Source organism: Heterodontus francisci, chromosome 29, assembly GCF_036365525.1.
Source record: "Heterodontus francisci isolate sHetFra1 chromosome 29, sHetFra1.hap1, whole genome shotgun sequence".
Classification (NCBI taxonomy): domain Eukaryota; kingdom Metazoa; phylum Chordata; class Chondrichthyes; order Heterodontiformes; family Heterodontidae; genus Heterodontus; species Heterodontus francisci.
Window position 1 is genome coordinate 40,877,454 of NC_090399.1, and position 60,948 is coordinate 40,938,401.

General features: G+C 45.6%; 1 pseudogene; it reads right to left on the minus strand.

The window, feature by feature from the left end:
- Nucleotides 1-11,232: 11,232 nt before the first annotated feature.
- Nucleotides 11,233-60,553, minus strand: LOC137346018 (netrin-G1-like; annotated as a pseudogene).
- Nucleotides 60,554-60,948: the final 395 nt, after the last annotated feature.

A 60,948-nucleotide genomic window follows, 5' to 3' on the forward strand; every position in this document is an offset into this window, starting at 1 on the left:
CAGTGAATTTTGCTGGGATACTGGAGGTTCCTGCACCACCCTTAACACATCCAAAGGAATAGATCTGTCATGACCATACACATGAATGTCAGGTATTGACAGCACATGATCCCAAGGGACCATTTGTTCCAAAAAAGGGGGATGGGGGTGGGGGGAACCTGGCAATCAGACCCTAAAAATTTTTGTTGATGGATCCTCCAAGGTGGAGGATGGAATTAGGAAAACAGGTTGTGGCATCTATGCAGAAGAACTACCACTAACAACATTAGCAGAGATAGCTTTAAAACTGTCAGCTAAAATGAGCACTCAGACTGCCGAGTTAGCAGCGATAGTGTATGTGGTCAGCCACCCTGACAAATGTCCCCCACCAGTAGATCTATATTTGGACAGTGTGTATGAATGCAGCAGTTTAACTGTTTTGCTGCCCTTGTGGGAAGCAAGAGGCTTTGTATCAGCGGATGGGAAACCTTTACTGTCTGCGCCCCTCTTAAAACACATTATTCAGATAGCCCAAGGACAAGAATATGTTATAATCAAAGTGAAAGCACACCATAAATCTTTCCCAGCTGGGAATATATGAGCAGACAAATTGGCAAAGCAAGACGCCCGAGACGGAGAACTATTTCAGCTTCCACTAGGTGAGCAAGTAAACACAGTCACTATCAATCAGACTTTCGATGGCAAGATGAAACCTGTCGAATATGATATATGACAGAAAGTTATGGTCCAGGTCCACCAGCCAGGCACATTCCTGTCCCCTAAATATTTCAGCCCCCAACTCCAGAGTGGACAAAGCTAGTCCCTCGGTAGACAAAGTCCTGCTGGACTCTGGGAAGACCAGATGGCATCATGTAAACCAATTAAAATTGTTCAGCAAACAGAGTAACCACCAGCATCATGTGTTGATGGACCCGTGCGAAGCATCATCTCCGGACGCTATCCCTTTGCCATTGCCACAAGTGCTGCGAGCGGGGCAGGCCATAGGGAACATTCAAGGGACCCAACAACAACAACCACCCCTGAATCAGGAGCAAAGGCGAAGAAGGCCGAGGCAGATACTGATCTCCCTGACCTGGACTAGCTTGTGGGGAAACAAGCGTTTAAATTGCTTGGATGATGATATTGATCTCAGCCAGATTAATTGGCTATAATAAGAAACTGGAAATAAGAGCAGAAATTACCTTGTGTTTTACAGATAATAAGTGATCTTAAATGAAGCTGTTAATCATGTTCGTGTTGTGCTAAATACCACATCAAGGTCCAACCCAGCCCACACTTTCAGAGAACAGCCATATGGAGAGGTTGTGATATCTGGAGAATACAAAGTGGCTTCAACCCGTGATGCATCGGAAAGTAAGGGTCAACCATATCATGGACCATTCCCAGGGGACACAACTGGACAGCGAGGCACCTGGTTCGGTATTAGCCTGGTGTGTTGGCACAAAATTTGAACTGACTATTAGTGTCCCATTGAATAGACAAGTGTGTATTAATTACCCCTCAGCATTTCCCAGTCTGATGCTCATTGAGGTGTCGGCACAGGGCGAGCAGGTTTAGGATGAGCCTGGGAACCATATAACCCTGACAATACCAGCCAGGATAGGACAAATCGAGCTGGTTGATATACATAAGAGGGAAAAAACTAGGATTAATGTCACAGAAGAAATTAAACAGAGTTTAGGAAGTATTTTGAAAAATACGAAACTAACATTCGACTTTTACCCGAGGACTTGCAATGGATCAAGAAACAGTTAACTAAAACCCACCAGACATTTGTCAAAGTCATTCAGGAAGCTGAGGGAACTGGGTGAAAGATTGAAACAATTAGAGTAACCCACCGGTGGGATGATATTTTGAATTGGGATACTAACAGACAGATACATCCATGGATAAGAATTGTTTCATACATTGTGATTATTGGTATGATTGTGATTTTGATGTATCACATGTATACTCTGATTATGTTTAAACATTGGGAATTTGAAATGGAAGGGAAGTTGGAACTGGACTGGTATGTGCAAAAATGCGAACGAAAGATAGATGTAAGTAAATGTAACACGGCATGGACTTGAATATCTGCTGTTGCGAGGTGGGGTATGATCAGGGCTCCTTTGTGATCCAATTCGCTAACGCTTAATGGATTAAAAGGGGGGACTGCAGCCGGATGGCTAACAGCTAAAACTGTGCAAGGCATGAAGGGAAAAATAGCCATCCTTACACAAGGGCGAGGACTGTGAGAAACGAACCCTCCTGAATAAGCAATGTGTGAGATAAGATGTGCTACTGCTAGACAAGGCTCCTGTCACCAGTGAGACACCCACCACTGCTGCAAAGGAGAGATACAACACCAACCACAGAGCTTCAAGCGCCACTACTGAGCAGGTGATTGACATGCTGAAAATGCAATTCTGCTGTCTGGATAGATTACGTGGTGCCCTGTACTACAAGACAGAAAGGGTAACTCCCTTCTTTGTTGCTTGCTGTGCTCTGTACAATTATGCGGTCAATAGTAGCAATGCAAAACTGGGCATTCATGAGGCACAGTGGGCCATCAGCAGCAGTAGAATTGCACTCAACCACAATCTGTAACCTCATGGCCTGGCATATTCCCCACTCTACCATTACCATCAATCCAGGAGATCAACCTTGGTTCAATGAAGAGTGCAGGAGGGCATGCCAGGAGCAGCACTGAGCATATGTCAAAAGGAGGTGTCAACCTGGTGACGCTACAACCCAGGCCTACTTGCATGCCAAACTGCATAAGCAGCATGCAACAGACAGAGCTAAGTGATCCTATAACCAATGGATCATACCTCAGCTTTCCAGTCCTGCCACATCCAGTCGTGAATGGTACTGGACAATTAAACAATGAATGGAGCAGGTGGCTCCACAAATATCCCCATCCTCAATAATGGGAGAGCCCAGCACAAAAGATAAGGTTGAAGCATTTGCAACAATATTCAGCCAGAAGTGCTGAGTTAATGATCTATCTCGGCCTCCTCCTGAAGTCCCCAGCATCACAGATGCCAGACATCAGCAAATTCGATTCACTCCGCATGATATCAAGAAACAACTGAAGAGACTGGATACTGCAAAGGCCACGGGACCAGTCAATATTCCTGCAATAGTACTGAAGACCTGTGCTTCAGAACTTGCTGCACCCCTAGCCAAGCTGTTCCAGTTCAGCTACAACACTGGCACCTACCCTGCGATGTGGAAAATTGCCCAGGTATGTCCTGTAACAAAAAGCAGGACAAATCCAACACTGCCAATTACCGCCTCATCAGTCTACTCTGAATCATCAGTAAAGTGATGGGAGGTGTCATCGAGCGGCATTTGCTTAGCAATAACCTGTGACGCTCAGTTTGAGTTCTGCCAGGGCCAATCAATTCCAGACCTGATTACAGCCTTCTTTCAAACATGGACAGAAGAGCTGAACTCCAGAGGTGAGGTGAGAGTGACTGTCCTTTACATCAAGGCAGCATTAGACTGAGTATGGCATCAAGGAGCCCGAGCAAAACTGAAGTCAATGGGAATCAGGGGGAAAACTGTCTGCTGGTTGGAGTCATACCTATCACAAAGGAACATGTTTGTGGTTGTTGGAGGTCAATCATTTGAGATCCAGGACATCACTACAGGAGTTCCTCAGGGTAGTGTTCTAGGCCCAACCATCTTCAGCTGCTTCATCAATGACCTTTCTTCAATCATAAGGTCAGAAGTGGGGATGTTCGCTGATGATTGCACAATGTTCAGCACCATTTGCAACTCCTCAGATACTGAAGCATCCATGTAGAAACGCAACAAGACCTGGACAATATCCAGGCTTGGGCTGATAAGTGGCAAGTAACATTCGCGCCACACAAGTACCAGGCAATGACCATCTCCAACAAGAGAGAGCCTAACCATCTCCCCTTGACATTCAATGGCATTACAATCGCTGAATCCCCAACTATCAACATCTTAGGGGTTACCATTGACCAGAAACTGAACTGGAGTAGCCATATAAATACCGTGGCTACAAGAGCAGGTCAGAGGCTAGGAATCCTGCAGTGAGTAACTCACCTCCTGACTCCCCAAAGCTTATCCACCATCAACAAAGCACAAGTCAGGAGTGTGATGGAATACTCTCCACTTGCCTGGATGGGTGCAGCTCCAAAAACACTCAAGAAGCTCGAGACAATCCAGGACAAAGCAGCTTGCTTGATTGGCACCCCATTAACAAATCTTCACTCCTTCCCCCACCGACGCACAGTGGCAGCAGTGTGTACCATCTACAAGATACATTGCAGCAATGCACCAAAGCTCCTTAGAAGCACCTTCCAAATCCGCGACATCTACCACCTGGAAGGATAAGGGCAGCAAATGTATGGGAACACCACCACCTACAATTTCCCCTCCAAGTCACACACCATCCTAACTTGGAACTATATTGCCGTTCCTTCACTGTCGCTGGGTCAAAATCCTGGAACTCCCTTCCGAACAGCACTGTGGGTATACCTACCCCAAATGGACTGCAGCAGTTCAAGAAGGCAACTCACCACCACCTTCTCAAGGGCAATTAGGGATGGGCAATAAATGATGGCCTGGCCAGTGACGTCCACATCCCATCAATGAATTTTTTAAAAAAAGCACCTCCACTGGTATGGGTGGCCTTCCTTGCATTGTGGTCCCTCTTCACCTGGAGGAGCAAGGAGGCAGATATTATGGATGGCATTTCATCAGCATGTCACAAGAGGGTTGCTCGGTTTTCACTACTGGGTGAGCCACTCATGTAGATGCCATTCTCTGAGCAGCAGACAAGGGTAAGTTTGAACATATATTTCTCCATTCATGTCACATCTTTCCTCCATGCCGAAACTCCCTTGTTCTGGCATGGCAGTGGCACACATATGCCACTCTATGTGGGCACACCCAGTTTCAGTGGGACCCTGATGTAAAAAGTCACTTACTTTCACAGTTTGCAACAGGTTATTTATGCATTTTTGACACTGGACCTAGTCGCGGCAAGTGGTCCCACAGCTAATGACCTCCTCTGCCACCTCCAGCCAGGTTACCTTGGTCTGGTGGGAGGGCCTTGTCTTGCCATTGCTGGGAAAGAGGACCTCCTGCCTTGCCAGAACAGACTGAAGGAGAGTGAGTAGGGAGGCATAACTGAACCATGGGGCCACCCTAGAACGCCCCTCTGTCATCATGCAGGTAAGGTTTTCATCCCTGTAAGGATTCATATTCTGCAGACCAACAGCTGAGCACTTTAAAATGTTGTATAAGTGGAGGCATTGCTGTTGTGCTGGCTGCCTTTTAAATAGGGAACCAGCACATGACTGTCAGCAGTATCAATGTCCATCATGGCACTGGATGTCCCACCTCCCACCTTGTGGTCTTTGGGGTGGCAGCATGGCACCGAGATGCTAATGAGCTACCACAATAAATATAGCCAGGGCTCAGCGACGGATGATCTGCGTGGGTAGACCACCACCTTCAAAGCACGTCGCCACAATTTTAAAATTCAGGCCTGAGTGAATTGTTCTTTTGGATAGCTGGTGCAGACACAATGGGCCAAATAACCTCCTTCTGTAATGTTACAATTCTATGATTCTGTGAATTCTGTGATTCTGTGTATTAGTTATCAGGTCCAATTTAGAAAGTCAGTGTAATTTGTTACACAGAGTGTGACGACAAAAGCACAATTTAAAAGGAACTGTAGCTTTATTCTAACTGTGAATTGGTTTCAAGCCCAAATTAATAATTAACTCTAGCCTCATTAACCTATTTATTATTATCCGGTCAAATACAACAATTAGATGTAAATTTATATACCTTGTAGTCGTTACCATGTTCAACTAAACAACTAACTGTAACATAATTACCCTGTGTATTAGTTATCATAGCAAATTAAACAATTAGCTGTAATCATATTCCCCTGTGTATTGGTATTCCCGCCCAATCAAACAATTAATTGTAACTTTATTCCTGTGTGTACTGGATATCAAGCCAAATTAAACAATTGACTTTAATACTATTCCCCTGTTTATTTGTTAATAAGGTTAATTTAAGAACGAACAGTAGCTTTGTACCTGTTTACACTTGCTATCAGGACAAATTTAGCAATTAACAAATTTCATTTCCAAATATATTCATTAATTGCAAATGCACAATTAATTGACTGTAATTTTATTCCCTACATATCTTTATCAGAGTCCATTATAATTATTAAGTGTAATTTTATGCATCAGTGTATTATTTATCATATCAAATTTAAACATTCTCCCTGTGTTTTGCTTATTCTATCCAATTTTATAATTTACTGTAACAATCTTAACCTGTGTATTAGTTATCACATCCAATTCAACAATAAACTAACTTCATTCCACTGTGCAGTGGTCACCAAGCCCAATTTAACAATCAGCCGTAACCTTATTTCCCTGTGGACAAGTTAACAAGCAATTTACCAATTAACCGTAACCTTATTCCATGGTATATCAGTTATCAAGCCCAATGTAAAAATTAGCTGTAACATTAGCCCCTTGTACAAGAGTTGAAAAGCCTAATTTTACAATTAATTATAACTTTATTCCACTGAATAAGAATAACCTTATTTTTCCTGTGCATTGTTAACAAGCCCAACATAACAATTCACTGTAACTTAATACATTGGTGCTTTGTCCAATTTAGCATTTAGCTACTACATTATTCCCCAGTGTATTGCTTGTCAAGCCCAGTTTAACAAATAAATGTGGCCTTTTACAGATGTGCCTTTGATATCACAGCCAATTTGGCAATTAACTTATTTAATTAGTCAGTGTCTCTACAATTGGAAAATTATCTGTAACTTTATTTCCTGAAGCAGTCTTTTATCATAATTCAAGATAAGAATAATTTATTTTCATGCACCTGCGTATAATTTATCATATCAAATTTAAATAACCAACTTTTTGCCATGTGCATTGCTTAAGATGCTTTATTTTAGAATTAACCAAAAGCTCTTTACCTATCTATTAGTTTTCTTGTCCAATTTAACAATTTAGTGTATCAATTTACCCATGCACCGGTTTTCATGATGAATTAAACCATTAACTATCTGATGAGGAAGTATATTTTGTCATATTAAATCGAACAAGTAACTGTAAGTTTAATCTTCTGCATGCTGCTTATCTGGTCAAAATTATATATTAGCAGTAATTTTATTGTATTTTGTATTGTTTACTGTGTTTAATTAACCTATACCTGTAACTTTATTCCACTCTGTATTGGTTGTCAAGCCCAAATTAATAATGAAATGTAACCTTATTCCTGTGTGTACGGTTATGAAACCCAAAATAAAAATTCACTGTTATTTAATTCACTGTTCATTAGTGATCAAGCACAATTAACAATTAAATGTAATTTGATATTTTGCATAATAGTTATTGGGTCCAATTTAATAATCAACTGAAACTTCATTCAGTTGCACTTTCGTTATCATGGCCAATTAAGCAATTAACTGTAACCATTGTATTGTTGATCAGGATACACTTAAGAATTAATTGTAAACTTTTCACCACATATATTGAAGAAGCTCGATATAACAATTAGCTGCAACATTATATCCTGTGCACTAGTTATCATGTCCAATTTTACTACTGACTCCATCTCTATTCCCTTGTGCATTGGTTATCATATCCAATTAATCAATTTATTGTAACCTTATTCCCGAATATAACAATTAATTGTAACTTTATGCACCACTATATTATTTATCATATCAAATTTAACTAATAGCAACTTATTTCCCTCTGTGTTGCTTCATATGCCCTTTATTATAATTTACTGTAGTGATTTTACCTGAGTACTAATAATCGTATCCAGTTTCACCATTAGGCACAACATGAACTCATTATGACCAATTAAAACATTAACTAATTTTATTATCTAGTGTTCTTGTTATATGCAATTTAACAATTTACTAAATTTATTATGTGGCATATACCTTATCAAGTCAAATTTTAAAAATCTGTCACTTTATACTCCTGTGCATGAGTTATCAAGGCCAATTTAACAATTAACTGTTAATTTTATTCCGCTGCTTGTTGTTATCAAACCCAATATAATATTTAACTATAACCATATCCCTTGTGGATTTGTTATCAAGCACAATAAACAACATATTTTAAATGTATCCCTTGTGCATTTATTGGTTAATATCTCAATTGAACAAATAACTGTAATTTTATTTCTCAACGATCGGACTGCAATTTAAATCTAACAATTAACTGTAACTTTATTCCATTGTGTTTTGATCACCAAGCCTTATTTAGCAATTAGCTGTAACCTTATTCCATGTGAATGAGATAGCAAACACAATTTAGCAATAACTGTAACTTCATTCCATGGTGTATCGGTTATCAAGCTCAAAATAAGAATTAGCTGCAACATTAATTCCCTGTGCATGAGTTAAAAAGCTTAATTTAACAACTAGCTGTAACTCTATTCCACTAAGCATCAGCTATCAATGCCAATTAAGTAATTTGATTAGGCAGTGTATTTGCCATATCCAATTAACAATTAGCTGTAACTTTATTCCCCATCCCACTGTTTATCTGGTCAAAATTAACAATTAACAGTAACTTTATTATGCTTTGTATTCACTATTGCATCCAATTAAACCCTCCCTATAACTTTATTTCAAATTGTGTTGGCTGTCAAGCCCAATGTAACAATTAACTGTAACTATATTCCCTGTGCATTTGTTATCAAGCACGATAAATGATTAACTGTAACTTGATATTCTGCATATTAAATATAAGTTCCAGGTTAACAATTAACTGCACCTTTATTTAGTTGTGCATTGGTTATCATGGCCAATTAAACAATAACTGTAACTGTATTCTCCAGTGTATTGTTGATTAGGATACAATTAAGAAATAATGTTCACCATGTGTATTGTAACAAGCTCAATATAACAATTAGCTGTAACTTTCTATCTTGTGTACTAGTTATCATGTCCAATTTTATTACTGACTGCATCTCTATTCTCTTGTGTATTGGTTATCATATCCAATTAAACAATTTATTGTTGCCTTATTCCACAATATAAGAATTAATTGTAATAAATTGCAATACATTTAACTAATATTAACTTCTTTCCCTTTTTTGTTGATTTTTATGCCCATTTTTATAATTTACTGTAATGTTTTTACCTGGGTACTAATTATTGTATCCAATTTAACTATTAGGCATCACATGTACTCACTATGACCAATTAAAAAAATAACTAATGCTATTATCTAGTGTCCTGTTATATCCAATTAAACAATTTACTACATTAGAATATGACTATTAACTGTAAAGTTATGCAATTAATTCTAACCTTATTCCCCTATATATTGTTATAATGTTCAATATAACAATTAATTGTAACTTTATGTACCTGTATATGGTTATCAAGTCCAATTTAACAATTAACAATATCCATATTCCTCGGTCTATGGTTAGCAAGCTCAATTAAATAATTAACTGCAACTATATCCCTTGTGCTTTTGTTTTCAGGCACAATGAACAATTAATTGTAAATTTATCTCCTGTGTATTAGTTATCAATCTCCATTTAACAATGAAATGTAAATGTATTCCCCTACATATTGTCATCAAACCTAATATAAAAATCAACTGTAACTATATACATGTGTATTGATTATCAAGCCTAACATAATGACATCTGGAACTTTATTACCCTGCATATTGGTTATCAAGCTCAATTTAAGGAATAACTGTAGCAAAGTACCCATGTACACTCATTAGCACAATCAATTTAACCATTAATGTATTTCGTAAGACACTTTGGGCTGAATTATATTTGCCCACTGCTGAGTTTGGTGGCGGGCAAAAAAAATGGAAGATGGGCCACATGCCAAAAAGCCGCTGTGATTCCAAGCTCATTTAAATAGCCAGGGTGGTCAGCCCCACCTCGATCACATGGTGGGGCTGGGCTGTCCATCCCCAGCAATGCTGTCAGCTGCCCTGTACACAGACACTTACACCATTTTAGAGGGCTGTCAGCTCTACTGAGAAATTTAAATATTTAAGGGGAAATGGAATTGGAATAAATAAATACATCTATTTTCCCCTCTCCCATTCCCCATTAATAATTAATTATTTGTCCCTTGCCCCCCCCCACCCCGCAAAACACTTACCTTTCCCTAGACGCTAGCTTTTCCCTGTTGCATTCTCCCGCACTGAGAAACTTACTTCCCACCTTCTCCACAGTGTTCTGCTGTGTTTCCCCAGACGCTGGAGCGCTGGCTGCTGGGCTGAAGATCGAGGCGGGACATCAGTAGGCGTCATGAGAGTAATTAATCCACTTATTTTAATTTATTTAAACATTTAAATTGCAGTCCGATCGCTGAGACATGGGGGCTGCCACGAGGCTTGGTTGATGTCGGTTATATCGAACTGATCATCTTCAGCCCACCCCATCTGCGCTCTCCACCCATCATACCATGGATCCCAATGTCAAGGGCTCTTTAAGATCCAGCCCATTGTGTACAATTGAAGAATTAATTATTACTTTACACCCCAACACCATGTTTATCATAATGCAATGCATCAATTAATTGTAATTTTCTGCACCAGCGTACAATTTATCATAGAGAACCATAGAACCATACAACAATTGCAGCACAGAAGGAGGGCATTCAGCCCATTGTGTCTACACTGGCCAAAAAAACTAACCACACAATCTAATTACACCTTCCAGAACCTGGTCCATAGCCTTGCAGGTTACAGCACTTCAGGTGCATGTCCAGATACATTTTAAATATCAAATTTAAATAAATGTAAATTTTTCCCCTGTTCATTTTATAATTAACTGAAACACTCGTAACCAGTGGGCTGGATTTTACCGCAGGCAGACAAGACTTCACCACCGACGTAATTGTCTGTGGCGAACCCGCTTCTGTGTAGCCCAGGGGTCCGACCCACATTTTACAGGTCCCCGGGCTTTAATTGCCCCGAGGAGGGACTTCAACCCACTTGAGGGAGGAGGTCCCGCCTCAGTGGGGCTCCAGCCAATCAGCGGGCTGGCAGCTCTTAGTCCCAGCAGTACCACTGTGAGCAGTGCTCTCACAAGCTTGTGACCCAGACTCTAAGGGTGACCAGACTCCCACTGAGGTGACAGTATCTGTGCTGGTGGAAGATGCAGGAGAGTCATAGGATGCTGCTTTCTCAGAGGAAGTCTCTTCCTATGAAGTGGATGAGGTATCGTGGGCTGCCAGGGTCGATTCAGAGCATTGACCTGGAAGATACAATGAGAAGAACACACTGTCAGTCTTGATGTTGCACATGTCACGATTATGACAGCATTGTCTCAAACAATAACATCTCCACAGTGATCATTGTGAATATCAAATGTCTGTTTGATAGGACCCCAGGACCCCGAGCTGTACATCACCGAGTGAGCAGTCTACATGGATCGAGGTTTTCTCCAGGGCCTCCTCCTCAGCGTTGGTGAGTCTTCTGATATCTGGCACTCCTCCACCGGTGCGGCTCGTCTCCCTTACATTGTGGGCCCTCTTAGCCTGGAGGAGCAAGGAGGCAGAGATTAAGCAACAACACGACACATGTAACAAGAGGGCTGTCGGGCACAAAGGTGGGGGATGCTCGGTCTGAACTACTGAGTGCGTCATTCATGTCGCTGCCATGCTCGGAGCAGCAGACAAAGGTGAGTACTTTCATACATTCATCGATTCATGTCATGTCATTCCTCCCTGATCAATGGCCATGCCTTTGGCATGGCAGTGCCACACATGTACCACTCTGTGTGGGCATGCCCAGTTCAGTGGTGCCCTGATATAAAGTGAATTGTTCAATTGCGTACAATAAGAACACTAGTTAATCAAGTTAGTTCATTTTTTAATTGATGTCCAATGTTTAAATTGGATATGATAATAAGTAAACAGGTAAAGCCATTGCAGTAAATTATAAAAATGGGCATAAAAATCAACAAAAAAGGAAGGAAATTACTATTGCGGAGTGGAGAAGATCGTTCATCCTCTTTTGACATTGAACCCAGCAATGCCGGATGGCCGCACAGCTACTGATCTCCTCTGCCACCTCCAGCCCTGCTGCCTTGTTCAGGTGTGAGGGCATCTTCTTACCATCGCTGGGGAAAAGGACCTCCTGACTTGCTCACATAGCCTGGTGGAGACAGGGCAGGGAGCAATCACTGAACCGTGGGGCCACCCTGGAGTGCCCCTGTGACATCTTCTGCATTTCGGGTTATCAAAAAAATTAGCAGAATCTTCTGGAGCACAAAACTTCAGTGCCTTCCCTCTGAAACTTCCATGTAATGGCTTTGAAACATTAATACTGTGCTGGCTGCCCTTTAAATAGGGCCCCAGCACCTGATGCACACCTGACCGGAGCTGATACCGACACCGGAAATCTTTCCCCTCAGAGTCATTTGCGGGGGTGGGGGGAGGGGGGGGGCGGAGCGTTGCATAAATTATAATGAGTCGCCGCGCTAAATATTGCAGTGGCTCTGTGACGGGTGGTCCCTGTGGGTGGACTGTCATTTCTAAAGCATGCTGCCTTCAACTTATTATTATCATGCCCAGGATAGCAATTAAGTGTAACTTTATGCACTGTATATTGTTTATCATATCAAATTGTACGAATACTAATTTCCTTCCTTTTTTGTTGATTTATATGCCCATTTTTATCATTTACTGCAATGATTTTACCTGTTTACTGATTATCATATCCAATTTAAACATTGGACATCAAATGCACTCGTTATGTTCAATTAAAAAATTAACTAACTTTATTACCTAGTGTTCTTATATGCAATTAAACAATTCACTGTAAATTTAATCTGCAGCATATGGCTTATCAGGTCAAATTTTAAAATATCTACAAATTTATCCTCCTGTGCCTTAGTTATCAAGTTCAATTTTAGAATTAACTGGATCCCTATTCCCCTGCATGTTGTTATCAAGCCCAATATAACAATTTACAATAACCATATTCCTTGTGTATTAGTTATCGAGTACAATGAACAACTAATTGTAAATGTATCCCTTGTGCATTAATTATCAAGCTCAGTTTAACAACTAAAGGTAACCTTATTCTCGTGTGCAATTGTCATCAAACCTAATAAAACAATTAACTGTAATTTTAATTCCTGTGTATTAGTTATCAGGAGCAATGAATAATTTGTTGTAAATTTACATGTGTTTTTGTTAACAATTGCTATCTAACAATTAAGTAACTTTATTGCGTATTGGCTCTTATGTTTAAACAAACAATTAACTGTAATTCTATTCCCTGTGTACAGGTTAGCAAGCTTAATTGAACTGTAACCTTCATCCCCTGTGCATTGGTTCTTATGTCCAATTAAACAATTGCATATAACTTTATTCCCCTTTACATTGGTTATCAAGGCCAGTTAAACATATAACTGTAAGTGTATTGCCCTGTGTATTGGTTCTTATGGCCAATTAAAGAATTAACTGTTATTTTATTCCCCTCATATAGTCATATAGTGCTACAGCATAGAAACAGGCCCTTCGGCCCACCGCGTCCATGCCGACCATAATGCCTATCTATACTAATCCCACCTGCCTGCATTAATTCCAGATCCCTCTCTGCCTTGCTCATTCAAGTACCTGTCCAGATGCCTCCACCACCTCCTCTGGCAACTCATTCCAGATACCCACTATTCTTTGTGTGAAAAATTTACCCCTTTGATCCCCATTAAACCCCCTCCCTCTCACCTTAAATCTATGCCCTCTAGTTTTAGTCACCCCTACCATGGGAAACAGACCCTGGCTATCTACCCTATCTATGCCTCTCATAATTTTGCAATCTATTATGACAACTAACTGTAATGTCAGCCAACCCAGGTAAAGAACCCAGTCCTGATTGGAAGACTGGACTCTGGACTCTGCAGTCAGATGTTCCAATCACTATTTAGATCAACATCCTTGCAGCCTTTCACTCCATTCCACCACTCAGCCATCTATCCTCTCTTCCTTTACCTTTCCACCCCTATCCTTCTCTGCTGCCACCCCATCATATAGATCAAAGTTTAAACAAAACTGTCATTTCCTTTGTTTGTGAGGGGTGGGCATTGCTCTTCGAACCCATGGCCAGCCCTTCATCACCGATGGCGGGGCCTTCTCACATGTATGTTCCTGTGGCTGCTGTGGCTGCTTTAGCTACAGCAGCCGCACCTGTTGCGCCGTCACCATTTGAACTAATAACATCAAAGCATGGGGTCAAGAGACACATCCACCTGAATAAGTCAATAGAGACATGTGTAAAAACAATGGTCGAGGTTGTCAGCCCCTCAGCCATAGTTGCTGCCTCTAAAATGTATGGGAAGGCTGTATTTTTCCTGAAGACCGAGCGGGTGGTGTCCTTGGCCCTGAGCAAGGGGCTCACCGTGGGTAGGGCCTTTCTGCCAGTGGACCCCCCGGAGGCCACTGCGCAGCAGGTCACTCTGTTGAATTTCCTGACCTTCATTCCTGGTGAGCTCCTCCTCTTCACATCTGCACCATCCTGGTGAGGTAAAGAGAGGGTTCACCCCAGACCTGCTCGGTCTTCAGGAGAATGGTCTCTGGAATGTATACTCCTTCCGCTGCCAGCTCTTTATGCATTGGGAGGAGGTATTGGAGGGCCACTTTGATGTGAAGTTCTGGGAGTGGGCTTTCGCATCTTCTGGACCTTGGATGGCGTGTGTGCCATGCCCGTACGGGGGTCAGAGATGTTTGAAAGAGCTGCCCAACTTACGGGTTGCCGACGTCACCTCGGGTGGTTCTGGAGGCCATGATAACCCATTTCAATGCATTCCTCAATAGGTTGCTGGGGGAGTGGAAGGCGAGATGCACAGTGAGGTGATGGTTACGGGATCAAAGTACTTTTGACATGAAGATAACCATAGCCAGCTCAACATCAACAGCAGCAGGGGGTCTCTCCGCAGATTTCACAATCTCTCATTCCTCAGGAAAGGAAGGTATGCAGTGAGCTTTCTGCAGGAAACACACACTGTTCCGGGAACCAAAGCCACTTGTCTCCTGGAGTGGCAGGGTGGGGTCTACATGAGTCATTTAACCCCTATTTCTAGTGGGGTGGCTATCTTGGTGGCCCCAACATTTCACCCGGAAATCTTGAGGGTCAAGGAGCTTGTGCCGGACCACTTGCTCCACCTTGATGGTCGCCTGGGTGAAGTGTTGCTCCACTTTGTGAATATTTACGCGCTCAGGCCCGGCACGTTGCAAGCGCACTTCTTTAAAGAAGTTTCTGCTCTCTTGAGCTCTATTGATAGCAGCGAGTGCATCATCCTCGGGGGCAGATTTGAACTGTACCGTCAAGGTGAGGGGTCACTCTGGTGCCCAGCATGGCCAAGCATCGGTGGAGAAGTTGGGGGAACTGATCAGCTCCCCTGACTTGGTAGACTACTGGTGGAATCTCCATCCCGACTCGAGCGCTTTCACCTGGAGGTCTGGAGGAGGAGGGTCCCGAATCGACCGCCTCTACTTTTCACTGGCGAACATCCCCTGTGTCTTGCCAGCCTCCATGTGGCTGGTGCCATGCTCAGACCACCACCTGGTTTCACGCAGCTTTCACTCCGCTCTGTACCAGGGCAGGATCCGCGTACTGGCACTTTAACAACTGGCTGCTGGAGGGTGAACTATTCAGGGACTCGTTCCATCGATTCTGGGTTGACTGGAGAAGGAAGCAGGGGGGCTTTCCCTCCTTGAGCCGATGATGGGATGTGGGCAAGACTCACATCCGTGTCTTCTCTCAGGAGTATGTGAAAGGGTCGACCAAGAGGCGGGAGGCTGAGATCAAGCGCCTGGAAAGGGAGGTGCTCGACCTGGAGTCCCATCTCGGTCAGGCCGTCATGGACCCGGCCCTGTGGCAGGCGTACAAAGATGAGAAGGGCGCGTTGAGGGACCTGCAGCTCGTGGGGTCCCGCGTCGCATAAATGAGGTCACGGATTCAGATCCTGGAAGATCCTGCCTCATCCTTCTTCTACTCGCTGGTGAAATGGCGGGCGGTCCGTAAGCAGCTCGTTGAGCTGCTGGCCAATGACGGATCCTCCATCATAGATCCGGAGGGAATGGGCTCTTTGGTCTGTCCCTGTTACGTTGTTCTCTCCGGATTCGTCCAACAAGGACGCATGCAGTGTTTTGTGTGAAGACCTCCCAAAGGACAGCCCAGAAGGCACTGACTGACTGGTAGCTCTGCTTACATTGGTGGATCTGACCAGCGCCCTCCGCAAGCTGTCAAGGGGCAAAACCCTGGGGCTGGACGGACTGACCCTGGAGATCATCAGGGCGTTCTGCGACGTCCGGGCAGGGCGATTACATACGGGTCCTGCGGGAAAGCTTGGCGACTGAGGAGATGCCTCTCTCGTGGGGCAGCATGATCATCGTCCTGCTGCCGAAGAAGGGAGATCTCCGCTTGCTTAAAAACTGGTGTCCGGTCTCCCTTCTCAGCACGGGTTATAAGATCTTTGCCTGGGCTATGTTTACCTGCCTGGGCTCCATGCTGGCCCACTCCGATCCACCCTGACAGTCCTACAGGGGTCCGGGCGGCTCCATCCAGGACAAGGTCCACCTGGTCTGGGACCTGATCCATCTTTCCTAGAGGACTGGTCTCAATCGCCTTTCTCTTCCTCGATCAGGAGAAACGTTCAACAGGGTGGATCACGAACACCTTTTTGGGACTATGTACACGTTTGGACTCAGGCTGCATTTTGTGGCCCAGGTCCGACTTTTATCCACAGCTGCAGAGTGTCTGGTTAAAGTAAATGGGTTCTTTATGGTGCCCCTTTGCTTTGGGAGAGGAGTACGTCAGGGATGCCCCATGTCCGGCCAATTATATACCATCTGTGTGGAGCCATTCCTGTGCCTCCTTTGCAGGAGGTTGCTTGGTTTGTCTCTGTGAGACCTGGGCATGTGGATCATCCTCTTGGCTTACGCCAATGAAGTGCTCCTCACAGTCAGAGATCCCGTTGACTTGCGGAGGATGCGCGAGAGCCAGCAGAATTTTTCTGCCGCGTCCTCCGCGAGGATCAATAGAGAGAAATGTTCCGGACTCCTGGTGGGTCAGTGACGGGTGGGCTCCCTGCTGGAGGAGTTAACACCTTTTGTGTGGAGCACCACACACCTCCTCTATCTGGGAGTCCACCCTAGCTCCGCTGAGGAAGCCTGGCCGGCAAACTGGCAGGTGTTGGAGGTGAAAGTCACCACTCAGCTGGGGTGCTGGATAGAACTGCTCCAAGTGCTTTCCTACAGGGGCCGAGCGCTGGTCAGAAACCAACTGGCGGCCTTGATGCTGTGGTACTAGTTGGTCATTTTGATCCCGCCTCCTACATTTGCCAGCAAGATCCAGAAAAAGCTCATCGATTTCTTCTCGGGCAAGAGGAAACACTGGATCTCTGCCATGGTCCTGAGTCTCCCGATTGAGGAGGGGGGGCCAGTCGCTGGTGTGCATCCGCACCCGGTCGGAGACCCTCCGCCCTCAGATCCTGCAGAGATACTTGTAAATTGAGCATCCTCCCAGATAGTGTGTGCTGGCAACCTACTTTTTCACGACAGGGGCACTGCCCTCAATATGACATTCGGCTCCCAGCAGCGAATGTGAGCCATGTCTCTGTGAGGGAGTTGCCTGTCTTTTACCGGGATCTATTCAGAGTCTGGAACATGGTAGTCTCCAGTCATGGCGCTCTCCTGCCAGCGGAGGAGAGCACCCTGGCTATCTGCGCGGCCGGCTCTGGGGACGGACCTACAGGTGGAGGAGTAGCCGAAGCTTCCGGGATGTCCCTCACTGCGGATGTCGAGGGGGTTCGAGAATGCTCCTGGCCGAGTTGACCCCCATTCGGCTAGAGCTGCTCATCGAACCCAACCCCAGACCCGCCTCTCGGAAATGCCCTCCATGCCATTCCACACGATGCGGAGGGGTTTCCTGTACGGGCTGCTCGTACACATGCTCCACTTTGTCGCCCTCGTCTGCCACCCTGACACGCTGTGGTGGTCCCTGTTGCCATCTGACAGCAAGGGTAACCCCAGAGGTGGTCTCTCTATGTGGGGGTCCTCCCCCTTTCCATCAGGGAACTGGGGTGGAGGGTGCTGCACAGGGCAGGTAGGTTCACTGACTCCCAGGCCGCCTGTAATTTCTGCAGCCTGGACAAGTCCGTGCTCCAGGTATATATGGAGTCTGTGAGGTTGCAGCTCCTTTTCAAGTATTTAAGCGGGCTGCTTCTCAAGTTTTGGTTGCACTTCAGCCCCACACTCCTGATCTTTGAGCAGCTGGTTCAGAGGGACTGAGCTGGGAGGAGGATCTCCTTGTCGGTCTGCTCCTGGGCCTGGCCAAGGTGACAGTTCAGAAGTCCAGGCTGCGGACCATCGGGGGGTCCATCCACCCTGATTTCCTGCCCCTCTTCTGAGTTTACATTCATGTCTGGGTGTCCTTGGAGAAGGAGCATGCTGTGTCCGGCGATTCGCTTGAGGCCTTCCGTTACCAGTGGACACTGTGGGAGCTGCAGTGCATCATAGATGCTGAAAATTGCATTTTACTTGGAGTTTTGTTTTACGAATTTGTAGATTTTAATAAAAAATAACATAGATACAGAGTAAAGCTCACACTAACTCACCCCATCAAACACTCCCAGGAGAGGCACAGCACGCTGTTATTGTGACTCTCTCTCTGTCTCTCTCTCTCTCTATGTTCTGCCCCAGGTGATATTGAAAGGTTACAAGGTTTACTGTGGATAATAATCTGTACGGTGGGACTGTGACCATCAACACAAGGAAGTTATTCCTCATGGCGGGTGCTGTGGGACTGTGAGACCGTGCACGGAGTGAGGGGTTTCACAGTTTGTCCAGTGGGCGTGTGGGTTCGGTGATTCTGAAGGTATTCACATTGGGAAACCCTCACTTTAATCCCCCACCTCTGCCGATCTCAACGGATCCTTCTAGTGTGTCACTGGGAAGTGAGTCCTCCCCCAGTCACTGCCCTAGGTTTGTCACTCTGCACCCCGAGCTCTCTCTCACTCTGAATAATACACCCGAACACACAATCATACAGCACAGGAGGCCATTCCGCCCTGCGAGCCTGTGCTGTCTCTTTGAAAGAGCTATCCAGTTAGTCTCACACTCCTGCTTCTCTTTCCCCGCACCAACTCCCCCCACCCCCCCTCGCCCTGTAAATTCATCCCTTTCAAATATTTATCCAATTCCCTTTTGAATGTTTTGATTGAATCTGCTTCCATCGTCCTTTCAGGCAGCGCGTACCAGATCACAACAACCCACTGTGTAAAAACATTTCTCCTCATCTCCTCCTCTGGTTCTTTTACCGAATATCTTCAATCTGTGTCTCTCTGGTTACCGAGCCTTCTGAAGTAACAGTTTCTTCTTATTCACTCCATCAAAACCCCTCATGATTTTGAACATTTCAATCAAAACTTCCACCCTCTCTTAACCTTCTCTGCTCTGAGGAGAACAATCCCAGCTTCTCCAGTCTCTCCACATTAACTGAACTCCCTCATCCCTGGTCCCATTCTAGTAAATCTCCTCTGCGCCCTCTCCAAGGCCCTGACATCCTTCCTAAAGTGTGGAGCCCACAATTGGACACAATGCTCCAGTTGGGGTCCAACCAGTGTTTTATTAAGGTTTCGTGTAATTTCCATGCTTTTTGTAGGATTCACCTCAATTCTTAAATCCCAGAATCCAGTACACATTTCTAATCAGCCCTCTCGATCTGTCCTGCCACCTCCAGAGCATTGTGTCCAAACTCCTTGGTTTCAAATTTACTGACAGAGGAACAGTACTCAGGGAGTGCTGCACTGTCAGAGGGTCAGTACTGAGGGAGTGCTGCACTGTCAGAGGGTCAGTACTGAGGGAGTGCTGCACTGTCGGAGTGTCAGTACTGAGGGAGTGCTGCGCTGTCAGTGGGGCAGTAATGAGGGATTGCTGTGTTGTTGGAGGGGCAGTGCTGAGGGAGTGCTGTACTGTCGGAGGTGCCGTTATTTGTATGAGACACTTACTCTCTCAGATGGAGGGAAAAGATTCCATGGCCCAAACTCCCAGCTGACAGACCCTCTGTCAGTTTAAAACTCTCATCTATTCCCCAATTACCTATAGGCACACCCACAACTTCCAACAAAACTTAGAACATGCTTGAGGGGCTGAAAAGCCTCCTCCTGTTCCTGTTTAACAGACTCGAGGGGCTGAATAGCCTCCTCCTGTTCCTGTATAACAGGCTCAAAAGGGCTGAATGGCCTCCTACTGTTCCTCTATTTACTCTGATTAATCAGACATGGTGTGGGTCAGTGAATCTCTCTCTCTGGTTAACCCTGGACTTGTCCTGTGTCTCCTCCCCACTCTCCCCTCCCCAGGAACAGCTGAAGGCTCTTGCCAGTGAGATGGTGAAGGACTGAAGACTGCAGTCCCAGTTCTCTGTGCTTTACAATGAGAGCCTGCAGCTCAAGGCCCAGATGGACGATGGCCACAATCTGCTCTTCACCACCCGAACCACAGTCGAGTGAAGGACATCACTGAAACAACATGAGATCTAGAGATGGGACTGATGGTGTTCGAAAGAACAACCTCATTGCTGGGAGAATACAGCTTCCAATTTTCATTATTTAATCAATTCAACCTCAGAAATAAATATATTTGATCACAAACGGACTGAACTCAATGTTGTACTCTGTTTGTTCAATTTTTTTTTAAATGTGGCAACCTCAATATCCCCGGGGAGATCACACAGGGTATAAATTACAGGCTCTGGAAATGTGTCACCTCAGAGTTTAATATAGAGAGATTGTCTGCAGCACAAAGGGACACATCACTTCACACAGAAAATGCATCTTCCAATCAACAGTGTCTTGAAAATATATTACCCTATCCTTGCTGTCATTGGTGTTCCTGGTAAGTGACTATAACCTTTGAAGTTGTGTAAATCTGTGTGTGAGCTGGTCTCTCGTTTTACTCTGTGACTGATAATGTTAAATGCTGATCTAGTGGTCATCGCTATACAGACACCCAATCAGTGATATCATTTCCATACATCAAATATCCTGAATTATCTCTGCAGTTTTATTCCATTGTCTCAGCTGATACTAAACCTCTGTTTGTAACTGACAGGCTCTCTGAATTATCAAGTTATTTCATTTAGTGGAATATTGTGTAATGCTGAATTAGACCTCAGTGAAGGCAACTCTCTGAGTGAAAGTATTAGTGGGAGCATCAGTCAGTGTAAAATCAAATTGACTGTGTGTCACTAACCGAAGTGAAACACCTGATCCGAGTGACCACGTATAACTGGGAGTATCTGTCACTGTAGAATTGTACTGAGTGTGGGTCACTAACTGCAGTGGAACACCTGATCCCAGCGACCATTGTTACGACCAGGCGAGAATGGTGTTTGGGGGTCTGTTACTAACTTCACCTGCTCATATGGAGACAGAAAAGAGCAAAAGAAACAATAAAGTAAAAAGTTTGAAACAATCTCTGAAGAGGGGTTTTTACTGGGCCTCGAGCTCACTGGAATGCTTGATTGTCGGTCGTCTTGCTTTTGGTTGGGGCCCAGTATTCTTCTTAAACCTTGGTCACTGAGGAGACTTTTCTCTCTTACTGTTCATATGTCTTCAATGGCTTCCGATGCTCCTGTGAGCGCGATGAGAGCCGACAGGAGGGAGGTCTTATCAGTCCAGGAGAAAAGTGCTTTCTGATTTCAAGTACTGTTTTCTCAAATTTAAAACTCTCAATTCAAACCTCTACAAGAACCAGTTAGTCATGTGACTAAAACTGGTCTGACAACGTCTCCTGTGTAGTGGGGAAGTAACAACTGGGTCCCCATTGTTCCAACACTGTCTGTTCCTATGCAAATATATTTCCAGTCAGGGGCTTGCAATTTTTAAGTTTTAATGTTCATGTGGCGAAATAATATGTGCCTCAGTCTTGGCAGGTGGAGGGTTTGCCTGACACCTCCAGACCCAGGGAAATGAAATGCAATTTGAGGAAAATGGGTGCATTTCATTACAGCGTTTGTGAGAAATATAAGATACAGAAAGAAAAAACATGCATTTATCTCATTCATTTCCATTCATTCACCAATCATAAAGCCTTTTAAAAATGGTCTATTCTGGGTGCCAGGGCTGTTTAATTTCCCCCTATTTTTCCTCAGGAGAGATGGTCGTGGGTGGGTCAGTCCTGAACCCTCTGAGACGTGCAAAGACTTCTGAATTGAGGAGATGGGTGGTTCCCTTTTCCTCTGACTCTGGGGGAGGAGTCTTTGTTACTCTCCCCATTGTTCTCTAGCAAACTTCGACCTTTAGGTATTTGTGCAAACTTGGCTGCACTATCCTGTGGCACTTTGACGAGGTGAGGCATCCCCCTCATGGTTTCTCTGCTCCCTCGAGGTCTCTCTTTGTCTCTACAAGTTCCTGAAAATGCTGTCAGCAACTCTGGTGGGGTGCTTCTAGAGTCTGCATTTACATAGGAGGATGTGGTGTCTAACTTTTCACATTTTTCAGGGTTGGTTGACCAGACAGTACGGGTTTTCATCCGGGATGCTTCCCGGACTTCCTCTAATGTGCCCTCGTGATAACTTTTTCCCCTTCTCTTTCTAAACCTTCGCCAGCCATGTGCCTACCTGTCCCCTTTGTTCTCTGCGGGAGTCCCTTACCGTTCAGCAACCCTCTGCTGGAAGGTCCTCCTAACACCGGTACAGGACTTCGCGGTGCAGGTTTCACTGCAGGTTGGCATTTCCCCTCAACGTGGCACATGTAGCAACTCCTGCAGTATTCCACCACACTTTTGTGGAGTTTTGGCCAGTCAAACTGCTGTCTTATGTGGGCTTTGGTCTTTCATCTACCGGCATGTACAGCTATTGTATTCTCAGGGACCATTCTGAATATTTCTTCCCAGTATCTCTGTGGCACCACTAACTGGTGAACTACTGTCCACTCCTTGCCCTCAGGTCTGTGAGGTGAACTCCATTACCTCATCAGTACCACATTCTTTAAATAGTAGTAACCAGGGACTCCCTCTGCTTCACTTTCAGACTGGGCAGCCTGTGCTAACTCTCGCAATATCGTGTTGACTCGCTGAGCCTCACCTAGGGAAAATCCATTTAATTAATTCCCTGGTTCTCTTAACTTTCCAAAGAAAGTCTTGGACAGGCAGACTTCATGGTTATCTGCCTGCAGTGCCAATGCATTCTCCTCTGGGGGAGCTGTTTTGATCATGGCCAGATCCACTACACATTCAAGGAGACTGCAGGGCACCGAGACTGCCATTGCCCTATCTCTCTGACCTGCTGCCGTCTTTCTTTCACTACTGGGGGTCTACCACCTTCACCCCCACCAGATCATGACCTAGGAGCAGGTCAACCCCATCCACAGACAAACTAGGGACAATCTCTATGGTCACTGGTCCCGAAACTAGGTCGCACTCCAGGTGCACCTGGTATACAGGTACAGGCATACACTGCCCTCCAATACCTTTCACCACCATTTTGGTGTCACTGCACTCTCTGGGGGAAAGTTCAGGCCTTTTCCAGTAAAAGGGATCTAGTGGTCCCTGTGTCCCTGAGAATTACTATGGGATTGCTTGCCCCACTCGAGGGATATGGGGTTACTTTCCCTTCAAATACAAAATGCTGATAACCTTCAGGAATCCTATTAACTTTTCCTGCACTGGCCGTAGTAAGCTTCCTGGGTTGAACTCTTATTGTAGTTAAAGCTACAGCTTGTTCTGTGTGTTCCATCAGGGTCCCATCTGCACTGAGCGGGTGTGCCTTGATTAACCCTACTGGTGTTCCCTTTAGTTTCCAGCAGTCAGCTTTTAAACGTCCTGCCTTATTATAATGGAAGCACACAGGTCTCTGGCTCTCACTATTGCTCACAGTACCTTCCTTTTCAGATGGAGGAGAGCTCCCTGTGTCTCCTGCTTTCCTTTCTCTTCCAGGTCTGCCTGGGCAGATATCACCTTCCTGCCCTTTGTCTTTTTCGGATTGGTGGGGATGATTAGGAAAGGTTCTCCCCTGGGAAACCGATTTATAAATTAAAGCAAACTCATCGGCCAGAATGGCCGCTTGCCGGGCTCCCTGAATCCACTGCTCCTCTCACATGGGTCTTTATTGAAAAAGGGAGAGAGTTTTTAAATTCCTCTAACAGGATTACTTCTCAGAGAGTTTCATAGCTGAGCTGTATTTTTAAAGCCCTCACTCACTGGTCAAAAGCCAGCTGCTTGCTTCTTTCTAACTCCAGATAAGTTTGATGGGCTTGATTTTTGAGGGTTCTAAACATTTGGCGATAGACTTCGGGTACTAATTCATATGCCCCGAGGATAGAATTTTTGGTCAGTTCACAATTTGATGAACTCTCATCTGGCAACAAGAAATAAACCTCATGGGCTTTTCCGGTTCGTTTGCTTTGCAATGAGAGACACCAGGTCTCAGCTGGCCATTTTAGCTGCCTTGCCAGTTTCTCAAACGACACAAAAACGCTTCCACATCTTCCTCATTGAATTTTGGAATTAATTGAGTGACTTTTAGCAAACTCGTTTCCAGCCCTGAATTGCGCTCCTCAATATTGGCCATGCTTTCACTGGGGTTACTCTGTCACCTCCCAGTTAACTCAAGCTACCTCAGCTCTCTCTCTTTGGATTCTTTCAGGAATATTCTTTCTCTCTCTCTCTCCTGTCTTTCTTTCTCTTCAAGTTCCTTTTGGAAGGCTCTCTCCTTCTCCCTCTCCTGCCTCTCTCTCTCTTTATCCCCTGTCTCTCTTTCTCTTTTTCCTCCAATTCAAGTTTTCTTTGTTCCAATTGTAACTTTGGTAGCAGTACCCTGTCAGGGTCTGCTTCTAACACTGCTTCTGCTTCTTCAGATTCAAGGGAAAAATGGTTGGCCACTAGCTTTAGAAGTTCAGACTTCCTCGCTCACCTACAGTGATCCCACATTTTCCTCAACTCCTCCATAGACAGTGCATTTAACTTATCCCAAGTTACTTCACCCTGGCTTGGAGAGCCGCTAGTTTCAGTTGCAGATATGTTAGTATTAAATCACACACAACAACAAGAAAGCCTGTATTAAAACCTTGCTCTTTTTGATTGGGAACAATTTGGCTTCGCACTTCCAATTTCACTCGCTTGTCTGTGGGTAAATTCCAGGCACAAGCACCCAAATTTCTGTGAAAAACAGGTAAGAAAGGTGTCTAGGGGTCTTTTACTATCTTCACCTGGTCTTATTGTAACACGGTTTAATTTTAAACACATTGGGTTTTGAGCTCCCGTTTTGTAAATCCTGGTTCACAGCTTTCCAATTATAAGATAAAGAAATGAGCATATCCAGGCTTTCTTCCATTTGGAGAAGAAAAATGAAATTTATTAAACCTTAAACTTAAACTCTAATACGGTTAACACCTGTGGATATACGACGTGCCCACGCCAGCATGCACGCACAATACATGCAAGTAAACATGGAGACAGAAAAGAGCAGAAGAAAAAATAAAGTAACAAGTTTGAGGCAATCTCTGAAGAGGGGCTTTTACTGGGCTTCGAGCTCGCTGTAATACTTGATTGTAGGTCGTCTTGCTTTTGGTTGGGGCCCTGTATTCTTCTTAAACCTTGTTCACTGAGGAGACTTTTCTCTCTTAGTGTTCATATGTCTTCAATGGCTTCCGATGCTGCTGTGAACGAGATGAGAGCAGACAGGAGGGAGGTCTTATCAGTCCAGGAGAAAAGTGCTTTCTGATTTCTAGTTCTGTTTTCTCAAATTTAAAACTCTCAATTAAGACCTCTGCAAGAACCAGTTGGTCATGTGACTAAAACTGGTCTGACCACTTCTCCTGTGTACTGGGGAAGCAACAACTGGGTCCCCATTGTTCCAACACTGTCTGTTACTATGCAAATGTCTCTCCGGTCAGGGGCTTGCAATTTTTAAGTTTTAATGTTCATGTGGCAAAATCATGTGTGCCTCAGTCTTGCCAGGTGGAGGGTTTGCCTGACACCATGTATTACTGGGAGGATCTGTCACTGTGGAATTGTATTGCATGAAATTGTACAACCCAGTTCTAGTTTGAAATCATTGTTTCAGGTATTTGATCTCTCCATTGCCCCAGCCAAAAGCAAGACTACCTACAATCAAGTATTACAGTGAGTTCGAAGCCCAGTAAAAACCCCTCTTCAGAGATTGCCTCAAACTTTTTACTCTGTTTTAAAAATGTAATTGATTGCAAAGTGGTGTTTGCTGATGTTTGGTAATAACTGTATAAAGTGAAATGTATTGATATTGCTCTGTCTCCGATTGATGTGCTCTAACAGAAACAGATGTTAACTAGTTACCGACAGTTAGGGACAACACTGTTACAGCATCTTAATCCTCTGTGTAATGACATTTCTTCCACTTAACTAGTCTCAGAACATAATGTCTATCTCTTCCCTTCGTTTTATAGTTTGTCTGGATGCAATGCATCCAAACCAGAGCATTTACCATCTCATTTATTATCAAATATCTCCCCACTTTCGAACTTAAATGTCTGTTACTGACAGGATTGAGAGAGAACTGAAACCCCAGTTTACTTCCCTTTACTTTCGTAATCAGTGTGTTTTTGACAAGAAAGTGGCTGTGTTTCTTAACCGCTCAGTGAATGGCCAACTTGAATAATTAGTGGCATGCTTTTTGTAGGTTCAGATAAAGAAGATTAATTTTATTCACATGTGCACCCAGAAACTCTAACGCAATGTCACTCACTCACCACACACACACCAGAGAAAGAAAGTCATTAAAGAGGATAAAGCACTTTTACAAATTGCCAACAAAGAAATAGTTTGTAAGTCACGTGATTTGTCTCATCTTGGGGAAAAGGGATGCGTTATGGTCCTGGTGATAAAGGTGTTGTTAATCCTGAAATGCAGTTATGTGGATTTGATAGCCGGAGTAGTAAATCAAAGTTATTGCCGGATTTTCTGAATGAGGTGGATTTTCAGCAGGTGATGAAGTTAGTTGCTTGTAGTCTCATCACTCAGAGGTCAGTTTTCTGGACTGGTGAACTTGAAAAGGAACAGGCTTGGAGACCTTAGAATATTACAGCCTCCAGTTTTAAGGTATAGGTGCTCTGCCCCTGTTGTTGTCTCTCCAGCTGTTGTTTTCAGAATGACCAGTTTCTCCCTGGTGCTTGGAATATTAAGATTCATTATTTGTGATGAGTTTCAGTCAGGTGACCACCTGATCAATGTTTCTATTGTCCACCCAGAATGATTTGAAGGTTGAAGCCATTTCCACACAATGGGGATGGATGGTGACCATTCACACCTACTTATGATTTAACTGTTTTCTTCTAGCTCTCTTTGTTAAATTTCGAGCTCAGAGACAGTGAGTTCATAGATATTGAGTTTTGGGTCAGACCACAAACAATCGGAGGTGTGAATTCCACAAATGGTTTTGTCTTTGTTATGTCCATTAAAGGGAGGCACTCCACCCATGGTCATTCAATTAGGAATTTTCCAGAGGATGGAGATAACTCCGAGTCTGGGCTGAAATTGCAAAAGTCACCTGACCCTTGGCAGCCATCTTGTGTAGCCTTTTTATGTCCATTGTGGTTCATTAAAAAGAAAATTCAGTTCCAGAAGGTTCCATGTGGAATCCAGTTCATGTTTAAAGGTATGAATAGGCCATACCTTTACTGGGCATGACACACCTCCGCCACAATGAGAAACAATGGAATATCTTATTCTTTTACATTGCTTTCCCGGTAAAGCAAGAGAAATACGAACACACTTTCTGAAAACACATTCCAACATCCACACCACGAACTGTCAGCGAGCAACATCCCGGTTGGTCACCAGAAACTTCTTAAAACTCCCTGTGCAGGCTGGTTATGTCTCCCTTCTGGTTGTTAGTTAAATAGGTCATCATGATGTTTAAATCCTCCACAATCTCTGTGTTTGCTGGTCGTACAGTCGGGGGTTCAGCCTGTGACTTTTCTAGTCCCTCTTCCTCGTCTATCCCATTCTTGCTGACACTGCTGTTCTCTTCTAGTCCTACTGTCTGACAAACACTGACTGGTTGGCTGGGTTCTCAGCTATAATATTTTTTAACATTTTAAGGTGGTATAACTGGGTTTTCTATCTCCAGTCTGGGGTGTGAATCAGATAATTTACCTCATTGATACTTATAGTCACACTGTACGGGACACTAAATTTTGCACCAGTCTGCCTGTTTACCTGCTTCTTCATGATTTGCTGTGAGTCTTTTAAATGCTCTTTGGCCACAGCACAGGTGTTAAAGAGCCATTCACGAAATGTGGACACGTGTCTAATAGTGAGGCTTCCTCTCGTAGCTCCAGAAATTTATCTTTTAATGGTTTCAGGGGGCCTCGCACCTCATGTCTATAAATTAATTTGAATGGGCTGAAGCCTGTGGATTCATTAGGTGAATCTCTCGTGGTGAACAGCAAGAATCCTAATCCCTTATCCCAGTCATGAGGGTATTCAAGGCTGTATGTTCAGATCATGGTTCTGAGGGTCTGATGATACCGTTCTAACACTCCTTGGGGCTGTGGTTGGGAGGCTGAGGATTTTAACTGTATTATACCTCGGCAGTGGACAACCTCATGGAACGTACGGAACATGAAATTAATTCCCTGATCTAATTGGATCTCTCTTGACAGGTCATACAAGGTAAAGAACTGGATCAGAACCTCAATCATGTCTTTAGTTGTGATTTTGTTGAGGGGGGGGAGGGTGGCCTCAGGGTATCAGGTGACCAGGTCCATTATAATGAGGAGGTACTGATAACCCGACCTGGTTCTGGGTGAGGGTCCTACACAGTCTATCAGGATTCTGTTACAGGCTTCAGTAAACACCAGTATGGGTTTGATTGGGGCAGGTTTCATTGTGGACTGTGGCTTTCCCGCAGACTAACAAGTGTGACAGGTCTTGCAGAATTTGGTCAGATCAGACCGGAGCGGAGGCCAGTAAAAATGGCTGCTTATTTGGGCTAGGTCTTGTGCCCCCCTCGCCCACCCCCCCTTGTCCAGCCATTCGAAGGACACGGTCAATTTGTCAGATTTCCTTACAGTACTCTGGAGGCACTACAATCTGGTGAAGCACTGTCCACTCCTCTTCTACCAGTCTCCCAGGGAATCTCCACATTGGCATTACTATCCCATCTCTCAGGTACTAGCATTCTGGGAACTGGATAGATTCTGCCTCAGAGCAGGCAGTCTGCGCTATGTTCTTTACAGTAGGGTCTGCCTGCTGAGTCTTAGCTAAGGAGGCCTGGCTGAGCACCTCCTCTCCTCCATTCAGGTTCCCAAAGAAGCTCTCAGACAGCCAGATCTCTGGCTCATCTAACCGAGTTCCTGGCTTCTCATTATTTAAACTTGCCTGCCTGGTTTGGGATTGGCTCAGTACACAGTCTGGGAAGATCCCCGGGACTTCCTCCTGTAACTGCTCTGTTTCTCTCTTCTCACTTGGCTGGTCTAGGATTATGGGGGATGTTACCACCTTACTGCCAGCCAAATTATTACACAGCAGGAAATCCATCCCAGCCACCGACAGCTCAGGGACAATCCCTACAGTAACTGGTCCAGAGACTAGGTCACATTGTAAGTGAACCCAATAGAGGGTAATAAACATGTATCCACCTCCAATCCCATTGATTAGGGCCTTGGCATTCATGGAGCTTTCTGGGAGAAGTGTCAAGTCTTTTTCCAACAGCAGGGAATGAGTGACCCTGCTATCCCTGAACAGTAAGATGGACTTGCTCATTTCCATAGGGGGATATGGGGATACTGTTCCCTGGTGGACAAAACTTCAGTAACTTTCAGGGATTTTGTCCAGTTCTACCATGCACAGGATGGTACTGATAGAGGGGTCAATGTTGGGAGCTCGGGCCACAGTCTGCTCTGCTACACCACCCACAGGGGTATCCTTCTCAGGACTGCTTTTGTGGATCCCTATTAAGCTGACGGGCTTCCCTTTGAGTTTCCAGCAGTCTAACCTTGTGTATTCTGTTTTACTGCAATGGGAACACACAGGTCTTCAGGTGTCAGTCCTGCTCCCTGTACCTTCTCTTCTAGCTTGGGGGGGAAGACCTCACACCCTCATTCCTAGTTTCTTTCTCCTGGCAATCCCATCTCCTATCGGATTCCCCTTTTCTGTCTTTTCTGAATTTCTGGGGGTTATTAGGTAAAGGTTTTCCTGTGCTCCTGGATCTATGCGTGAGCTCGTAATCAGCAGTGAGGGTTGCAGTATTCCTGGCTGTTCAAACCCTCTGCTCTTCCACATGAGTCTTCAGGCTGTTTTTGGAATCCCCTAACAGGATTTTTTTTTATTCATTCATGGATGTGGGCATCACTGGCTAGGCCATTGCCCATCCCTAATTACCCTTGAACTGAGTGGCTTGCAACACCACCTCAGAGGGCATTTAAGAGTCAACCAAATTGCTGTGGATCTGCAGTGATGTGTAGGCCAGACCAGGTTACCTCTCTTAATACCTTGTGGTTAATTTTGAACTCTCGCACCCACTGCTAACTTTTGGTGATATGCTTCCGGTGTTAATTCATAAACTCTCAGGATAGCATTTTTCATTTGCAGCTGATTAAAGCTTCTATTGTCCACCCAGAATGATTTGAAGGTTGAAGTCATTGCTACACAATGGGGATGGATGGTGGCCATTCACACCTACTTATGATTTAACTGTTTTCTTACAGCTCTCTTTGTTACGTTTCGAGCTCGGAGACAGTGGGAGACAGTGGGCTGCATTTTACCAGCTCACCGCCGATCTTGAGTGCAGCGGCTCATTAACATATGCGTGATGTGCCGCACCCCCCCCCTCCCAAAAGATGTGGAGGGGGTGGGATTTCCGGTGCTGTAGTTGGTGTTGGGTTATGTGATAAACAGGTGCTGGGGCCTGTTTAAAAGGCAGCCAGTCCTGCATTAGTTTTAAAACCTGAAAAAAGAACCTCGCAGCCAGAAGTTCAAGCAGTTACATTGAGGAATAACCTGTACATTTAAATACCAGACAAAAATACAAAGATGTCAAAGGGGCGCTCCAGGGTGGTCCCATGGTTCAGCGAAGCCTCCCTGCACACTCTCCTCCAGGCTGTGCGGGCAAGGCGGGAGGTCCCTTTCCCCAGCAATGCTAAGAAGAGGCCCTCCCGCCCAACCAAGGCAGCCTGGCTGGAGGTGGCAGAGGAAGTCAGTAGCCATGGGGTCATCCGGCGTGACTGGGAAAGGTGTCGAAAGAGGATGAACGATCATCTCCACTCCACAAAAGTAAGTGGCACTTTGTATCATGACTCCACTGAACCTGGGTGCCTTACACAAAGTGACACATGTGTACCACTGCCATGCCGAAGACAGTGAGCTTGGGCAGGGAGGAATGACGTGATATAAATGGATGAATGTATTGCCATTCCTGCCCCCACCTGCCAAGAAAGGGGCACATTGATTTTGTCAGGAACATTGATTTTAAACTTGTTACTGGAGTTTAAAGAGGACTTGTTGAACAGATCAGTCGTGGCTGGAAAATACATTTGCATATTAACAGACAGTGATTGCAAGGACAAAGCAGCCATTTTCTGACATTCAACCCACAATGGACTTTTGATCACCAGACATTGAATGTGGGGGAGCTCGCATTCCAGGTTGACTGCTAAGATAACCGAATACACAAACGAACATGCTCAAACCAGCTAGTCATATGACTAATCATCTGGGCACCCTGAGTTTTTTAAATTTTTATGAACGGTTTGGACAGAAAGCTGTTTGCTCCTGGATTGAGAGATCTCTCTCCTGTCTGCTTCCATCGCTTTCTCACAAGCCTCTGAATCCACTGAAGACACATGAACCCCAAAAGAGAAAAGTCTCCTATGGAGAACAAGGTTTAAGAAGAATACTGGACCCCAACGAAAAGCCAGATCTACCGACAATCAAGGACTTTACAATGAACTTGAAGAACCGTAACAACTCTTCAGATATCGAGTCAAACTTTTCCAGTTTAATTGTCTTCTGCTCTTTTCTGTCTCTATTTGCATGTGTGTATTGCGTATGCATGCTAGTGTGGTGCTCGGCATGTATCCATAGGTGTTAACCGAATTAGAGTTTAAGTTTAATAAATTTCAACTTTTCTTTTTTATACCAAAGAAAGCCTGTTTGCGCCGGTTTCTTTGCCTTATAATTGGAAAGCAGTGAACAAGGATTCACCAAGGGGGAGCTAAAAACATGGTGTGTTTTAAATTAAACCCTGTTACATTCAGACCAGGTGAAGGCTGAAAGGGAACCCTAGACCTCTTTCTCACCTGATCGTAACAGAAAGTTGAGTGCCATTGTCCGGAATTGACCCACAGGCAAGCAAGTGAAATTGGAAGTGGGAAATCAAATTGTTCCCAATCAAAAAAGAGCATGATTTTAGTACTGGTTTTCTTGTGGTTGTGTGTGCTTGAATACTAACATGTCTGTGATTGAAGCTAGTAACTCTCCAAGCCAGGGTGAAGTAACTTGGGATAAGTTCAAAGCACTGTCTATGGTTGAGTTAAGGAAAATGGCTGAGCAGTGTGGGATCACTGCACGTGGCAAGGCGAGGAAGTCTGAAATCCTAAGGCTAGTGGTAAACCATTTTTCCCTTGAATCTGAAGAATCAGAAACAGTGTTCGAAGCAGACCCAGACAGGGTACTGCCAGGAAAGATAAAACTGGAACAAAATAAATTTGAATTAGAAGACAGGGAAAGAGAAAGAGAAAGAGAGAGACAGGAGAGGGAGAAAGAGAGACCTTTCCAGAAGGAACATGAAGAAAAAGAGAGGAAAGAAAGAAAGACAGGAGAAGGAACGAGAGAGGAGGGAGAGAGAGAGACAAAGAATATTCCAGAAAGAATGTGAAGAAAGAGAGCTGAAGTGGCTTGAGTTAGTGGCGGCACAATGGCGCAGTGGTTAGCACCACAGACTCACAGCTTCAGCGACCTGGGTTCAATTCTGGGTACTGCCTGTGTGGAGTTTGCAAGTTCTCCCTGTGTCTGCGTGGGTTTCCTCCGGGTGCTCCAGTTTCCTCCCACATGCCAAAGACTTGCAGGTTGATAGGTAAATTGGCCATTATAAATTGTCACTAGTATAGGTAGGTGGTAGGGAAATATAGGGACAGGTGGGGATGTGGTAGGAATATGGAATTAGTGTAGGATTAGTATAAATGGGTGGCTGATGGTTGGCACATACTTGGATGGCCAAAGGGCCTGTTTCAGTGCTGTATCTCTAAACTAAACTTAACTTGGGGGTGTCAGAGTAACCCCAGTGAAAGCATGGCCAATATGGAGGAGCGTAATTCAGGGCAGGAGACAGAATTGTTAAAACTAACTCAATTAATTCCAAAATTCAATGAGGAAGATGTAGAAGATTTTTGGGTCCTTTGAGAAACTGGCAAGGCAGTTAAAATGGCCAGCTGAGACCTGGCCTCTTTTACTGCACAGCAAGCTAACTGAAAATGCCCATGAGGTTTATTCCCTGTTGCTAGATGAGAGTTGATCAAATTATGAACTGACAAAAAAAGTACCCAAAGCCTATCGCCAAAAGCAAACTGAACAAACTTATCTGGAGTTTCAAGGAAGTAAGCAGCTGACTACTGACCAGTGGCTGATCGTTCTTAAAATACAGCTCAGCTACGAGAATCTCAGAGAATTAATTCTGTTAGAGGAATTTAAACACTCTCGCACTCTCGATAAAGACCTATGTAGAGGAGCGGCGGGTTCAGCGAGCCTGGCAAGTGGCCATTCTGGCTGTTGCATTTGCTTTAATTTATAAGTTCTTTTCACCCCCACAAATCCGAAAGGACAAAGGGTGGGAAGCTGATATCTGTCCAAGCAGTCTTGGGAGAGAAAGGAAAGCAGGAGACACAGGGGCCACTCCTCTAGCCAAAAAGGAAGTGCCGTAAGCAAGAGTGAGACCCGGAGACCTGTGTGCTTCCATTGTAATAAAGCAGGGCATTTAAAAGCTGACTGCTGGAAACTAAAGGGAAAACCTGTAGGATTAATCAGGGCACACCCACTCAGTGAAGAAGGAACCCTAATGGAAAGCACAGCAGAACAAGCTGTGACTTTAACTACAGTAAGAGTGAGTCACAGGAATATTAGGGCTGCAAGTGCAGGAAAATTTAATAGGATTCCTGAAGGTCATCATGGTTTTGTGTCTGAAGGGAAAGTAACCCCATATCCCTCGAGTAGGGCAAGCAAGCCCATAGCGATGCTCAGGGACACAGGGGTCACGAGATCCCTTTTACTGGGAAAAGGCCTGACCTTTCTCCCAGAGAGTGCAGTGGACACTAAAATGGTGGTGAATGGTATTGGAGGACAGTATATGCCTGTACCGGTGCACTGTGTGCACCTAGCGACCTAGGTTTGGGACCAGTGACCATAGGGATTGCCCTGAGTTTGCCTGTGGATGGGGTTGACTTGCTCCTAGGTAATGATCTGGCGGGTGTGAAGGTGGTAGCCCACCAGTAGTGAAAAAAAGAACACAGCATGTCAGAGAGACAGGGCAGTGGCAGGAGACGGACCCCTGCAGTTTCCCTGAATGTGTCGTGGATCTGGCCATGAACAAACCAGCTCCCCCAGAGGAGACTGAATTAGCACTGCAGACAGATGACCATGAGGTCTGTCTGTCTGAGACTTTCTTTGGAAAGTTAGGAGTCCCAGGGAATGAATGAAATGGATTTTCCCCAGCTGAGGCTCAGCGAGCTGACCCGTATAGCCAGAGTTAGCACAGGCTGCCCAGTCTGAAAGTGAAACAGAGGGAGTCCCTGATTGCTACTATTCAAAGAATAAGGTACTGATGAGGAAATGGAGTTCTCCTCACAGATCTGAGCGCAAGCAGTGGGCAGTACTTCACCAGTAAATGGTCGCAGAGAGAAATATTAAGAAGGGCCCATGAGACTACAGAGGCTGCACATGCCGGTATATTAAAGACCAAAGCCTGCATAAGGCAACAGATTGACTGGCCAAAACTCCACAAAGATGTGGTGAAGTACTGCAGAAGTTGCCACATGTGCCAAGTTGAGGGAAAACGCCAACCTACAGTGAAATCTGCACCCCTAAGTTCTGATGAAGAGTCACTGACCTGAAACGTTAAATCTGCTTCTCTCTCCACAGATGCTGCCAGACCTGCTGAGTATTTCCAGCATTTCTTGTTTTTATTACCCCTAAATCCTGTACTGGTGTTACGAGGACCCTCCAGCTGGCGAACTGTAAGGGACCCCCGCAGAGAACAAAAATGAACAGGCAGGAACAAGGCTGACAAGAGGTTAGACAGAGAAGGGGAAAAAGTGACCAAGAGGAAATCCGGGAGGAATCCCAGATGAAACCCCTACTGTCTGGTCAGCCAAATCCGGAAAATGTGGAAAGTTAGACCTCACATCCTCCTACGTAAATGTAGACACTAGAAGCACCCCACCAGAGTTGCTAACAGCATTTACAGGATGCTGCAGAAACAAAGAAAGACCTCTGGGAGGGCAGAGAAACCATGAGGATGATGCCTCGCCTAGTCCAAGTGCCACAAATACCTGCAGGCAGGAGTGTCCTCTGGGACACAAGGGAGATTAGCAAAGAATCCTCCCCCACAATCAGAAAAAAAGCCAACGATCCATCTCCTGGAGTCAAAAGCCTTTGCATGACTCAGAAAAGCACTGAAAGAGAGTTCAGGATAGACCCACCCACTACTGACTCTTTCAAAATAAAATTACCTCAGCAGGAACAAAGACTACGCAGCCATGGAAATGGGCAAACGGAAGAGAAACTTCCCAAAAAATAAAAGAACCACATGTTTATTGGGATGCCAAAAAGGGGGCAATAGCACTGGCACCAAGAGAAGACAGGTTTAATAAGTTTTAGGATTTATGAATGAATGGGAATGAATGAGAGAAATGTATGGGTTTTTCTGTATCTTACATTTCTCAACCCTTTTAATGAAATGTGCTTTTCTCAAATCGCATTTCATTCCACTGGATGTGGAGGTGTCATGCTCGACCCCCACCTGCCAAGAACAGGGCGCATTGATTTTGTTATGAACATTGATTTTAAACTGTTACTGTTAAGCAGTACTTGTTGAACAGATCAGCCATGGCTGGAAAAGACATTTGCATATTAACAAATGGTGTTTGAAAGGACAAAGCAGCCATTCCCTGACATTCAACCCACAATGGACTTTTGATCACCAGACGTTGAAGGTGGAGGAGCTCGCATTCCAAGTTGACTGCTAAGAAGGCAGAATATACAAATGGACATGGTCAAACCAGCTAGTCACATGACTAACCTGCTGGGCAACCTGAGTTTTTTGAATTTGTAAAATGGTTTGGGAAGAAAGCTGATTGTTCTCGGACTGAGAGATCTCTATCCTGTCTGCTCCCATCTCTTTCTCACAAGCCTCTGACTCCACTGAAGACACATGAACCCCAAGAGAGAAACGTCTCCAACAGCGAACAAGGTTCAAGAAGAATACTGGGCCACAACGAAAAGCCAGATCTACCTACAATCAAGGACTCTAAAGTGAACTCGAAGAACCGTAACAACAACTCTTCAGATATTGGCTCAAACCTTTCCACTATTTTACTTCTGGTCTCTTCTGTCTCTATTTGCATGTCTGATCACGTATGCATGCTAGTGTGGAGTGCGGTGTGTATCCATACATGTTAACCGAATTATAGTTTAAGTTTATGTTTAATAAATTTCAACTTTTCTTCTTTAAACCTAAGAAAGCCTGTTTGTGTTGGTTTCTTTGCCTTATATTTGGAAAGCAGTGAACAGGGATTCACCAATGGGGAGCTAAAAACATGGTGTGTTTAAAATTAAACCCTGTTACAGTTAGACCAGGTGAAAGCTGAAAGGGAACCCTAGACCTCTTTCTCACCTAGTCGTAACAGAATGAAAGAACTCACCCCTGTCTGCTGCTCAGAGCATGGCATCTACATGGGTGGCTCACTCAGTAGTGCACACCGAGCATCACCCATGTGACATGTGTCATCTTGTTGAGCTATCATTCTTAATATCTACCTCCTTGCTCCACCAGACAAAGAGATCCCACAATGCTCAGGAGGTGAGTCGGACTGGTGGAGGAATGCTGGATCTGCGGACGCTGACACAGGCTGAGGAGGAAGCCCTGGAACTGGCAGCAATACATGTGGACTGGGCAGTCGGTGACATTGAGCTTGGGGTCCTGTGTGAACATACAGCCATTTGATAGACACAATGATCACTGTGAAAATTGTACTGTTCGAGACAATGTAGGCATAATAGTTACATAAGCATCATAAAGACTGACAGTGTACTATTCTCATTGTATCATGCAGGTCAATACTTGGTGGCCCAGGACACCTCCTGGCACAGGGCATCCTGGAGCTGCAGCAGCAGTCGTGGCAACTTCTGGTGGAGATGTCACAGGTCGTGCGCAGTCTTGAGCGGACGATGTGGGAGTTCATCCAGGTCATGACAGCTGCCATGTCCCAGGCATTTGAGCACATGGCATCATCCATGGAGAGGACGGTGGCCCTCCTGGAGAGCCAGATTCCATTGATTCACACTGACCTGCAATTCCTCGCCGAGGACATCAGATCCTCAAATCAGTGGCAAGATGAGAGGTGGACCAGGGTCATGGAGACTGTCCCTGTCCCTGGTCCTTCCCAGAAGGGCAGAGGGTTCAAACAAGCCCTGAGATGGGGGAGGCAAACCTGCACACCATACCTGGGGTCGCCCCTCAAGGTGATTCCAATGTGGACACCGGCCCCTTCGCCCCTCCACCGGTGAGTCCAGCTCCAGCAGCCACAATGTCTGAGGGGTGTTCTGCACGGACACAGGATTCCCCCAGCCAGCTGGGGCCCTCCAGGCATCGTGCACAGAGAGGACGACCACCAAAGTCATCCACAGCCAAAGGGCAATCAGATCAGTTGCCTTCCTCCAGTCAGGCTGCTAGTGCAGAGATGACAACGCGAAGAAGCACCCTCAAATGTTTAAAAAAAACATAATGGAGCAAATGGGTGACACTACACTGTCAAAAGTTCAGTCACTAAATGTTCTACACTAATATGTGTGTCATTTTTACTGTGTGAATGAAGTGTGCCAGCATGTACCGATCATGTCTCCGCCCTTTACATCACTGACCTTTCAGAACTGCCAATGTATAGAATAACATCATTTCCATGTCAGTATTAGTTTAGTTTAGAGATACAGCACTGAAACAGGCCCTTCAGCCCACTGAGTCTGTGCCGACCATCAACCACCCATTTATACTAATCCTACCCTAATTCCATATTCCTACCACATCCTCACCTGTCCCTATATTTCCCTACCACCTACCTATACTAGGGGCAATTTATAATGGCCAATTAACCTATCAACCTGCAAGTCTTTGGCATGTGGGAGGAAACCGGAGCAACCAGAGAAAACCCACGCAGACACAGGGAGAACTTGCAAACTCCACACAGGCAGTACCCGGAATTGAACACGGGTCGCTGGAGCTGTGAGGCTGCGGTGCTAACCACTGTGCCACTGTACCACATTACTCATGTGTGTCTCCACAGATGCAGTAACATTGACAATAGCTCAGTCTGCTGCTGGCAGCAATAGTGGAGACCAAGATGTTGCAGATGCAGACTGCTGCACAACAGGTGAAGGAGGGTGCTGTGTGACTTGCAAAGCACATGGTGGTCTTTATGGTGTGGAAAAACTTTGATCAATAAGGCATTGCCGTACATCCCTTGCTCGCTGTTCGCCCTGCATGCAGCACCTGGATGCTCTCTGTCCTCTCAGGCATCTTTCCTGCTGTAAGTCCTCAGTGTCCTCATCGTCCGAGGATGAGTCCTGCTAACATCTCTCCTCATCCTGCAAGGCCTCCCCGCTACTGAATGTGTAGCTGTGCAGAGTACAGAAAACAGCAACAATATGAGCTTCCCTTTCCGGTTCGTACTGCACGGCACCACCCGATCTATCCAGGCAGCGGAAGTGCACTTTCAGCATGCTGAAAGCCTGCTCAATGGTGGCTCTTGTAGCTCCGTGACGGGAGTTGTATCTTTTCTCTGCAGCTGTGGTGGGGTTTCTCACTGGTGTCAGGAGCCATGTCTATAAGAGTAGCTCTTGTCTCCAAGAAGCCACCCCTCCATCTGAGCCAGTTCAGTGAACAGCAATGGCAGCTGGGTTAACAGGGCCCTCGACTGTGTCCATCCTATTTCCCATGTTACTATCTTCACCCCTTCCCTCCCTGCCAGAACCATGATAAGGTTCCCCTTGTTGTCACCTTCTATCCCACCAGCCTCCACATTCAACACATCATCCTCCAACATTTCTGCAACATCGAGCTCAGTCCAACACCAAACATATATTCTGCTCCCTCTCTTCCCCCCACTCATTGTGACACCCTGATCCACTCTTCAACCACCCCCAACATCAGCTCCTCTTCCCCAGGCACCTTCCCGTGCAAGCTCAGGAGATGTAACACCTGGCCTTTTACCTCCTCCCTTCTCACTGTCCAAGACCCCAAACACTCCTGTCAGGTGAAACAGTGATTTACTTGGTCTTCTTTCAATTTATTAACAGTATTCACTGCTCACGATGGATCTCCCGGACATTGGGAGAGGAGCAAACACAGATTGAGTGATTGAACACCTCCATTCAGTCTGCAAGTGTGACCCTGAGCTTCTGGTCACTTGTCATTTTAATTCTACATCCCACTCCCATTCTGACCTCTCTATCTCTGACCTCCTATACTCTTCCACTGAAGTTTAATGAGAAACAGCACAGAATTGTTCAATTCAGCATTTAGTGCCTCTCAGACTCAACACTGAGATTTAAAACTTCAATTATAACCATTGCTCCCACTTTCTGGTATGGCCTGTGCTGGCAATGGAGGATGGCTACACCAGAGTCACTGGGAGTGGAGGGGGTGTGGGCTGGTGCTTGATGTGGGGATCCCCTATTGGCACACAGCTGGCAGGCTGGTCCACACCCCTGGGATCGATCTACCCATCATTCTCATATGTTTATCAGATTTACAGCAGTTTCAGTATTTTTTTTTACTCCAATGTTTATTCCTGGATATTAACAGGGGTGAGTGGCATAGGTGGGGAGCAGAGTTTCAGAGTTTTAACTCCACAGACTGCCTCTTTTATCCTTGACAGGTTCCCCGCCCTGAAGTCAGCCTGATTGACAGGCTTGGTTTCCAGTCAGGCAGGGCGGACTCTGGAGCAGGCCTCAAGACCAGGGCGGTCTAAATGCTGTCCCCGGTGTTTTGGGGGAGATGCCTGATATCGGGGGTGTCCAATCACCATCTCCAGAGGGGGAAAGAGTGGTGACATCTCCGATCACTGGTCTGTCGATCACCAACCCCGGGGATGGCTCTACTATCCTGTAGTGTGGTCCGAGTCTGGGGAGGAGGAGCAGGAGGGGAGGAGGAGGGGGAGTGTCTGATCCTGAACCTTGGGGAGGGGTTTGCTATCCTGGAGATTGGTCCCCGTCAGGTTTGGGGGAACGGGTTGGGGGAGTGTCTGATCCTGGGGACGGTGAGATCTGATCCGTGGGGTTGTGATCTGATCCCTGGGGGTACTGGGGTCCGATCCATGGTGAGGTGCTATCAGTGGGGGTTCAGTCCGATCCTTTGGAGTGGTGAGAGACAATTATGGGGAAGATGGGGTGCAGTCCCAGGGTGGGAAGAAGGATCCTGAGGGAGCGGCCCAATCCCAGAGGGGGAATCTGTTCCAAAGCCAATCCCAGGTGTCTTTATATGCAAAGTGGGGTATAACGGGGAATCCTGGCTGGACAGAGTGAAACCTGTAAAACAGATTAAATCAGAGACTTGCAGACTCATTCAAATATTTAAATTACCAACCCGCCTCCTGGGAGCGACTGTCTGTCCGTCCCCTTTCCCAACTTCATTGAACCTGGAAGAGAGCAGGTCAGAGGTCAGTTGGGGTCAGGGTTAAGATTTTTTAATTTTATCCTCTGACCCGCCCCCAACCCCCTGTTTTCGTTGCTAAAATTCTGCCCTTACTGTCTGGGTCAGACACGGAGAATGTTTGATCAGTAATTTTCAGTCTCTTTTCCCTTCTCTCTCTCACAGTTAATTTACTGGCGATTGTGATCCTGTCCCGGGCAAAGTGCGGCCTCTCCACCTGCACCACTCGCTACCTGGTGGCCATGGCAACGGCGGATCTACTGGTTATTATCACTGAGGTCATACTGCTGAACATCAATTCCCATTATTTCCCAGTGTCCTTCCTGAAGATCACCCCTGTGTGTAGTGTTATCGCTGTCCTGATCCATGCAGCCATAGACTGTTCTGTCTGGTTCACCGTCACTTTCACCTTTGATCGATTTGTGGCCATTTGTTGCCAGAAGCTGAAAACAAAATATTGCACTGAGAAAACTGCGGCTGTGATTCTCACAACAACCTGCATTCTGCTCTGTTCAAAAAACATTCCTCACTACTTTAAGTATGAACCTGGAGAGATAATCGACAATGTGCCGGTTTTCTGTTCCAGAAGGAAAAGCTATTATACTGATCCCGGATGGGGGGCATTTCGCAAGTTTGGTCAGATTTTAACCCCATTGCTCCCATTCACTTTAATCCTGTTGCTCAACGCTCTGACAGTCAGACACATTTTAGTGGCCAGTCGAGTCCGTAAGGGACTGAGGGGTCAGAGCAAAAGAAAGGATCACAGTGACCCAGAGATGGAGAGCAGAAGGAAGTCTGTGATTTTACTCGTCACCATATCTGGCAACTTCATACTTCTGTGGTTGGTGTATGTTTTATATTATTTTGGAATCTCATATCACTTTGATTCTGATTCTAATTATACATTTAAAGAAGTCGGATGGATGCTGTCGAATTTAAGTTGTTGCACAAACACATTTATTTATGTGGTGACTCAGTCCAAGTTCAGAGAGCAGGTCAAGAACGCGGTGAAATATCCGGTTACATCAATTATTCAATTAATGAATAAACAAAACAACTCAGAGCAGCCCAGAGGCAGGTCCCAGTGTTACCAGTCAATGAACGGAATATTTATCCCCAGACTTCCATCAACTGAATGACAGCAGGAATCACTGGGGATATGAAAATACCCCCAGCAACGGGAGTGGGGGCTGGAAGAGACTATCACCACCCCCTGCAGGACAGGAAGGGAAACAGCAGACACAGTCTCTCCTCCACCTCCATTGGTTCAATTCTCAGTTCCTCACATCTGCTCAGAAAACAAAAATGTTCTTCCAAAAGCCAAAATGCTGAAGATGCAGAAAATCTTCTCATGTAAATTAATTTTTTTCTGGAGACACTTTATTGAGTCCGTCTCCCTTCCATTCCCCCCGCCTGGTCACTGCCTTCTCTCTTTCTCCCTCTCTCGCCGAGTCAGCCGACGTTGTGTGTGGGGCAATTTCCATCAGGACAAGCCCAGCCGAGGGATTAGAATAGGAATTCAGGACCCGGGGTGAGCGAATGGTATCAGGCTGGGCACAGGAGCCGGCAGCTCCAGGGCCTCAGCTTCACGGTGCTTGGATGGATGGAGCCGAGTCCCTTCCTGGCTCCGATGTTAGCTGATATTGTTAACGGTTCCCTCTCGTCAGGTTCTGTCCATCTTTCTTTCAAATTTTCAGTTATCATTCTTCTCTTAAAATAAACCCCTTGACCCGCTCTGTCCTTATAAACTAACACTCCATCTCCAAACTCCCTTTCCTCTCCAAAGTCCTTGACCGTGTTGTCACCTCCCAAATCCATGGCCATCTTTCCTGGAACACCATGTTTGAATCCTGCAATCAGGTTTCTGCCCCTGTCACCGTACTGAAACAACTCTTATCAAAGTCACAAATGACATCCTATGTGACTGTGACAAAGGTAAACTTTCCCTCCTCGTCCTTCTCAACCTGTCTGCAGCCTTTGACACGGTTGACCACACCATCCTCCTCCAACACCTCTGCACTGTCGTCCAGCTGGGTGGGACTGCTCTCACCTGGTTCCTTGCTTATCTATCTAAACGTCGTCAGAGAATCACTTGTAATGGTTTCTCTTCCTGCTCCCACACCGTTACCTTTGGTGTTCCCCAATGATCTATCCTTGGCCCCTCCTATTTCTCATCTACACGCTGCCCCTCAGTCACATCATCTGAAAACACTCTGTTAATTTTCACATGTACACTGACAACATCCAGCTCTACCTCACCACCACCTCTCTCAACTCCTCCACTGTTGATAAATTATTAAACTGCTTATCTGACATCCAGCACTGGGAGGGCAGAAATTTCCTCCATTTAAGTATCAGGAAGGCAGAAGCCATTCTCTTTAGTACTGCCAGAAACTCTGTTCTTGAGCCACCAACTCCATCCATCTCCCTGGCAACTGTCTGAGGCTCAACCAGACTGTTCACAACCTGAGATGAGCTTCCGAGCTCATATTCACTCCATCACTAAGACCGCCTATTTCAACCTCTGTAACATCTCCCGATTCCACCCCTGCCTCAGCTCATCTGCCGCTGAAACTCTCATCCATTCCTTTGTTACCTCTAGACTCGACTATTCTGATGCATTCCTGGCTGGTCTCTCACATTCTACCCTTCTTAAACTTGATGTCATCCAAAACTCTGCTGCCCCTGTCTTCACGCAAACCAAACTCTTTTTACCCATCACCCACTTTGCTCGTTGCCTTACATTGGCTCACAGTCCAGCAATGCCTCGATTTTAAAATTCTCATCCTTGTTTTTAAATTCCCCCATTGCCTCACCCTCCCTATCTCTAAAACCTCCTCAAACGCCCACATCCCTTTTAAATGAGGTTTTAATTGATTAACTTGCATCTGCATTCACTATGGAGAAGGACGATGTAGGTGTAGAGATCAGGGAGGAGGATTATGATATACTTGGATATAGTAGTATTGAAAGGGAGGAACTATTAGCTGTTTTAGAGGGCTTAAAAGTGGATAAATCCCCAGGCCCAGATGAGATTTATCCCAGACTGTTATGTGAGGCAAGGGAGGAGATAGCAGGGGCTCTGATACAAATTTTCATATCATCTCTGGCCACAGGAGAGATACCAGAGGACTGGAGGACAGCAAATGTGGTACCATCATTCAAGAAGGGTAGCAGGGATAAACCAGATAATTACAGGCCAGTGAGTCTAACATCAGTGGTTGGGAAACTATTGGAAAAAATTCTGAGGAACAGGATTAATCTCCACTTGGAGAGGCAGGGATTAATCAGGGATAGTCAGCATGGCTTTGTCAGGGGGAAATCGTGTCTAACATACTTGATTGAAATTTTCGAGGAGGTAATTAGATGTGTAGATGAGGGTAAGGCAGCTGATGTAGTCTACATGGACTTCAGTAAGGCTTTTGATAAGGTCCTGCATGGGAGATTGATTGAAAAGGTAAGAGCCCATGGGATCCAGGGCAATTTGGCAAATTGGATCCAAAATTAACTAAGTGGCAGGAGGCAGAGGGTGATGGTCGAGGGTTGTTTCTGCGAGTGGAAACCTGTGACCAGTGTTGTTCCACAGGGATTGGTGCTGGGACCCTTGCTTTTTGTAGTGTACATCAATGATTTAAATGTGAATATAGGAGGTATGATCAGTAAGTTTGCAGACGACAGGAAAATCGGAGGTGTCGTAAATAGTGAGGAGGAAAGCCTTAGATTACAGGATGATATAGATGGGCTGATAATATGAGTGGAGCAGTGGCAAAGGGTATTTAATACTGAGAAGTGTGAGGTTATGCAGTTTGGGAAGATTAACAAGGCAAGGAAATATACAATGGATGTTAGGACCCTAGGAAGTACTGAAGGTTAGAGGGACCTTGGTGTACTTATCCATAGCTCATTGAAGGCAGCAACACAGATAGATTAGGTGGTTAGGAAGGTATATGGGATACTTGCCTTTCTTAGCCGAGGCATAGAATATAAGAGCAGAGAGGTTATGATGGAGCTGTATAAAATGCTAGTTCGGCCACAGCTGGAGTACGGTGTACAGTTCTGGTCACCACACTGGAGGAAGGATGCGATTGCGCTGGCGAAGGTGCAGAGGAGATTCACCAGGATGTTGCCTGGGCTGGAACATTTCACTATGAAGAGATACTGAAAAGGCTAGGGTTGTTTTCCTTAGAGCAGAGAAGGCTGAGTGGGGACCTGATGAGGTATACAAAATTATGAGGGGCATTGATGGATTAGATAGGAAGAAACATTTTCCCTTAGCGGAGGGGTCAATAACCGAGGGGCATAGATTTAAGGTAAGGGGCAGGAAGTTTGGAGGGGATTTGAGGAAAAATGTTTTCACCCAGAGGGTGGCTGGAATCTGGAAGGCGCTACCTGTAGAGGTGATAGAGGCAGGAACCATCACAATATTGAAGAGGTATTTAGATGAGCACTTGAAATGCCATAGCATACAAGGCTATGGGCAAAGTGCTGGGAAAGGGTATTAGAACAGTTAGACACTTGATAGCCGGCATAGACACTATGGGCCGAAGGGCCTGTTTCTGTGCTGTATGACTCGATAACTATGACACTGTTGGAGGGTCAGCTCTGAGGGAGTGCTGCAATGTTGGAAGATCAGTACTGAGGGTGCGTTGCACTGTTGAAGGTTCAGTACTGAGGGATTGTTGCACTGTCACAGGGTCAGTACTGAGGGAGTGTTTCACTGTCAGAGGGTCAGTACTGAGGGAGTGCTGCACTGTCAGAGGGTCAGTTCTGAGGGAGTGCTGCACTGTCAGAGGGTCAGTACTGAGGGAGAGTTTCACTGTCAGACGGTCAGTCTGAGGGAGTGCTGCACTGTCAGAGGGTCAGTACTGAGGGAGTGTTTCACTGTCAGAGGGTCAGTACTGAGGGAACGCTGCACTGTCAGAGGGTCAGTTCTGAGGGAGTGTTGCACTGCCAGAGGGTCAGTACTGAGGGAGCGGTGCACTGTGGAATGGTCAGTTCTGAGGGAATGTTGCACTGTTGGATGGTCAGTTCTGACGGAATGTTGCACTGTCAGAGGCTCAGTACCGAGGGAGTGCTGCACTGTCGGAGGGTCAGGACTGAGGGAGTGCTGTGCTGTCAGAGGGTCCTGACAGAGGGAATTCCAGAGCTTATGACCCAGTCAGCTGAAGGCCCAGTTCCCACATGTTCCTGCTCAAGTCTCGCACTCCCGGTCAGTTTGGGGTGTTATAGTCACTCCCTGTTCACACCTACACCTGTTCCTCATTCACTCCCTGTTCACACTTACACCTGTTCCTCATTCACTCCCTGTTCACACCTACACCTGTTCCTCACTCACTCCCAATTCACACCTACACCTGTTCCTCACTCACTCCCTGTTCACACCTACACCTGTTCCACACTCATTCCCTGTTCACACCTACACCTGTTCCTCATTCACTCCCTGTTCACACTTACACCTGTTCCTCATTCACTCCCTGTTCACACCTACACCTGTTCCTCACTCACTCCCAATTCACACCTACACCTGTTCCTCACTCACTCCCTGTTCACACCTACACCTGTTCCACACTCATTCCCTGTTCACACCTACACCTATTCCTCACTCACTCCCTGTTCACACCTACACCTCTTCCACACTCAATCCCTGGTCACTCCTACACCTGTTCCTCAGTCAGTGTGGGATGAGGGAGGTTTGAGGAGAATGGTTCGATCCCGATACAGAAATGGGCTCTGGGTCAGCGGGTCACAGGTCAGAGAGCGTAGGTCATACTTACGGCCACTGGCGACAGTGTCAGGGAAGCCTGGAGAGGAAAACAGAAACACTAAGAGTTAGAGAGACGTCTGATTAACAATCTTTATTAATGAAGACACTAATACAACCCATCACATGGAGTGTTCATGGGATCAACCTCACTCAAACTCACAAACAAAGATCTCAAGGGGGATTCACATGCTGCATCCTCTGGGTGTTCAAACCAGCTCCAGGTGAGACCAGGTCGAGTTACTAAAGTGCTCACGTAAGGTGAGTGTGAGGTTAGTGTGTAAGTACGTTCCCACTACGTGTGATTAATGTGTAAGTGAGCAGGGTTAATATGTAAGGGGGTCAGTAATCACATAGACCCCTCCCCCACTGCCCATTTGTGTCACTCTCTGTTTCCTGATCTCGGGACATTCCACACACAGCAATGACCACAGATATCCCTCACAACCTTCACTTCCTGATCTGCTTCAGATATTTATTACACAGAGGCTTATTCTCCTTTCACCCTCCCCAGCTGTTCCCCAGATGTTCATCCAGATGTTCACATTCCATTCACACATCAGTCTCCACCTCACTGCTACCTCTGGATCTGTGTGTGTGTCCCGAGTGAGATTTCATCACATTTAACCCATACGACTATTCTAACCTCACCCTCTACATCATGTCAGCAATTCCACCTTGTTTACTGACTCCGACATTACACTGAGAGAGGCTTCAAAATCCTGAAGGGTTTTGATGGAGTAAATAAGGAGAAAGTGTTTCCAGTGGCAGGAGGGTCAGTGACCAGAGGACACAGATTGAAGAGAACTAGTAAAGAACCAGAGGGGGAGAGGAGGAGAATTTTATTTATACACAGAGAGTTGTTGTGATCTGGAATGTTCTGCCTGAAAGGGCAATGGACGCAGATTCAATAATGACTTTTTCAATTGAATAAATACTTGAAAAAGATGAATTTACAGGGTTATGGGGAAAGAGCAGGAGAGTGGGATTAATTAGATAGATCTTTCAAAGAGCCGGCACAGGCACAATAGGCCGAATGGCCTCCTTCTGTGCTGTCTGATTCTCTGATTCTGTGTCTGTACAATCTCCCACTGTCAGTCTCTGTTTACACATTAACACAATCACAAACATCCATTGGGTTGTATTTTGGAATCGATGCGTTGCCGGGAGTTACGATGAGAATGAAATATGAAGTGAATCTTCCGCCGGCACTGGACCGGGCCGGAGAAGTGCTCGTTACTCACAGACATTGGCCGTCCCTTTGGGGATTGGGAGGTACGAGCCCGCTCTCCACCGTCGGCCTTGAAAACCTTTCTTACATCTCCCGCAGTCTGACCCCGTCGTGTTGTGTTCACAGCTTCCCTTTCTCCAAGATACAGTTGCTGGTGTGAAGATTGCACTTTCACCTGGTAACAAACAACAGCAAGCTGGTTTAAAATAACCTGATCAGCTCTGTTAGACAGGGGACTCTCTGCTCCGGGACTCTGCTCCCCCTTTACCAGCTTAGCTCTGGAATCTCCAACATTTTTCCCCCCACTTATTGCATTTCAAAGCAGACGGCAGGACAATTTCTGGTTGTGTTTCTGTTGATTGACGATCAGATTCTGAGCAGCAACAAGTACAAGTTAGGAGAGAGTTTATAATCAGCTCAACTGTTCCAGAGTCCTCAAAGAATGAACTGGTATTTAAACAGCATCATTAATGCAGTAAAAGCCCCAAGGTGCTTCACAGGAGCAAAAATCAGACCAAAACTGACACCGAGTGAGATAAGGAGATATTAGGACAGGTGACCAAAAGCTTGGAGAAAAGTAGGTTGAAGGAGGATCTTAAAGGAGGAGAGAGAGGGAGAGACACGGAGAGGTTTGAGTTGGGAATTCCAGAGCTTAGGGTCCAGGCAGCTGAAGGTACAGCTGCCAGTGGTGGAGTGAAGTACATGGGAGATAGAAGAGGGCAGAATTCGAGGAGTGCAGAGATCTCGGAGGGTTTTATTCGGCTGTTGGAAAATATTATTAGAAATGAGTTTTTCTCTGTAACCTCCTCCAGTTCCACAACCCTCCAAGGGAGGGAGGATTGAGACTGCAGAGGGATTTGAAGACAAGGATGAGAATTTTAAAACTGAGGCATTGTCAGACCAGGAGCCAATGTCGATCAGCAGCAACAACAACAGAAAACAACTGGTATAGGACCGCTAACACAGTAAAACATCCCAAAGTGCTTCACAGGAGAGTCAATCAGATAGAAACTGACACCGAGCCACATGAGGAGGAGACACTCAGAGCAGTGACTGATGATGGAGACTGAAAAACTGATAATCTCCACCTTCCCTCTTCTCCTGGGACACTCCTGACTTTCCCCATTTTCACCCAAATCCCAAACCAGCCAGATTATCCCCAGGGTTTGCTCAGAAAGGGTTAAACCTGGGAATCTCTTCAAAGGGTTTAAACCGAAATCATTCAATTCCCACTGGGCGGGAAACAGCAGGAATTCCAGGAATTGTAAATGACGAGTAATTGATGATTAATGAATAATTAAATATTAAATCTGCTGCAGCAAAACACTAAACTAATCCCAGCCCATCTTTTACTGGATGTTTGTAAAATATCATGAATTAATTCATTTGATGATTGAATTTGCTGGACTGATTCCAGTGTTAGTTCACTGGGAACTCCAGCTTCAGATCAGGTGAATGAGCAACATTCAGTGATAGAATGAGTGTAGTTTACAGAACAAACAACTCTGCTTTTCAACAGAAATCTCCAGGAAATGTGACAGGAAAACTGACAGGAGTGGATATCAGTGATTCAGGATAGAGAGAGGAAGCAGAGTGTGGGATTTGGGATCAGTTGGATAGATTGGGACACAGACACAGACTGGGAAAAGGCAGGTTCGGGACTGAAGTCAGGGACAACCTGCTGGTGAAAGTTTTTTAAAATATTCTAACGGACACAATCGTATCACTAACATCGACTGTGAATCCATCACTCCACTGACGGCGGTCATGCCTTCAGCTGCCTGGGCCCAAAGCTCTGGAATTCTGTCCCTAAAGCTCTCCATCTCTCTCCCTCTCTCTCTCTCTCTCCTTTAAAACACTCCTTAAAACTGACATGTATGACCAAGCTTTTGGTTACCTGCCCTAATATCTCCTTATTTATCTCGGTGTTATATTTGGTCTGATTTACTCTCCTTTGAAGCAGTTTGAGATGTTTTACTAAGTTAAAGGTACCACATAAATACAAGTTGTTGTTGTTTAGTCTGTGTGATTTGGAAAGGCCCAAAGTGTTGGACCCGTCTCTCTGCCGTGAAGCATGAGAACACTGCTCTCGCTGACTCTGTATTAACAGCATCGAGCCGCTGTTTAAATCACTGCGAAGGAGAAGCTTCAAAATCTGCAGATTGGACGTTGCACAGTTTGCAAATTCACAGTTATGGGAAATATTTACCAAACTAAGCAAAACATGGACAGTTCCTTGGAGTCAAATGAACGGCAGCGTAAACATTTTCCTGCTCCTATTCTCTAATTAGTGTCTGAAGATTCTTCTGGACTAAAAGGTCGAGTGAGTCTCCCAGAAGCTGAGTGTAGAATAATGAGGTAATGGCTCCGAGTCCCGGAGATTGTGTGATGGGTGAATGGGAATTCACTGATCGAGACTGAATATAGATTGAACAGGAAGGAAGTGTTCAGTCAGAATCATTCATTAAATCATCAGCGACTTTGATCGAGTAAATAAGGAGAAACTGTTTCCAATGGCAGGAGGGTCGGTGACCAGAGAGACACAGATTGAAGGGATTTGGTAAAAGAACCAGAGGGGGAGATGAGGAGAATTTTATTTACACAGCGAGTTGTTGTGATCTGGAATGTCCTGCCTGAAAGGGCACTGGAAGCAGATTCAATAATAACTTTCATTACCAGAAGGGGAAAATTCACAGGGCTATAGGGAAAGAGCAGGGGAGTGGGACTAATTAAATAGATCTTTCAAAGAGCCAGCACAGACACGATTGACTGAATGGCCTCCTCTGTGCTGTCTGATTCTCTGACTCACTGAATCCTGATGAATCATAGAATCATACAAAGTTTAAGGCACGGAAAGAGGCCACTTGGTCCATCGTGTCTGTGCAGGCTGGAAAACGATCCACCTATTCTAGTCTCACCTTCTAGCATTTGGTCTGTAGCCCTGAAGATTAGTGCACTTGAGGTGCATATCCAGACTCCCTTTTGAATGAGTTGATGGTCTCTGCCTCAACTACCCTTTCACACAATGAGTTCCAGACCCCCGCCACCATCTGGGTGAAAACATTTTTCCTCATTCCCCCCTACCAATCACTTTAAATCTATGCCCACGAGTCACTGACCTCACTGCTAAGGTGAATAGGCCCTTCACCTCCACTCTATCCGGGCCCTTCAAAATTTTGTACATTTCAATCAGATCTCCCCTCAGTCTTCTCTGTTCCAAGGCAATCAATCCCAGCCTATCCCATCTTTCCTCACAGCTGCATTTTTCCAGTCCTGGCAACATCCTCGTAAATCTTCTTTGTACCTTCTGCGGTGCAATTACATCCGTTCTTTAATGAGGTGACCAGAACTGCACACAGTACTCAAGTTGTAGCCTAACCAATGAGTTATACAGTTCCAGCATAACCTCCCTGATCTTATATTCTATACCTTGGCTACTAAAGGAAAGGATTCCATCTGCCTTCTTAACCATCTTATCGACCTGTCCTGCTCCTTTCAGGGATCTGTGGACATTCACTCCAAGGTCCTTCACTTCCTCTACACTTCTCAGTACTTTCCCATTTATCATGTATTCCTTTGCCTTGTTTGACCTCCCCAAATGCATCACCTCACACTTCCCCAGGTTGAATCCATTTGCCGCTTTTCTGCCCACCTGACCAGACCATCAATATCTTCCTGCAGCCTACAGCTATCCTCCTCGCTATCTACCACACGGCCAATCTTTGTATCGTCTGCAAACCTCTTGATCATGTCCCTTACATTTACGTCCAAATTGTTAATATATACCACAAAAAGGAGGGGACCCAATACTGAGCTGTGCGGAACATCACTGGAAACAACTGTCCAGTTACTAAAACACCCGTCAACAATTACCCTTTGTTTCCTGCCACTGAGCCAATTTTGTATCCAACTTTCAGCATTTCGCTGGATCCCATGGGTTTTTTTTTTAACTAGTCTGTCATGTGGGACCTTGTCAAAAGCCTTGCTAAAATCCATGTAGACCACATCAACTGCACTACTGTCATCTATCTTCCTTGTTACTTCTTCAAAAAATTCGATCAAGTTGGTCAAACAAGATCATCCCTTAACAAATCCATGCTGACTATCCTTGATTAACCTCTGCCTTTCTAAGTGATAGTTTATCCTGTCTCTCAGAATAGATTCCAATAACTTGTCCATTACTGAGGTTAGACTGACTGGTCTGTAATTATTCGGTCTATCCTTTGCTCCCTTTTTAAACAGAGGTACAACGTTAGCAGTTCTCCAATCCTCCGGCACCACACCTGTATCCAGTGAAGACTGGAAAATGATGGTCAGACCTTCTGCTGTTTCCTCTCTTGCTTCTTTTAACAGCCAAGGGTACATTTCATCTGGCCCTGGTGATTTATCAACCTTTAAGGATGCTAATCCCATCAATACTTCCTCTCTCCCTATGTTTATCACCTCCAGTACTTCACACTCCTCCTCCTTAACTACAATATCTGCATCGTCCCCCTCTTTTGTGAATACGGACGCAAAGTATTCATTAAGTACCATACCAACATCTTCTGCCCCTACACAAAATTACCATTTTGGGCTTTTATGGGCCCTACTTTCTCCTTAGTTATCCTCTTACTCTTAATATATTGAGAAAACATCTTTGGGTTCATCTTGATTTTGCTTGCCAATATTCTTTCATGCCCTCTCTTTGTTTTCCTGATTTTCTTTTTTGATTTCACCCCTCCACTTTCTATACTCCTCACGGCTTTCTGTAGTATGGAGTTCTCAGTGTCGGACATAAGCTTTCTTTTTCTGCCTCATCTTACCCTGTAGGCTCCTTGACATCTATAGGGCTCTAGATTTGGCCATCCCACCCTTTTTCTTTGTGAGAACATGTTTACTCTGAACCCCTTGAATCTCCCCTTTGAATGCCTCCCACTGCTCTGACACTGATTTACCTTCAAGTAGCTGTTTCCAGTCCACTTTTGCTAAGTCACTCCTCAGTTTAGTAAAATTGGCCTTGTCCCAATTGAGAACTCTAACTCCTGTTCTGTCTCTGTCCTTTTCCATAATTCTGTTAAAACTGACTGAATTATGATCACTACCACCAGAATGCTCTCCCACTGCCCCCCCCTTCCACCTGTCCATCTTCATTTCCTAAAACTACGTTTAAAACTGCACCTTCTCTTGTTGGACTTGCTACATAGTGGGCAAAAAAGTTCTCCTGAATACACCTCAAGAATTCTGCTCCCTTAATTCCTTTCACACTAAAACTATCCCAGTTAGTATTGGGGTAGTTAAAATCCCCTACTATTACTGCTCTATTGTTCTTGCACTTCTCAGAGATTTGCTGACACATTTGCTCTCCTATCCCCCTCTGACTGTTTGGGGTCTATAGTACACTCCCAGCCATGTGACTGCCCTTTTTTTGTTCCTTAGCTCAATCCATATGGCCTCATTTGATGAACCTCCTGACATATCATCCCTCTTCACAGCTGTAATAATTTCCTTGACCAAAATTGCCACTCCCCTTCCTTTCTTATCCCCTTCCCTATCACGTCTGAAAACCCTGTAAACCAGGAACACTGAGCTGCCATTCCTGTCCCTCCTTAAGCCATGTTTCTGTAATAGCTATGATATCATACTGCCGCGTGTCTATCTGTGCCCTCAGCTCATCTGCTTTATTTGTAATACTCCTTGCATTGAAGTAGATACCCTTGAGCACTGCCAAAATCATTTTTTAATTTCCTAACCTTTGTTTCCTCTGTCTTCCAGACTCATCCATTAACTTTCTGCCTTCCATTTTTATTTCTGATTTTCTCCCAAATGAGTCTACCCTCAGGTCCCCATCCCCCTGCCAAATTAGTTTAAACCATCCCCAACAGCACGAGCAAAACGTCCCACAAGGAACTCAGTCCCAGCTCTGTTCAGGTGCAACCCATCCAGCCTGTGCAGGTCCCATTTCCCCCAGAGCCAGTCCTAATGTCCCAGGAATCTAAAGCCCTCCCTCCTGCACCATCTTTCCAGCCATGCATTCATCTGTCGTATCCTTCTATTTCTGTACTCACTTTGCATGGCACTGGGAGTAATCTGGAGATTACTACTTTTGAGGTCTTGCTTGATAATTTCTTACCTAGCTGCCTAAATTCTGACTGCAGGACCACATCCCTCTTTCTACCTATGGCGTTGGTCCCGCTGTAGACCGCAACTGCTGGCTGTTCACCCTCCCCCTTCACGATGCTCTGCAGCCACTCAATGACATCCTTGAGCCTGGCACCAGGGAGGCAACACACCATCCTGGATTCATGTCTGTGGCCACAGAAACACCTGTCTGTTCCCCTGACTATTGAATCACCAATCACTATGGCTCTTCCAGTCTTCCCTGTAGCCCCCCCTGTATGCAGCTGAACCACCCGTAGTGCCATGGACTTGGGTCTGGCTGAAATCCCCAGGTGAAGTATCACTTTCCTCAGTATTCAGAACTAAATACCTGTTGGAGAGTAAGATGCACTCAGGGATCTCCTGCACTACCTGCCATTTTCTTTTTGACTACCTGGTGGACTCCCATTCCCTCTCTCCCTGCATACTCTTAAGCTGTGGGGTGGCCACATCTATAAATGTGCTATCCACATAGCTCTCATCCTCATGAATGCACTGCAGTGTCTGCAGCTCAAACTGCAGCAATTGACAACCCTTCCTGCACAAATGGTTCTCCAGGATACAGGAAGCATCCTGGAGCTCCCATATAGCACAGGAGGTGCATTCTCGAGGTTGAAACACACCTGCCATTTTTTTATTTATTAGTTAACCCTTTGTTACTGCTACAAAAAAACCTTATCAATACTGCAACACCTTAGAGTTTTTAATAAAACCTTACCGGTACTGATAAATCCTACTTAAAATCAATACAGTTCACTAGTTAAAATAAACCTTACTCAAAAAAAAAACTTACCAGCTACTCACTTGTTCAAAATACTCAGCAGCTTATCACTTGTTCTAAAGTTATACTTTTCTTGATTACACAGGTATGTAGACCTTCCTACTGGTAACAGATCTTACCAATGCTAATAAAGCTTGCCAATTCTAATAAACCTTACTATTATTAATAAACCTTACAAATACTGATATACCCTTATAATACTTGATGCAATTTATGTATTAAGTTGTCCAAATTTGAGCAAATACATTCCCTGCTGGTCTCTCTCTTTCACTCCGTATTATAAATTCCACTTTAGTTTTTAGTTTATATAACATGGAATTGATCAAGTCTTATTTTATATTTGATTGACTGAGATTAAGATAAATTAAATTAAATAAATTTAATGAGACTGGACTTCGGCAGTGTTGAGAGTAAAGGTTGTGCTGCTCGATTGGCTGAACACTGAGCAGGAAATGGCTCCCTCATGGTGAGCCAGCCAGCAGGACTCTGAAAGCTCACTAACAAGCCCATCACCAGGGACAGGGGGAGCTGTCACAGTGCTGCTCTGTACAGACTGTCACAGAGACATTCAGGGAAGCTTTCACAGTCCACACAGGGGCAGCTGACAGTGCTGAGAGGGCCGAGGGAGGGATCCCGATCTATCACTGTAAAACCTCACCAGTTACCGAGTGCTCCCATCAGTGAATCTGAGCAGAAACAGTGAGGAGATCTCACTCTCCGGGAATCTCCAACAGATTGAGAGTGACCCCCAGATATTGGCTCTGATAGAGTGACTCCAGACGTTGGCCCTGACAGAGTGACTCCAGATGTTGACCCTGATTATGCCCACCCCCCAGATGTTGACCCTGACCCGGTGCTCCCTGGATGTGAAGTGTGGGGTCAGTGACTCTGTCCAGAAGAGTTGAGGAGCTCTCACCGCACGCGGATGTCCAGGTTGGAGATGGCGTAGAAGTATTTGGAGAGGTTGAGTGGGTCAACACTGGTGGGCCCAGTGGCCGGCCGGAGCAGCCTGACCCGCAGGTCGGTCAGGGTGAAGAAGTCCCTCAAGTCCTTCGTGGTGTCCAGCTGGCCGTACAGTGAGGCCATGTCACGGAGACGGGCCCCCCGAACAGGACGAAACGCTCCTGGATCTCGAAGCGGACCATCTTGTCCACCTTCCACACATAGCCCCTGGAGTACTCCTCCGTACAGATGATGTCCAGCACCGAGGCCGGCCTCAGATCCCGGGCCCTTCTCGACTCCATCCCGAAGGAGTTGAGGCAGTCGGCAGTACAGAACTGGTAGTGCTACCACGTCTGGCCATGGTCCAGAGACTTCTCCAGGACCATCTCAGTGTAAGTTAAAAGTTAATTCCCTTTTGTTTTCGGAGGACCAGGGGACTGCTGGGTAAGTAAAAACTGTATATTTGGGTGGTGGCTGTACCCGAGACACTACACGTGTAGTGTCTCCCATCCACCCTCCTCCTCTCACCAAAAAAAAAGGACTCTGGTGTGTTGATAAGGTAAACTTTTTATTTAAGAAGTTCTGTCCGTTGGATTGCTAACCTAACAAGTTTTGACATTTTTTTTTGGTTTTTCAGTAGATTTGTTGGGAATTTAGAATAGTGGGAATGGAGGTTAAGGCAGTTGTATGTTCCTCCTGCAGAATGTGGGAGGTAAGGGTCGCCAAGAGTGTCCCTGCTGACTGCATCTGCGGGAAGTGCACCCAACTCCAGCTCCTCGAGAATCGCGTTAGAGAACTGGAGCTGGAGCTGGATGAACTTCGGATCATTCGGGAGGCGGAGGGGGTTATTGAAAGGAGTTATGGGGAGGTAGTCACACCTCAGGCAAAAGAAGTAGGTAGTTGGGTTACCGTCAGGGGAAGGAGAGGGAACCAGCAGGCAGTGCAGGGATCCCCTGTGGCCGTTTCCCTCAACAACAGGTATACCGTTTTGGATACTGTTGCGGGAGACGACTTACCAGGGGTAAGCAATGGGGTACAGGTATCTGGCACAGAGTCTGTCACTGTTGCTCAGAAGGGAAGGGGGAAGAGGAGCAAAGCATTAGTCATCGGGGACTCCATAGTTAGGGGAACAGATAGGAGGTTCTGTGGGAACGAGAGAGACTCATGGTTGGTATGTTGCCTCCCAGGTGCCAGGGTTCGTGATGTCTCGGATCGTGTTTTTGGGATCCTTAAGGGGGAGGGGGGAGCAGCCCCAAGTCGTGGTCCACATAGGCACCAACGACATAGGTAGGAAGAGAGATGGGGATTTAAGACAGAAATTCAGGGAGCTAGGGTGGAAGCTTAGAGCGAGAACAAACAGAGTTGTTATCTCTGGGTTGTTGCCCGTGCCACGTGATAGCGAAGAGAGGAATAGGGAGAGAGAGGAGTTGAACACGTGGCTGCAGGGATGGTGCAGGAGGGAGGGTTTTGGGTTCCTGGATAATTGGGGCTCTTTCTGGGGTAGGTGGGACCTCTACAAACAGGATGGTCTTCACCTGAACCAGAGGGGTACCAATATCCTGGGGGGGAGATTTGCTAGTGCTCTTCGGGGGGGTTTAAACTAATTCAGCAGGGGAATGGGAACCTAAATTGTAGTGCCAGTGTACAGGATGTTGAGAGTAGTGAGGTCAGGGCTATGGTTACAAGGACGCAAGAGGGCACTGGCAAGCAAGAACCTGGTTTAAAGTGTGTCTACTTCAACGCCAGGAGCATCCGGAATAAGGTGGGTGAGCTTGCAGCATGGGTTGTTACCTGGGATCTCGATGTAGTGGCCATTTCGGAGACATAGGTAGAGCAGGGGCAGGAATGGATGTTGCAGGTTCCGGGATTTAGATGTTTCAGTAAGAACAGAGAAGATGGTAAAAGGGGGGGGGGTGTGGCATTGTTAATCAAGGAGAGTATTACAGCGACAGAAAGGACATTTGAGGACTCGTCTACTGAGGTAGTATGGGCCGAGGTTAGAAACAGGAGAGGTGAGGTCACCCTGTTGGGAGTCTTTTATAGACCTCCGAATAGTTCTAGAGATGTCGAGGAAAGGATAGCGAAGATGATTCTCGACAGGGGCGAGAGTAACAGGGTAGTTGTTATGGGGGACTTTAACTTTCCAAATATTGACTGGAAATTCTATAGTTCGAGTACTTTAGATGGGTCAGTTTTTGTCCAGTGTGTGCAGGAGGGTTTTCTGACACAGTATGTAGACAGGCCAACCAGGGGCGATGCCACATTGGATTTGATACTGGGTAATGAACCCGGCCAGGTGTTAGATTTAGATGTAGGTGAGCACTTTGGTGATAGTGATCACAATTCGGTTAGGTTTACCTTCGCGATGGGCAGGGACAGGTATCTACCACAGGGCAAGAATTATAGCTGGGGGAAAGGAAATTATGATGCGATTAGGCAAGATTTAGGATGCGTAGGATGGGGAAGGAAACTGCAGGGGATGGGAACAATCGAAATGTGGAGCTTATTCAAGGAGCAGCTACTGCGTGCCCTTGATAAGTATGTACCTGTCAGGCAGGGAGGAAGTTGTCGAGCGAGGGAGGCGTGGTTTACTAAAGAAGTTGAAGCGCTTGTCAAGAGGAAGAAGAAGGCTTATGTTAGGATGAGACGTGAAGGATCAGTTAGGGCACTTGAGAGTTACAAGCTAGCCAGGAAGGATCTAAAGGGAGAGCTAAGAAGAGCAAGGAGAGGACACGAGAAGTCATTGGCGGATAGGATCAGGGAAAACCCTAAGGCTTTCTATAGGTATATCAGGAATAAAAGAATGACTGGAGTTAGATTAGGGCCAATCAAGGATAGTAGTGGGAAGTTGTGTGTGGAATCAGAGGAGATAGGGGAAGCGTTAAATGAATATTTTGCGTCAGTATTTACAGTAGAGAAAGAAAATGTTGTCGAGGAGAATACTGAGATTCAGGCTACTAGGCTAGATGGGATTGAGGTTCACAAGGAGGAGGTGTTAGCAATTTTGGAAAGTGTGAAAATAGATAAGTCCCCTGGGCCAGATGGGATTTATCCTAGGATTCTCTGGGAAGCTAGGGAGGAGATTGCAGAGCCTTTGTCCTTGATCTTTATGTCGTCATTGTCGACAGGAATAGTGCCGGAAGACTGGAGGATAGCAAATGTTGTCCCCTTGTTCAAGAAGGGGAGTAGAGACAGCCCTGGTAATTATAGACCTGTGAACCTTACTTCGGTTGTGGGTAAAATGTTGGAAAAGGTTATAAGAGACAGGATTTATAATCATCTGGAAAAGAATAAGCTCATTAGCGATGGTCAGCACGGTTTTGTGAAGGGTAGGTCGTGCCTCACAAACCTTATTGAGTTTTTCGAGAAGGTGACCAAACAGGTGGATGAGGGTAAAGCAGTGGATGTGGTGTATATGGATTTCAGTAAGGCGTTTGATAAGGTTCCCCACGGTAGGCTATTGCAGAAAATACGGAAGTATGGGGTTGAAGGTGATTTCGAGCTTTGGATCAGAAATTGGCTAGCTGAACGAAGACAGAGGGTGGTGGTTGATGGCAAATGTTCATTCTGGAGTTTAGTTACTAGTGGTGTACCGCAAGGATCTGTTTTGGGGCCACTGCTGTTTGTCATTTTTATAAATGACCTGGAAGAGGGTGTAGAAGGGTGGGTTAGTAAATTTGCGGATGACACTAAGGTCGGTGGAGTTGTGGATAGTGCCGAAGGATGTTGTAGGGTACAGAGGGACATAGATAGGCTGCAGAGCTGGGCTGAGAGATGGCAAATGGAGTTTAATGCGGAAAAGTGTGAGGTGATTCACTTTGGAAGGAGTAACAGGAATGCAGAGTACTGGGCGAATGGGAAGATTCTTGGTAGTGTAGATGAACAGAGAGATCTTGGTGTCCAGGTACATAAATCCCTGAAGGTTGCTACCCAGGTTAATAGGGCAGTTAAGAAGGCATATGGTGTGTTAGCTTTTATTAGTAGGGGGATCGAGTTTCGGAGCCACGAGGTCATGCTGCAGCTGTACAAAACTCTGGTGAGACCGCACCTGGAGTATTGCGTGCAGTTCTGGTCACCGCATTATAGGAAGGATGTGGAAGGTTTGGAAAGGGTGCAGAGGAGATTTACTAGGATGTTGCCTGGTCTGGAGGGAAGGTCTTACGAGGAAAGGCTGAGGGACTTGAGGTTGTTTTCGTTGGAGAGAAGGAGGAGGAGAGGTGACTTAATAGAGACATATAAGATAATCAGAGGGTTAGATAGGGTGGATAGTGAGAGTCTTTTTCCTCGGATGGTGATGGCAAACACGAGGGGTCATAGCTTTAAGTTGAGGGGTGATAGATATAGGACAGATGTTAGAGGTAGTTTCTTTACACAGAGAGTATTAGGGGCGTGGAACGCCCTGCCTGCAGCAGTAGTAGACTCGCCAACTTTAAGGGCATTTAAGTGGTCATTGGATAGACATTTGGATGAAAATGGAATAGTGTAGGTCAGATGGTTTCACAGGTCGGCGCAACATCGAGGGCCGAAGGGCCTGTACTGTGCTGTAATGTTCTAATGTTCTAATCTGCTCCGGCCGGCCTGACTCGAAGGTGATGACAATGTCCTCGGTCAGCTTGATGCTCTTGCCCCAGGACAGAGTGATGTTGACCAGGAGGGGCTCGGGGAAACTCCTCCAGGAGACGCTTTGCCAAAAGGTTGGGAATCCGCCCCTCGTCATCCAGCATCAGCTCAGGCGGGTGTGCGAGCTCGGGCATGCGAGCGCCACACTCGTCGTTGCACATGTACGGGTTCTCCTGGAAAAGGAGACAAGAACAACATGGGTTAGATACAGAGTAAAGCTTCCTCTACACTGTCCCATCAAACACTCCCAGGATAGGTACAGCACGGGTTAGATACAGAGTAAAGCTCCCTCTACACTGTCCCATCAAACACTCCCAGGATAGGTACAGCACGGGTTAGATACAGAGTAAAGCTCCCTCTACACTGTCCCATCAAACACTCCCAGGATAGGTACAGCACATGTTAGATACAGAGTAAAGCTCCCTCTACACTGTCCCCATTAAACACTCCCAGGATAGGTACAGCACGGGTTAGATACAGAGTAAAGCTCCCTCTACACTGTCCCATCAAACAGTACCAGGACAGGTACAGCATGGGTTAGCGACAGAGTAAAGCTCCCTCG